The sequence below is a fragment of the Podarcis vaucheri genome (assembly GCF_965113315.1).
Source record: "Podarcis vaucheri genome assembly, chromosome: 15".
NCBI classification, from domain to species: domain Eukaryota; kingdom Metazoa; phylum Chordata; class Lepidosauria; order Squamata; family Lacertidae; genus Podarcis; species Podarcis vaucheri.
Window position 1 is genome coordinate 27,598,007 of NC_138753.1, and position 68,573 is coordinate 27,666,579.

At 46.6% G+C, this 68,573-nt stretch overlaps 2 protein-coding genes across 8 annotated transcripts in view; both read left to right on the forward strand.

Annotated features, from left to right (window-relative positions):
- Window positions 1-13,849: 13,849 nt before the first annotated feature.
- On the forward strand, window positions 13,850-43,569 carry HTR3B (5-hydroxytryptamine receptor 3B). 6 transcript variants are annotated; one of them, XM_082200881.1, is made up of 10 exons: window positions 13,850-13,960; window positions 30,410-30,570; window positions 34,228-34,318; window positions 35,190-35,234; window positions 35,521-35,630; window positions 36,188-36,357; window positions 37,252-37,409; window positions 40,657-40,867; window positions 41,798-41,998; window positions 43,105-43,569. In XM_082200881.1, the coding sequence occupies exons 2-10, from the start codon at window positions 30,554-30,556 to the stop codon at window positions 43,362-43,364; spliced, it is 1,263 nt and encodes a 420-aa protein (XP_082057007.1). In that variant the 5' UTR covers window positions 13,850-13,960; window positions 30,410-30,553; the 3' UTR covers window positions 43,365-43,569. The 6 variants fall into 6 exon arrangements, with proteins under 6 accessions (XP_082057007.1, XP_082057006.1, XP_082057005.1 ...); XM_082200880.1 differs by lacking the exons at window positions 13,850-13,960; window positions 34,228-34,318 and adding an exon at window positions 18,969-19,702 and having other exon boundaries at window positions 30,410-30,495; XM_082200879.1 differs by lacking the exons at window positions 13,850-13,960; window positions 34,228-34,318 and adding an exon at window positions 18,969-19,702 and having other exon boundaries at window positions 30,410-30,482.
- Window positions 43,570-60,906: 17,337 nt separating this feature from the next.
- Window positions 60,907-68,573, forward strand: part of HTR3A (5-hydroxytryptamine receptor 3A) — an 18,488-nt gene continuing 10,821 nt past the window's right edge. Inside the window, exons 1-2 of one of the 2 annotated variants that reach the window (XM_082200922.1) lie at window positions 60,907-61,289; window positions 68,464-68,573. The exon at window positions 68,464-68,573 is cut by the window's right edge and continues 66 nt beyond it. In XM_082200922.1, the coding sequence (XP_082057048.1) occupies window positions 61,205-61,289; window positions 68,464-68,573 (195 nt within the window). In that variant the 5' untranslated portion in view covers window positions 60,907-61,204. The remainder of the gene's footprint in view (window positions 61,290-68,463) is intronic. The other variant, XM_082200923.1, reaches the window with a different exon arrangement.

Sequence of the window (68,573 nt, forward strand, 5' to 3'; positions counted from 1 at the left end):
GTACCTATTTATCTACTTGCACTTTGACATGCTTTCGAACTGCTAGGTTGGCAGGAGCAGGGACCGAGCAAGGGGAGCTCACCTGTCGCGGGGATTCGAACCGCCGACCTTCTGATCAACAAGTCCTAGGCTCTGTGGTTTAACCCACAGTGCCAACCGCGTCCCTTTCAAAGGGACTTACTCCAGCATAATTATGTTTGGCATAAGGTTGCAGTTTAAATTGGCAAACAAGCTCCTTCTAATTAGAGCTGGCCAAGGCATTTGGTTGACTGCAACAAAAGTCAAGATGGAACCTGTGGCCCCATTACACTTACAGAATCCAACAGGGCTGACAGTTGGATCTTGTTTCAATACTAGCCAGGAGTACACTGTCCTCCTCCTCCATCCCACGTGAGAGCAGCAGGCTCTTTTTGGAGCTACATGACTCATAGCTTTGTTCTCTGAAAGAAATGTATAGCCAGGGGACTCAGAAGGAACAAATAGGGGGCTACTGATATTCCCCACCCAGCATCTGCCGCAGATGCTACCCACGCCACAAGCAGAAGGCACCAGCATACAGAGGAGGACCCCAAGCTTTAAATAATAATAATAATAATAATAATAATAATAATAATAATAATAATATCTTATTTATACCCTGCCCATTGGGCTGGGTTTCCCTAGCCACTCTGGGCAGCTTCCAACAGAATATTAAAAACACCATCAAACATTAAAAACTTCCCCAACCAGGGCTGCCTTCAGATATCTTCTAAAAGTCAGATAGTTGTTTATTTCCTTGACATCTGATGGAATGGCGTTCCACAGGGCGGGCGACACTACTGAGAAGGCCCTCTGCCTGGTTCCCTGTAGCTTCTCACAGTGAGGGAACCGCCAGAAGGCCCTCGGAGCTGGACCTCAGTGTCCGGACTGAATGATGGGAGTGGAAACGCTCCTTCAGGTATACTGGGCCGAGGCCCTTTAGGGCTTTAAAGGTCAGCACCAAGACTTTGAATTGTGCTCAGAAACATACTGGGAGCCAATGTAGGTCTTTAGGGACCAGTGTTATATGCACCAGTACAACAAAGTTTCAGGAGGGAAACCTCTAAGAAGTTACACCCCGCCCCAAAGAAAACCCCTAATGAGAAATGTGTTTACTTAGTGCCCGTGCAATGGTGACGGAGGTGGGGGTAGCAAAAAAAGAGAGGGTCGACTATCTTGGAAAAAAGATGGAAGAGATAACACAGATATTAAAAAGTCAGAGAGAATTCTCTTCTTTTCTGGTTAAGCAATTCTTTGGTTCAGCCTGCCTGAGAAGCTATTTTTGAACATTCCCAGGAACAGAAGTGAATGCTGCCTGTAGAAATCAATGGAGAAACCTGAGATTTTAATGTAGCCAGGAGTGAACACTGTTGCACAAACACACCCACCCAAAACAGCCAAATGAGGTCTGAGTATGCTCAGTGGCCACTGAATGCTGACTTGTTTGGGGGAAGAGGATGGAAAGCTGTGGTGGTGGAATGGGATGGAACCACTGGCATGCTGAACAGAAGACGATGCATTCTGTATGGTGACATTTTGCTGTAGGTACCTCTTGTGCAGCTTTCTCCCGACTGAAGTGCAGAGTGTTTGAGGACTGGGACATCTGCAGGGAAACCAAAATGCTTGTTTACAAAGCTATTGTACTACCAATGTTACTGTAAGCTTGTGAAACATGGACCACTTAGAAGCTCCATCAATGGTGTCTCCGAAAATTTTTACACATCATTTGGGAAGACAGGCGAACTAATGCCAGTGTACTGGAAGAAGCAAAGATCACCAGTGCTGAAGCAATGATCCTTCAACATCAACTTTGTTGGACTGGTCATATTGTTTGTATGACTGATTATCATCTTCCAAAGCAACTACTGCATTCCGAACTTAAAATGGAAAGCGTAATGCTGGTGGTCAACAAAAGAAGTTTAAAGATTCTCTCAAGGCAAATCTAAAAAAAAAAAAAGTAGTTTAAACACCAACAAGTAAGATTTACTCCAGCCGGTTCCTTTAGATGGAAAATGAATGACAACCTGTTAAGAGATCAAGAGATTGTAAAGAGGGCCCAAAAAGCTTTAAAGGACTATTTTGAAATCAACTTGAACACTTTGGTGGAAAAAAGAACAATCTGGGACGCAAGTAAAGCTGTAATGAGAGGGTTTTTGATACAACAGAATACAATCAAGAAAAAACTCTGGAATGGAAAAAAGGACAAGATATTAGACAAGATAAGAGATGGAGAGAAAAAGTTGAGATCTAATCCAAAATCAAAAGAGATTTTGAGAGAAATTAAATTCCACCAGTCACAATACATGAAATTGATAAACCAAGAAGTGGAATGGAAGATTAAACAAATGAAACAAAGATCTTTTGAATCGGCAAACAAATGTGGAAAACTGCTAGCATGGCAGTTGAAAAAAAGACAAAAATTGAATTATGTTACTAACCTAGAGGTTGAAGGGAAAAATATTCAGAAACCGGGTGAAATTAGAAAGTGTTTCCAGAAATATTTTAAAAAATTATATACCCAAGGGCCTGAGGAAGTGTCTGAGATGGATCAGTTTTTGAAAGACAATGGCCTACCAGAACTCTCTCAGGAAAAGAGATCAATCTTGGATTATAAAATAACACAACAGGAAATTGAAGATGCCATTCAGAACATGCAGTTGGGCAAATCTCCAGGGCCTGATGGACTTACCTCCAAGTATTATAGGACGTTAAAAGACTACTTGATACAACCATTAATGGAGGTTTGTAACCAGATTATGGGGGGAGGAAGGGCGCCAGAAACGTGGAAAGAAGCATTTATCACACTGATTCCTAAAGTGGAAACTGAAAAGACGCAACTTAAGAACTACCGTCCCATCTCACTCCTGAACGTGGATTACAAAATATTTGCAGACATTTTGGCAAGTAGATTTAAAAAGGTACTAAATGAAGTAATTCATAAGGACCAAGCTGGCTTTCTCCCGGGTAGGCACTTGTTTGACAATACTAGGAACATTATTGACATCCTGGAACTTTTGCAAACAAATATTAACACTAAAGCGGTGTTAATTTTTATTGATGCTGAGAAGGCCTTTGACAATATTTCTTGGAAGTTTATGAAGAAAAACTTGGAAGGGATGGGAGTGGGACGGGGGTTTGAAAATGGTATAGAAGCAATTTATTCAGAACAAAAAGCTAAGTTGATAGTGAACAATGTGGTGACAGAAGAGTTTCGTATTGGAAAAGGGACACGACAGGGGTGCCCCCTTTCCCCTTTATTATTTATCTCAGTCCTGGAGGTGTTGCTGAATATGATTAGGAAGGACCGGCAGGTACAAGGAATACGGGTCGGAGCGAAACAATATAAACTGAAGGCTTTTGCAGATGACTTGGTTTTAACATTACAGGAGCCAGAATCTAGTACAAAAAGAGTTTTAGAACTGATTCAAGAATTTGGTCGGGTGGCGGGATTCAAGTTGAATAAACAAAAAACTAAGGTATTGGGAAAGAACCTGACATCTTTAGAAACAGATGGGTTTCAGAGGGAAACAGAATTAAATGTGGTTAAAAAAGTGAAATACCTGGGGGTTAACTTGTCTTCCAAAAATTTGAATTTATTTAAAGATAACTATGAAAAATGTTGGTCAGAAGTTAAAAAAGATCTAGAAACTTGGTCAAGACTAAAACTTTCCTTGTTAGGCCGAATTGCAGCTATAAAGATGAACGTTTTGCCAAAAATGTTGTTTTTGTTTCAAGCCTTGCAGATCGTGGACAGAGTGGAATGTTTTGGAAAGTGGCAGAAGGATATTTCAAAGTTTGTTTGGCAGGGCAAAAACCCCCGAATAAAGTTTAAAATACTAACTGATGCAAAAGAAAGAGGGGGGTACAAAGACTTACTCGAAAGTAAGACTCCGAGGTGGCTATCACCAGTGGAAGCCAAGGCTCGAAAAAAACCCAATATGGAGGCCAGTTGGCCGAAATACTGGGAAATAATAGAAAACATTGGAGATAATTGGAAGTTGCAGAGCTATGAAAAACTAAAGGATAAGGTGCAAGATTGGTTTCACTATGCCCAAATTAATGAGGTTTTTAAGTTGGATAAAAAAACAGGATTCCAGGTGGAAAAATCGAAACTTGAGACAGAACTGTTAGAACCAAAGACTAAGTTATTATCCAGAATGTATAACTTGTTGCTTAAATGGAACACTCAGGAGGAGACAGTCAAATCAGCCATGATAAAATGGGCTCAAGACATTGGGTACAATATTATGTTTGAAGACTGGGAAAGAATCATAGAATCATAGAATCATAGAATCATAGAGTTGGAAGAGACCACAAGGGCCATCGAGTCCAACCCCCTGCCAAGCAGGAAACACCATCAGAGCACTCCTGACATATGGTTGTCAAGCCTCTGCTTAAAGACCTCCAAAGTAGGAGACTCCACCACACTCCTTGGCAGCAAATTCCACTGTCGAACAGCTCTTACTGTCAGGAAGTTCTTCCTAATGTTTAGGTGGAATCTTTTTTCTTGTAGTTTGGATCCATTGCTCTGTGTCCGCTTCTCCAGAGCAGCAGAAAACAACCTTTCTCCCTCCTCCATGTGACATCCTTTTATATATTTGAACATGGCTATCATATCACCCCTTAACCTCCTCTTCTCCAGGCTAAACATGCCTAGCTCCCTTAGCCGTTCCTCATAAGGCATCGTTTCCAGGCCTTTGACCATTTTGGTTGCCGAAAGGTTGTGGACCACCGGTATGAAATTTACGGCATGCAATGCCCTGAAAGAAAACATTATGAAAATGATATACAGGTGGTACATGACCCCAGTCAAGCTTGCTAAGATATACCATTTGTCTAATAACAAATGCTGGAAGTGTAAGGAGGCTGAAGGGACATTCTTTCACCTCTGGTGGACATGTCCAAGAGTGAAGGCCTTCTGGGAAACGATCTACAATGAGTTAAAAAAGGTGTTTAAGTACACCTTTCCTAAGAAACCGGAGGCCTTCCTCTTGGGCATTGTCGGCCAAAAGGTGTTAAAGAAGGATAGAACGTTTTTTATGTATGTGTCAGGGGATGGTTAGCTGCTTGTGCTTAAAATTATGCCCCTTCAGAGTTTGTGCGACCCCACAAACCTCTGTGTGTGACAGAGCTCCTCAGACATGTCTGCTCTAGTCACTAGTAGAGTCTGACAGTGGCTGTCTGCGGAAGCGCTTCCAGCAAAGAAGTTCCTTAACGGAAACGCGTCTCCTGGACTCACGACGTGGCAGCTTCCGGCGCAGCATGGGTCTCCCTGCAGTTGCTTCTGACACCTCCCCGCTATTTTCGCTCGAAGTGTCTCTCACCCCTTTCTCTCCCCTGCTGCTTCCTGCCTGGGCTGCTGCGTCTCTCTCAGCATTACTGAGATCCTCCTCCAGAGACCCCGCGCTCCCCCTGCTGGTCCCTGCTTTGGCTGTTGACTCTCTCCCAGTCTCTGGGAGCCTTACCACTTCCCTTTCCTCCGATGTCAGTTCCCTGACATCCACCTCCCCTCCAGGGCCCCCCTCTCCCCCGCCCCTACTTTCTCCTCTGGGCGGTGAGGAGCTGAAACCCCTAAAAGAATCCTCTTCATCTTCAGACGTCTCGAACAATTCCCTCCATCGGTCTTCGTTCCGACTCGCTGAATCCTCCTCCACCTCGGAATCAGCGAACCCCTCCAACTCTTCTTCGTCGTCGGTGGTGGCGAAGTATTCCCTCCGGAACCTCGCCACTGGCTGGGGTTTTCTAGGGAATCTCTGATGAAAAGTTTCAATCAAAACCTCGTCATCTACCTCCTCTGCCCTGACCCAGGTGTTTTCCGACTCCGGCTCCCCTTCCCACATTACCAAATACTCTACTTGCTCTCCCCTCCACCTGGAATCGAGAATCTCCGCTACATGGTAGCTGTGTTCTTTTTCTTCCATAGCTGGTCCCCTATTGACCCTCCCCTCTCTGTCCCCTATATACGGTGACAGCAATGATCTGTGGAACACTGGGTGCAACTTCATGTGGTTCGGTAACCGGAGTCTGAAAGCCACTGGGTTGACCTGTTGCGTGACTTCAAATGGGCCCAGTCTTTTGGGTCTTAACTTCTTACAACCTCCTTTAAATGGTAACCCTTGGGTGGACAGCCACACCTGGTCCCCCACCCTAATGCTTTCCCCTTCCCTTCTGGTTTTGTCTGCCTGCCTCTTATATTCCTCCTTCGCCCTGTTTAAATTAAGTTGGAGCTGGCGATGGATCGCTTCCATTTCTTCAACGAACTGTTCTGCGGCAGGAACGCTCCAGTTCTCCCCCTCCCCCCCTGGGAAGGCTCGGGGATGACACCCGTGATTGGCCAAAAAAGGGCTCATCCCTGTGGACACGTTCTCTGCATTGTTATAGGCAAATTCTGCCAACGCCAGCTTCTCCACCCAATCATTCTCTCTGTCATTCACATAACACCTCAAATATTGCTGGAGGACACCATTAGCTCTTTCCGCCTGCCCATTGGTTTCTGGATGACGGGCAGTGGAAAAATTTACCTCTACATGCAATAAGCTCATGAGCTTCCTCCAGAACCTGGAAGTAAATTGTTTCCCTCGGTCCGAAACCACCCTCAAGGGGGCACCATGCAACCTAAACACATTTTCCACAAACAATTTAGCGGTTTCTTCTGCTGTGACCGCATGTGAGCAGGCTATAAAGTGGGCCATCTTGGTTAACAGGTCTACCACAACCATAATGGCTGTCTTCCCCTTGGACCTGGGCAGATCAGTCATGAAATCTATTGCCACTGCCTCCCATGGTCTTTCCGGCGTGGGTAGTGGTTCTAATAAACCTGCCGGTGCCCGCCTCTCCCCCTTGGCTCGTTGACATCGGTCACACCCTCTCACATATTCACGCACATCTTCCCTGACCTTGGGCCACCAGAATTCCCTGGTAACCAGCCACATGGTTTTGTGTTGCCCAAAATGCCCTGCTGTGGGGCTATCGTGCAGTTGCTTGAGTACCTTTTCCCTCAATTCCCCTTCAGGTATGTATAACGCTCCCTTGTAGTACAACGCCCCGTTTCTCTCCTCAAAACCCCCGGGTTTGTCTCCCTCCCTCCTGAGACCCCTGAGTTTGTCCTGGGCGTATTCATCCTGCACCGTTCCCTCTACCAGTTCCCTTTGCCCCACCAAAGCCGCCCCACACACCCAGCGGTCCTCGGGAATAACATGGGTCTCTTCGGGTGCACCCTCTCCCTCCAAATATTCAGGTTTGCGTGAGAGAGCGTCCGCCCTAACGTTCTCCGGGCCTGGTACGTAACAAATCTCAAAGTTAAATTTGGAGAACTCCTGGGCCCATCTCAACTGCCTTTGGTTGAGCACTCGCGCAGTTCTCCAATACTCTAGATTCTTATGGTCCGTGCACACTTGCACCTTCTGTTGTGCACCAATTAGTAGATGCCTCCATCTCCGGAAGGCCTCATAAATCGCAAGAAGTTCCCGGTCGTGCACCGTGTAGTTTCTCTCAGATTTGTTCAGCTTTCGCGAAAAGAAGGCACACGGTCGCCACTCTGACCCCTCCTTCCCCGGCTGCAGAAGAAGCACCGCCCCTATGGCTCTGTCCGAAGCGTCTGTTTCGACCCTCAGCTTTTTTTGTAAATCCACATGTAGAAGTTGTTCGTCAGAGGCGAAGGCCCTTTTCAGTTCCTCAAACGCTCGCTCCGCCTCCCCCGTCCAAACAAACTTCTTTTTGCTGCTGAGACAGTCCGTGATGGGCGCCGTCAGGTGGGCGAAGTTTCGGATGAACTTACGATAAAAGTTTCCAAACCCTAGGAACCTCTGCACATCCTTCTTGGTCTTGGGTGTTTTCCATTCCAGCACCGCTTGAACCTTGCCGGGGTCCATGGCCAACCCCTTGTCTGACAAGCGGTACCCCAGGAATTCCACCTCCTTGGTATGAAACTGACACTTTTCCAGTTTCACCCACAGTCTGTTGGCTTGCAGCCTGCTCAACACTTCTCTGACGTCTCTCACATGTTGCTCCTCATTCTCCGAATACACCAACACGTCATCTAAGAAGGCCACGCAATTCTTGTAGAGCAAAGGCCCCAGTACATGGTTCATAAAGGCTTGAAAACACGCGGAGCCTGTTTGTAATCCAAAAGGCATAACGAGGTATTCAAATGCCCCCAAAGGGGTGAACATGGTGGTCTTCCATTCATCCCCTTTCCTTATACGTATCAGGTTGTACGCCCCCCTTAGGTCCAGCTTTGTAAAAATCTTTCCTTTTCGCACCCTGGTCAAAATATCATCAATCCTGGGCATAGGAAAAGCCGCCGGCTCTGTCACTGCATTTAGGGCCCGAAAGTCACATACCAGCCTCGGCTTGTCCGTGTTTTTTTTATCCACAAAAAACACTGGGCTACCCCCCGCTGCCTTGGACTCTCTGATGAAGCCTCTCTTCAGGTTCTTGTCAATGAACGCTCGCAACTCCTGCATCTCCCTGTCGGACATGGCATACAACTTGCCTACAGGAAGCTGTGCTCCAGGGAGTAAATTGATCTGGCAATCAAAGGGCCTATGCGGGGGTAGTTGGTCCGCTTCCTTCTCGCTGAACACGTCGCTGAGATCAGCATACTGTGGTGGCACCTTCCCCTTCTCCATCACTTCTGTCCCTGCTAGGGTGGCTTGGGCCCCTGCTGACCCCTTTTCCGCCCTGCAGTGTTCTAAGCAGTGTGCGGAACCGAAGGAAACCACTCTTTGATGCCAGCCCACCAGCGGATCATGTAGGGCTAGCCAGCTCATTCCCAAAATAATGGGAGCGCCTCCCAAGGTGGCCACATTAAACGCTATCAGTTCTGTGTGCCTTGCCACCCTCATTATCATTGGGACGGTCTGCAAGCTGACGCCTCCTCCCAACAGTTCCCTGCCATCAATCGTGGTCACCTGCAGGGGGTTGCTTAAAGGGATAGTCTGTATCTGGTGTTCAGCAGCAAACTCCTTGCTCATGAAATTGCAGGAGCTGCCTGAGTCCAACAGCGCCTTTATTTTTAGGGGGTGTCCATTTTGCAGCTCTAGCGACACTTCAATCACTAGAGCAGGTCGAGGAGCTTCTGGCACTGGCACTTGGGGAAGGGGCACTTTCACTGCTCTTTGGCCTGGCTGCAGTGCCCTGCTGGCAACCAGGCGTTGGCTTTTACCTGCTCCGTTTCTCCCTGCTCTTCCCCCTCAACAGCTCCCACCATCCCTTGCCATTCCTTCCTCTGGGGGCAGACTCTGGCAAAGTGGCCTGGCTGTTGGCAGAGATAGCATTTCCGGGCTCCCTTTCCCTCCTTCTTCGCCCCCTCACTGGGCTTTGAAACTGCGCGCGCGCGGGCTGTTCCGATTTCCATCGGCTCTGCCGGCGGGAAAGCTGGCTCAGGAATGTCTGGAATGCGTAACTCCTTCCAACGTTCCCCTCTCCCTTCCCGCCTCTCCAAGGCTCTTGCCTCCTGGCGCGCTCCAATGGTCAGCGCAGATTTGGTCAGCTGATCCATAGACCCCGCCCTGGGGCTCCTGGCCAGCTCGTCTTTCACAGCTGAAGAAAGACCTTCTTCAAATAGCATCTGAATGGGTGCCGCCGATAAATCCCACCCCAATCTGTGAATCAGCATGGTAAATTCAGTCCAGTACTCACGGACAGATCTGCTTCCCTGCTTGCAAGCCATTAGCTGTCTGCGTACCGCCCCTTCCTCAATATCGCTGGAAAACATGATATCCATTGCACGAAAGAATTTCATAGTGTCCTTTAGGATATCGTTGTGCGTTGCCATCAGGGGTCGAACCCAGTCCCGCGCCCCCTTCTCAAGATGCCCAATTACGAACGCAACTCGCGATTCCTCATCAGGGAACTCATCAAACTGCACATTCAGAGCATATTGCATCTCAGTCCTAAAGGCATGGTAATCCTTGGGGTCCCCCCCAAACTTCTGCACCAATCCTGGTACCTTTCTGGGGAACTGAGTGGTTCTCCCCTTTTTGTCAGCATCCTGAGCCCTTCTCTCCTCGAGCCTCGCCGTCTGCAGCGCAAGTTGGACCTCCAGAGCTTGATACCTTTCTTCCAAGCTTGGACCAGCTCCAACCCCTGCGTCTCCGGTTCCGACTGGGTTGCTCATGATGCTTTCTCCTGCACAGGCAGCGTACAGAGACTGTCAGACTGCTGTCAGGGGATGGTTAGCTGCTTGTGCTTAAAATTATGCCCCTTCAGAGTTTGTGCGACCCCACAAACCTCTGTGTGTGACAGAGCTCCTCAGACATGTCTGCTCTAGTCACTAGTAGAGTCTGACAGTGGCTGTCTGCGGAAGCGCTTCCAGCAAAGAAGTTCCTTAACGGAAACGCGTCTCCTGGACTCACGACGTGGCAGCTTCCGGCGCAGCATGGGTCTCCCTGCAGTTGCTTCTGACACCTCCCCGCTATTTTCGCTCGAAGTGTCTCTCACCCCTTTCTCTCCCCTGCTGCTTCCTGCCTGGGCTGCTGCGTCTCTCTCAGCATTACTGAGATCCTCCTCCAGAGACCCCGCGCTCCCCCTGCTGGTCCCTGCTTTGGCTGTTGACTCTCTCCCAGTCTCTGGGAGCCTTACCACTTCCCTTTCCTCCGATGTCAGTTCCCTGACAGTATGCAACCACAGCAGCAAGAATTCTTATCGCCAAATATTGGAAGACTCAAGATTTGCCCACACTGGAAGAGTGGCAAACGCAATTGATGGACTACATGGAATTGGCCGAGATGACTGCCAGAATCCGAGATTTGGGAGAAGAAACAATCGAGGAGGACTGGAAAAGATTTAAGGACTATTTGCAAAAATTTTATAGATTATATGAACTATAAAACTCGCATGATTTGGAATGGTTAGCTCCAGCAACGAGAGCGCATGATATATGAAATTAGGTAATATTAATGAAAGGATTAAAGGTTTAAATGTTTAAAATGATATTATATTGGCTTTCAAAGTAAAAGGATAACAAGTAATTTAAACTAAAAATGCAACGATTTGAAAGTATGAATGAAACATATGAAACAAGGTTGTAATTTGCTGATAACTTTATTGTCAAGAATGCATTGTGGGGAAGATGTGGGGAAGTCTGATGGAATATTGAAATAAGTTTGGAAATGATTTTTTTTCTTTTTTTTTCTTTCTTTCTCTCCTCTTTCTTTTTTCTCTCTCTCTTGCTGTTCTTGTTTCTTTGTATATTTGATTGGTTATCTGTATTTGGGAAAAATGCAATAAAAAAATATTTTAAAAAATAAAATAAACACCAACAACTGGGAATCACTGGCCTGAGAGTGCTCCAATTAGAGAACAGCCTTTACCAAAGGTGTCATGGGCTTTGAAGACGCTCGAACTCAGGACAAAATGAAGCAACGTGTTAAGAGGAAGGCACGCTTGACAAACCCTCACTGTGATCAACTCCTGCCCGGAAACCAATGTCCCCACTGTGGAAGGACGTGGGGATCCAGAATTGGCCTCCACAGACACTTACTTAACTCACTGTTAAGACCATGTTCATGGAAGACAATCTTACTTGGCTACGATCACCGAAGAAGAAGAAATGATCCCAAGTCTTTGAGTGTTGCTCCTTATGTAGCCAAATGGGCACACACACACACACACAAGCGGGAGCTGTCAGGAAGCTTAGGAGAATTTCAAGGTTTCCAAAGGTACAGCAAAAACTTTAGCAGGGGGTGCAACCATCTGTGTGCTTAAAATAGGTCAATGTGAGCAGAGCATGCTTGGAGGGCATGGGATGCTAACAGGCTGCTCTCTCTTTTTTTGGGGGGGGGGGAGAGAACAGAAAACGGGGAAGAGGAACTTAAACTGTTTGGAATCCAGAAAGGGAACACTATGTTCATTTGCATCTTGTTGCAAGACCCACTTGTTGTGATATGTCTGTTGTGCACAGCACAAAACACTTTGCTGTGAGCCAAATGATGAAGTTGTTCTCTGGGAGGGGGTGTTCCCTCATCCATCTCTTCTTCCCCTCCTCCATATCCCATCTCTGCCTGTCCAGATGTGGCATTTGGATGAGGGGTGGGTGGGAAAATACACTTCTCCCCTCCCAAAAACGTGTACATCTGTCATAATTCCCATCATTTTCGGCTCCGCTGCCAAGGGAGTGAACAAAGGGAGCTGGCGATTAACTTCAAAGAACTTTGTTGGAGAGGAATAAAGATATTTAGGGCCTATTTTGTGAACTAATTGCATTTGCATATTTATGGGATTTACTGATATAGCAGTAATTAAAAACTATTTAGTAGTCTTAAAGGACACATAACTCAGTTGCTGTTTGCATAATAAACACGTCCCTTATTACGTTTATTATGTTTGCATAATAAACCTTTCACCATCTCGATAATTCAGATGGCCATTCCGGAGGGGCCAGGGCTAGATTGTTGCTTTCCTACTGAGCAGCATGAAGGGTGCAGCAGAGGGAGAGAGAGGGAGAAGGCACACAGAAGATCCTAGAAGGGAATGGAAGAGATCGTCCCATGCACCCAACTCCTCTCTTGCCAGCTTCAACCTCTAGGATATTGATGAGGGATGGAGGACCATAGCTCAGGAGCAGAGAAAGTACTTTGAGTGTAAAAGGTCCCAGGTTCATTCCCTGGTCTCTCCAGGTAGCAATGGGAGAGTCTGAAATGCCATTGAGTGAAAACAATACCGAGCTAGTTCCAAATTCATGGCATAGAAGACTATCAGTGACTACTAGCCATGCTCTGCCTCCAGGGTCAGAGGCAGTGATGCTTCTGAATACCAGCTGCTAAAAACCACAGGAGGGGAGACAACTCCTGCGCTGCAGGTTTCCCACAGGCATCTGAGTTGCCACTGTAAGAAAAGGGTGTTGGACTCAGTGAGTCATTGGCCTGATCCAGCGGGCTTTTCTTATGTTCTTAAGGAAGATTCAGCTGTCAGTCCTCTTGGCTTCTGTGCACAGAACCGGGAGGGGTGGCCACCTTGTCCATTGCTGCGCACAGCAAAATGTCTTGAACTGGCCCTGGATTCTTATCTCATTATACATGACTAAGCCATTTCTCACCTTCTCACCCCTTGCCTTTTCCTGTAAGACCTATTGCAGTCGTTAAGAGTCGTCAACAGGCTCATCTCAGCTATCTGCCAATCTCCCATTCCCACCACCCTTCTGAGTAATACCCCTCCCCACCTTCTCACTGTATAGAAGGATCTGGCAACTTCTGTTTCAGTGTATCTGAAGAAGTGTGCACGCACACGAAAGCTCATACCAAGAACTAACTTAGTTGGTCTTTAAGGTGCTACTGGAAGGAATTTTTTTATTTTGACTATGGCAGACCAACACGGCTATCTATCTGTAACTTGAACTGGCCCTGTTTGCAAACTCACAAAACGCGGTTCAAATCTTCCTAGGTCTTGAACAAGGTGTCACCTCTTTATTTTAGTACTTCATCCAAACGCCCGAGACATTTCACTGCTCCAAACAGCGGCACCAGATGCCTAGGACCTCTTGCAATTTTGAAGTATATGGTTAAAGCACAAATTCAAACTCCTGCATTCCAAATCTGGATAGCAATGGCATTTTGGAACATTTTGTAAACATGTGTTTCTTCTTGGGCGGGGGGGGGGGGCGCTCAGAGAGATCGGTTGAGCTTCCCTTGGCCTGATTTTTGGAGGCAAAAGTGGCCCTGTTTGCAACAGGACGTTGAGGTGGCCTAAATCTATGAGATAATCTGAATCTGTCCCCTGCCTTTTAAACCCATCTTGGCTGCTGAACATGTTTGCAAGCTTGGCTAGTAACTTCAAGACAATATGAATGATTTTCCTGGTGCCCCCATAAAGCTATTGCTTCCCTTTTCTTTTCATTGAATCTTGCTGCCTCCTTCCCTGGGATGAAACAGAAGGCAGAGTGTGAAAGGTTTATATATATATGTGGTGCTGTGAGGACAACCCAAATCATGTTTGCATGAAGGTAAGGCTCGAATGACTACTAGCCACAACACTGATGGCAATATACCTTTGAAGACCCATTGCATAGAAATGCAAGTAGGGAAAGTGCTGCTGTTAACACCAACGTCCTGCTTGCAGGCTTCCCATCTTAGGCACCTGGTTGGCCACTGGGAAAAGGATGCTGGACTAGATGGGCCAATGGTCTGATGCAGCAGATCCTGATCTTCTTTGTATGTACAGCACAAACCAACCCAAGGGCTATGTAGAATCAGGCTGAATGATCAGATGGATACAGTTCAGAGAATCTGTACTGCTTCTTCCATTGCCAGGGTTGGATCTTTAGACTATGGCTGACAGAAGTTGCTGTCCAAAACAGCTTGAGGGCACCACGTTGGGGAAAGCTGGTTTAGTCTGATCTACTGCCAATTACTCATTTGGGAGTTTCTGGCTCCATGATCTCATCATCTGTTTTGACCCTTCAGAATTGTGATTTATGAAGCAGCCAGCTACAGTAATTCTGCTCTTGGTAAGACAGCCATGTTGCAGTTTGCAAGGGGGATTATTATTTATTTCTTCCACTGCTGTCCTACCCTTCCTCCCGAAGGAGCCTGAGGAACCCAGATAGGGGAGCTGTCAGGCTAGTAGGGAAACCTACTAGAGTCAAGGGGTTGGGCGCAACAGCAGGTGCAGCCAAGGAACTGTCCACAAGAGAGTTAAGAACCTGCAGAACTAGAGAGGATAAGTGTTGCACCAGCAAGAAAGGAACCAAGGCTTCCTCTTAGGTCTCTTCCAAGCAAGGCCCTGATCCTGGAAGTCTATAAAACAGTGGTTCCCAAACTTTTTTTGGCTATGCCCCGCCTTTTGTTGTTTAATCGTGTCCAACTCTTCGTGACCCCATGGACCAGAGCACACCAGGCACTCCTGTCTTCCACTGCCTCCCGCAGTTTGGCCAAACTTATGCTGGTAGCTTCGCAAACACTATCCAACCATCTCATCCTCAGTCGTCCCCTTCTCCTTGTGCCCTCCATCTTTCTCAACATCAGGGTCTTCTCCAGGGAGTCTTCTCTTCTCATGAGGTGGCCAAAGTATTGGAGCCTCAGCTTCACGATCTGTCCTTCCAGTGAGCACTCAGGGCTGATTTCCTTAAGAATGGAGAGGTTTGATCTTCTGGCAGTCCATGGGACTCTCAAGAGTCTCCTCCAGCACCATAATGCCCCACCTAAGCATCTCTAAAATCCTGATACCCCCTCCCCCGTGACATATAATTCTTATTATTCAAAAAGTGAACTCCTATTCATGTGGAGGAAGCCTAAAAGGCCATTCACTGTTAATAACTCATTGTTGAATTGCCCCCCTTAAAAACCAAATTGCCCTGCTGTGTGGCATGTGCCCCACATTGGGAACCACAAAGTCAAAGCTTCATTTTCAGAATCAGAATCTGATGAACAGAGACTTTGGGCAATTCTCCACATTCTAATGTCCAGGACCAGATTAAGACATTTAGGGGCTGAAACCCTAAAAAAATAAATATATAGTGTCCCCTCATTACATAATGCAAAATAAAAGCAACAGTAAACTGTGAAATAAAAGTGTAAAATAAAAACAACAACAAAGATTTATTGCAACTCATGACAGAATCTGATCTCCCCACATTCATTTGATCTATGTTAGTAGGACACATACAGGTGTGTGGGAATAAGTATTAGAAACAGAATAGAAAAATTGGGGAAGAGTGTGTAGTGGAGTGTAAGGAAGTTGAACAAAGTTCTTATCATTTTTAATCTTTTTTTCAGTGCCCCTGCTTTGCTGGTGCCCTAAGCATGTACTTAGTCTGCCTATTGGGCAATCCAGCACTGCTAATTGTGGAGTTGGTCTGGGTTCATTGATGCCTTTTCCTTTGGGGTGCAGGAGGTGATGGCAGGGGCGGAGGAAGGGGGGTGCGGTGGGGGTGGGCCGCCGAGGGGATCACCACTGATGGGGGTGGCAAAATGCCGGGCAGCACTCACCGCGGGCCCTGCAGCACGCCCAAGCCATGTGTCTCTCCTGGGAGTGACACGGTGGCTTGGGCGCCCTCAGGCTCCGTGCTGCCCCAAATGGTCTGTCCACCACCTCCCCCTTAGCTGTAGGGCGGCTGAGTGGGAGGAGGCAGGCAGACTCCTCGGAGGCCCCACGGTGCATCCTGCCCCGGCTCCCCCCCCACAGCTGGTCCCGCCCCAGCATGCATGTGGCCCCGCCCCTGGGTGCAGGGCACACACGCTGCCCTAGGCACCCAACCGGCTTCTCCGCCGCTGGGTGTTGGTGCTGAGTCCTGAGCCACAGGGGTATCCCAGGCACGTGGCAAAGGGTATCTCTCCAAGCCCTTCACTTTGGCGGGATCAGAGGCTATGTACATGTTAGCAGCTAGAAATGTGTCCCCCCACCCTACCCCGCTGGTTGTATTACAAATTGCTTTCTCGCATTGCAAGTGTTTGTGTGTTCCTTCGCTTTATTTGTGTTCTTTGATTTATCTTTCTTTGATGAACTCCAGCTCACTAAAACTGTCATCCACACGTGAGCAACGGCTGCCTGAAAAGCCTCTCACACACATCTCGGCTTAACTGTGGCTTCTGCTTCGTAATCAGATAGAAACTGGTTTGAGTGTCGGATGGAAATTCCCAGGTGTCAAAGAAGGCTATTTATGTATGCCACAAAGGAGGCTCGTGTTTTGTTAGCCCCAAAATGGAAAACGAGCGAGGTCCCAACCAAAGGAGAATGGCAACTTAAACCGATGGAATACGCACAGCTTGCAGATCTAACGTAAGGAATAAGAGAACAAGAAGAACATTCTTTTAAAGAAGATTGGAAAAATTGTTTACTGAATATATAGGGGGAAATTGTGTACGCTTGAAAATGTTGTCAGCATGAAGATAAATTCAACAGTGTAAATAAGTTTTGATGGAAGTAATACAGTGGACGCTCGGGTTGAGAACATGATCTGTGCAGGATGCACATTCGCAACCTGCAGCGTTCGCAACCCGCAGTCACACTTCTGCGCACGCATGGGTTATGATTCAACGCTTTTGGGTTTCGCCAGTCCGCAACCTGAAAAATACAACCTGAAGCATCTGTAACCCAAGGTATGACTGTAATGAAATTCTGAATGGTTTAGTTTATATAAAATATAAAATATATTCCGTACAAGAGACGGAATGGAATGTTAGCCGATTATTGATAGTTATAAGAATTTTCTACAATGACATCAGATGTTGATTTTAGCGTAGTGCCTAAATCTTAATCTTATATTTTTCTTTTGAATTGTTAATATCTGTCCTTGTGAGCTGTGAATTGTGTTATATTACCGGTGGCTTGTACGAGTCCACGGTTTTATTTGATTTGTTTTGTTGTGTTGTGTTTTATGATGGGCGTAAAGCCGAATAAACATTTTCTCTCTCTCTCAAGGATTTATGCTATGTAAAATGAACCATGGAAAGAGAAGAAGGGAAGTCAGTGGTATTTTAAGGTTGTATAAATGAATATTCTAAATTGTAAAACAGAAAATTGAAAAAAATTATATATATAAAAAGAAAGAAACTGGTTTGAGGGAAAACGCATCAAATAGGGCAAAACCAGAGGCAAAAGTGGGCACAGCAATGGGCGTGACTTCCACCTTTGCAGGGGAGCCTAAATTCCAGCCATGCAAAAGCCCAAAGTTTTTTTATACATGTGCATCTCTCAATCTTCATGCCGGGAAGCAATTGAGGGGCACATTCCTGCCAGGCTAAAAAACCGAAGGAGGACATTGAGCAGGACTAGTGAAGAATGTAGTCCAGGGAGAGCAGGCATAGTCTTGAGAGAGTCCCAGGGACTGGATTGAAGGGCCTGGGGGCTGCTTGCAGTTCCTGGCCCTGTGTTTCCCCAGACCTGGCAAGAGGCTCAGCCAGGCTTCCAACACACCTCTTTGCCCTGGTCTTTGACACTTGAGATGTGTGCTTTCTGGATCCACCCAAATTCATGTGACTGTCATTTGTTTCAACTGTTTTTGATACTGTATTTTAAATTGTTGTAACCTCAAGTACAAATACCTGCTGGAAATGTAAAGAAAAAGAAGGTACCTTTTACAATATGTGGTGGTCGTGTATGGTAATAAAAGCTGTCTGGGAAATGATATATAATGAATTGGAAAAAAAATGTTTAAAATAACTTCTGTAAAAAAAAGAAGCTTTTTTTTATTAGGAATTGTAGGTGCCAACATCCCTGAGGAGCAGAAAAGACTTTTTATGTATGTGACAACAGCCACATGGATTCTACTAGCCCAGAGATGGAAAGGAGGAGTCTCTACCAGAGAGGAATGGCAAAACAAGCTGTGGGCTATGCTCAAAAGGCAAAGCTGACCAGAAAGCTCAGGAACCAAGAAGACAAAAACTTCAAGAAAGAATGGGAAAATTTATAATTTATTTAGGAGAGCACTGTAAGCAGATAAAAACTTTAGCAGGATTTTAATAACGCTTGCAAATATAACAAATGTTACAGACAATATGGTCAGATACAAAATATAGATTATGAAATAGTATGCAGTTGAAAATGTTGAAAACAGGACCCATGGAGGAGAAGGTGAGAAGTCTCAAGATTCAGATAAATATATATGGATGTGTACCTGGTATTGTTATAACTTTACACTTGTAAAATCAAATAAAAACAATTTCAAAAATAATATTAAATTGTTGTAACCTGTCCTGGGACTTACTGGTGGAGGGTGGGCAATAGAATTAATTAAAATGGTCATCCCCATTTGTAAGAATGTAAGTGAAATGAGTGGATAAGAAGGAACAGTTGGTCCATCAAAGTGGAAAGGGTGTGTGTGTTAAAGAGTCTTTTGCTCCTATATTGGTACACATGGGAAGAGAGGCAATAGATGGTGCCCCTTTGAATTGCTCCCCAAGTCACTGTCTCCCTCTAAAACATTGCCCTTGTTTTAAAAAAGTGTTTGCCAACACCTCAGTGCCAGTCCGGTAGAGGACAGGTCCCCTGGAATAACCTTGCTTGAAAAGAGGGCTTTCCTTTCCCTTCTGAGATGAGGCTGTTAAGTTCTCCCATCCATCACAGCACAGCACGTCTTTTAATTAAAGGGAGCTGAGACGAGAAGATGACATACAGTCTGGATCTCCCAACACCAGCCTCCCTCCTCCTTGGCTTACGGTGTTAGTGATTGTTCTTCATTAGACAATAGAAAGCTTCCATTACCCGAGGTAATTCAAGACAGTGAGGTTAATTGCTGTCAATGCCAGAGATGCCAGTGCATAAGTCTGATGCAGAGGATCTATTTGGGATGCTATTATTATTATTGCAAAGACCGTCGCATAAGGCAGCTTCCCAGGTAAAAGCATTCTGCAAAATCCTGTTAGGAGTAGGATTTCTTACCCCCCACAACCTCAACTCTCCATCTTCAGACCAATTGCCATCAGCCACTTAGCACCAGCACGTCAGCGGAATTAAAATGCTGTCTGTGATCACTTTCCCAAGCAGAAGAGGTGGCGAGTGTTAGATCTCATGGGAGCGCAGAAAGGCTTTCAGAGCTTGAAATACTGGTGGTGCTGGACATTTCATTGATGTGCAATGAAGAAACGGACAAGAAGAGAGAAGGTGAACTTCCTGCTTAAGAATTGTCTGCTCCTCTGATGAGATGCTGGAGAATCAGTCCTTTCCTGGGAAAAATCAGATTCTGTGAGTTACCAGGTGGTAGCTATGATGATGATGAAGGTATTCCTGCTGCTCATTTTTGTTGCAGGTAAGATTTCAGGTATGTTATTATTACATTGCCATCTGTATACATGGCATCTTTCAGGGCAACCTAAGCAGGTCCTTGCCCTGAGGAGGCTACAGTTTTGACTTCAGTACTTGGGGAGAGAGTGGAAGGGAAGGGAAGATTTGATCACTGGGTCAATTCATACACTCACACTCCTTGTTCAGTAACTTAGCACTTGGTGATGACTCTCAGCTGAACACCTGAGCAGTCAAGTATGCGAGTCATAAGTTATTAATTTAGCACGCTTCTGAGCCACCTTTTCACAGTTCAGGGTGGTTTGTGTCAGCTAATGCAAGAGGTTAAAATACACACAAAACAACCAGTGATCTAGAAAAGGAACCAGCAGGCTAGCCAGAAGTCCACCCTGAAAGGTAATAAGGAGGTGGAATTCTCCTTGATGTTATAGCCACTAAGGCCCCTGTTCAGACATGCAGCAAAATCAGGTGGCAATAATGCTTGACCTGGAATGTAGCACTTTGCATGCTTTAGTGCTTTTTTGGGGGGGAGGTGTAGAAGCAAGCAGAAAATTTGGATGCTGGTGAGAGCCCTTCTTTCAAACATGCCGGATTTTACATGTATCTGAACTGCACTTGGTCCATAATACAGCGGGGATTGGGTGATTTGATCACATGACTTCTGTGCTTTGTCAGCTGCGCTGGCTCCCAGTCCATCTGCAGACCCAGTTCAAGCTGCTGTTTCTCACCTTTAAAGCCTTCAAGGCATTGGGGTGCCTGAAAGATCATCTTCTCCCATAGAGACCTCCACCTGAAACTCAAGATCCATTTCCCAGGCCCTACTCTGAGTGTCCTGTCAAGTGGGGTGCAACAGGTGACTACCAAGGTAGGGTGGCCACGTGTTTTGCTGCACAGAAGACAGTTCTCTATTTGATGGGCTACCCAGTTTAAAGAATTCTACGGAACAAGAGCAAGGGGGCAATTAGAAGTTGCCTGCCAACAAATTTCAGCACCTGGACAGCAAACTGAGCATAAATACAGGCTACCTGCCCCTGGTCTTCCCCACTGAGGGGAGATATACTGTATTTCTATTATACTGTAGTTAGAGTAATTGTCTCCAAATGCACATCTATACATATAACTTAGTCTATGTAAAATTTTTACATGCAAATCAGTGTCCCCTTTTAGTCCTCTTTTTAAAGTGATGTGCATTGTTCTTTTCTTGGTGATGGAGCAGTCACCCAAAAGAGAATACATTTTTGATGGTCGTAAAATCCACCTGCCCTTACTCCACTCCCATGAGGCTTGCTTTGAGCTTACATTTTGGCCTTGTGAGTGCCTCTTGAATACTTTTTGGTGTTGTTCTCTCTGGACTTTTAAAATTGTGATTTTAATATCTCACTTGTAATCCCCTCTTTACCATCATGTTACTGTTACTTCTGCTGCAGAACTGGTTTTTTTTACTCTTCTCTGCTGATCAAATATTTATGCTGCCATTTGCTGGGTTTTATATTTAAAATCTTGATAGTTTCATCTTGCATTTCCTGGCTTTTTGCTTGTGAGCCATTCAGGGAATGATGGGCAGCCGTACAAATGCTACAAGTAAGCAAACAAACCAATACAAGCAAGGTGATTGTTTTCTTTATGGGGGCATCTGAAACTGCCAGCTTCCCCCTGCAGTCTGAAGTGGCACAGCCTATGAGAAGATTTGCCCCCATGATTTTTGTGCATGCACAAAAGCAGGACTCATGCCTTGCACATATTTGCAGGAGGTGGAATGAGTGCAGAGATGCTGGATTTCAACCCCTTTAGGGAAGGAAATTCTCTATGTGCAAGACTATTATAGTCAGGACATTCTGTGTGTGTGTGAACCTATGATTTTGCACAAAGCAGAGGCAACTGGGAGTCATGGGTGCAGAATACAGTTACCCAGGAAAGGCTGGCCACAGTAGTTCATACGCTGGTTACTTCTTGACTAGATTACTGTGGGGCTTTCCTTGTGCTTGATCCAGAAGCTGCAGTTAGTACAGAGTGATTCTCCACGACTGCTGATGGGAGTGAGGCCTTGTCAGCATATTACACCTGTGCTCAGAGACCTGCACTGGTTGTCTATTTGGTACTGGACAAAGTTCAAGGTGTTACCAGGGCTCTTTTTTTCAGCCAGAACTTACTGGAACTCAGTTCTGCCACCTCTCAGGTGGGCGTCATTGCCATTAGAAGAGAACAAGGGAGGTGTTCATAGTGAGTTCTGGCACTTCTTTTTTCTAGAAAAATAGCACTGGGTGTTAGTATATAAAGTCCTTAACAACTTGGGACCAGTTTACCTTCAAGATTCATCATCAAATCTTTATTACGGTCATAGACCAGCATCAATAGGGTGAGGTACAATCATTTAAAATCTGCAAAACATTTTGAAGAGCTAAAATTATTAAAACAGAAGGTACTATAAGAATCTAAAAGAAGGGTTCGGAGCACTAAATGGAAGAGCATAAAATGTTAGTATATAAGAGGCTATGACTATCAGTTTACAAAGCACTCTGAAATGAGTGTTCATTAAATCTAGTTTGTGTCTCAGGCACCTACAAGATGGCCTTACCCCAAATACTCCCTTTTGACTGCTTTGATTGGTAGAATTGGTAGGGTTACAGGTGTCACGTAACACTCATTCTGCATTTGTAAGAACTCAGTCTTTTAGTGGGGCAGCACCTACCCTTTGGAACTCCCTGCCTAATGATATCAGGCAAGCATCTTTGCTGCACACTTTTCAGCACCTGATGAAACTTTTTTGTTTAGACAAGCCTCATCCGATCTTTAGAAAGCTGAGGCAAGCTTTAATCTGCTTTTAGTTTATTGTTATTTTAACTTTTCAAAAGTCTTAAATTATTGTTGCTAATTCTTCTTGCTTACAATTTTATCTTTTTGTTCTATCTGTAAACCACTGTGAGGTCCCCCGTCCCCTGTCAAGTGTATAAATCTTATGAAATAAATAAAACCTCAAGGATAATAATAATACTAATAATAATAATTTATTTGTACCCTGCCCATCTGGCTGGGTTTTCCCAGCCACTCTGGGCGGCTTCCACAGAGACCAAAAATACACTAAAATGTCACACATTAAAAACTTCCCTGAACAGGGCTGCCTTAAGATGTCTTCTGAATGTCAGGTAGTTGTTTATCGCTTTGACATTTGATGGGAGGGCGTTCCACAGGGCGGGCGCCACTACCGAGAAGGCCCTCTGCCTGGTTCCCTGTAGCTTTCCTTCTTGCAATGAGGGAGCCGCCAGAAGGCCCTCGGCGCTGGACCTCAGCGTCCGGGCAGAACAATGGGGGTGGAGATGCTCCTTCAGGTATACTGGGCCGAGGCCGTTTAGGGCTTTAAAGGTCAACACCATCACTTTGAATTGTGCTCAGAAACGTACTGGGAGCCAATGTACTGAGAAGCCAAGCGGACATTCCTGGTTCTTGATGAGGAGCAAGTATTTCTCCCTCTCTGAGTTGCTCCAGTGATGCTAAAGTCTTGTGTAAGCGGCTCCCTTCCCTTGATTGTGTCACACTTCTGGTGGTCTCTCTCTATCACAACCCAGAGTCTCACCGAAGCAGCACAAAACTCCCAAGCTGCGGCCAAACTGGCGAAGAATGTTTCTGACACTCCCAGAGGGTAGGATTAAAGCACGTGAATGTTTGCTACAGGGGGCTAATACCCAAAAGATACTTTGCAGCTTTGAAATGTGGCCACTTCAACCTTACTTCCCTGTGTGCTCCTACACCAGGGAGGTGTTGTTATTATCAGCAATGTCTATTCGTTTAGCTCCGTTGACAGTTGAGTTTTAGGAGCCTCATTTGCAACGCTTCCAGGCTGCCGAAGGAAATGTGCAGCTGCTAATGATGAGAGCCGTCTCTGTCCCTGACATTAGCTCAAGCACGTTGCTTGTTTCCACAGTTCTTGCTGGAACGCAGCCCAGAAGCATCACGTTCCTTGGTGGTAGCCACAATGGGGACAGGTGGGCACAAAGCTCGCAAAGATATTGCGCCACAGCCGACAATTGATCATTATTAGGCTTATTTTTAGCACCATCATTAACTCCATCGAGCATTGCTGTCCCCATGGAAACGTCCGGTTTTGACTTCTGAATCGGTGTAGCAGGTTAAAGTCTCTAACTTGGTTCCATTCTGGACACAGGCCAGCGGGCGTTGAATCTTCAGCAGGACTTCCACGCATTGCACTGTTTTTGGGAATTCATCAAGCTTAAAAATCTGCTTGATGCAGATTTTATGAATGGGGCAGCCATATTTATGAATGGGGCAGCACTTACCCCAAAGCAGGGATGGGGAAGCCGTAGCCTTCTAGATGTTGGTAGGCTCCATCTCCCATCTGCCCCAGCCAGCCTGGCCAGTGGGCAGGAGTGATAGGAGCTGTGGTCCAACAAGATATGGAGGGCCACAGATTCCCCATCTGTGCCCCAAAGAGGACTTCCCCAACTGGTCTGTGAACACTTGGTGGTCCGTGAGCTTCAGTCGGGTGGTCTGTGTCTGCAAAAGCACAATTAAATAGCACACATCGTTTAGCACGGTGCTCTCCAATTGCTACGGTGGGCAAAAAAATCTTTAAGTGGTTCTCCAAGATCCTCAGGAATTTTCTTCTGGTTCATGTTGGGAAGAGTTTGGGAACAACTGTCCCAAAAGATCAGGTTCACAATGTGGGGTGCTCCTCAACCCAGTTTTGTCATAGAGGCCCAGGTGTGGTAGAGTGCCTTTTACCAGATGAGACTGGTGTGTCAGTGTCAGGGACTGGGCAGAGGAGAAATGGTGGAGACTGCCTCCCCAGCTTGACCCTTCCAGGGAGGAGGAAGAGGAAGACAGTTTAGAATTACAACAGGGGTTTGAGGGAGGTCACAGCTCAGAGGCAGATGAGGGGGAAAGTTGGGAAATCATGGGAGAGGAGGAAGAGGAAGAGGAAGAGGAAGAGGGAGCACCAAAGGGGCGACAGCTGATGGACTCAGTGTCTTTAGAAAGCATTCCAGACCCCCCCTCCCAGAACCTGGTGAGCCTTGAAAGTAGGAGAGCAGAGAGCTCAAAGACAAAGGGCACGTAGCAGCACCCATAGAAGTGACGAAAGAGGAAGTGGGAGAGACGGGGTGGGGTGGAAATTTACTCGGGACAACGCCATTATCCAAGAGGCTGGGTTTTATAGCCTCTCTCTGTAAATACTGAATAAAAAGTGAGTGGTAAGAAACATTTCCTTGTCTTTGTACATTTCTGGGCAACTGGGCCATGGAAGTCACTGACAGCAGCCTGATAGTCAGCTGCTACAGCCATTCCTGGGCAGAGACATCTGACAACTTCCAAGTTAAGACTACTGCAATTTGTTGTTTTTTTAAATAAATATTTATTAAAAATTTTCCATTTTAAAAAGCCAAAAAGAAAAAAGAAAAAGAAAAATTAAAAACATATACAGTTTACAATCCTTATTTTCTATAACATATTTCCCTGACTTCCCCGCACCTCCCCTTCTTATATTCCAATTCAAATTGTAAATTCAACAAGTTCTTATCCCCAATTTTTAACCTTTTTATACTTAAAGGTAAAGGTAAAGGTACCCCTGCCCGAACGGGCCAGTCTTGACAGACTCTGGGGTTTGTGCGCCCATCTCACATCTATTGGCCGGGGGCCAGCGCTGTCCGGAGACACTTCCGGGTCACGTGGCCAGCGTGACAACGCTGCTCTGGCGAGCCAGAGCCGCACACGGAACGCCGTTTACCTTCCCGCTGGTAAGCGGTACCTATTTATCTACTTGCCCCCGGGGGTGCTTTCGAACTGCTAGGTTGGCAGGCGCTGGGACCGAGCAGCGGGAGCGCACCCCGCCGCGGGGATTCGAACCGCCGACCTTTCGATCGGCAAGCCCTAGGCGCTGAGGCTTTAGCCCACAGCGCCACCCGCGTCCCTCTTTATACTTAATTCATTTAAAAAAAACAATTTTACCTTATAAACCTCAAAATTTTATACCTCAGTACTCATTCTTAAATCCTTTTTTCTAAAGTCGACCCAAATTCCCTTCCACGAATTCCCCACTTTTCATGCTGATAACAAAACAGAATAAAAAGAAAAAGACAGATTATAATTATACACCCTTTGGATCCCCAAACCCCACCCCATCCCCTTTCCCGGTTTCAATCCCCAACAAATGTCCATCAGTCTTAATCGGCTATCAGCCTGGAGATCTCACGTCCGAGGCCCTTAATTGTCTCTCAGTTCCTCTCTGCTGGTTTTTTTTGATAGTCCTTAATATTAAACACCAGATCTCGGAGATGCTCTAACCCGATGGGAACAATGCTTCCTCCAGCCAGACCACCATACTTAAAAGTGGAGCTCAAGTCTTGTTTCTTGCTCCTTTCAAGTCCAAATGTCCCCCAAGCTCCAGCTTTCACCTTAATCAAATTTGTAATCCTTAGGTCTTCAGATCTCCACATATAGAGATCTCTCCATTCTTCAGTCTCCAATTTGGACCAGATTTTCATCATCCAATTCTTGTTTTCCTTTGTAACCATCATGTCAGGACCCTGGCTCTCCTTTGTCATCTGCAACACCACATCTCCTCCTTCCCTTTCCTCAAAAACAACATGTGTCTCTTTCTCCACACTCTCAAAGTTCTCAACTTTCTCCTCTTGTCCAGCTGCATGAACTTCCCAGATCAAATCCTTATCAAATTCAATGCACTTATTTACTGTTAAGTCCAGGGTTGCAACGTTGGTAGCCAAAACATCAATTTGGCCTTGTAACTTTCCCAAGAGAAAGAAAATTCTGTCCAATTTAGCTTGAGTTTTCCCTCCTTCAGCCATTCTTGTAATGTCCCAAAACCCCCTCTAGAGGGATTTTGGTTACTTAGTATTCCTTCCAGTTCAAATCCAAAAATCAAGTTAGTTTGTATCGGTTCTTCCTTATTTTCAACAAAATATAACCAAATTGTAACAAATATAACCAGCAGAGGCACAAAACAAGAGAGGCACAAAACAAGGTTCGCTTTTTCCGTCTTGACAGCTAGTTTGACAGCTGTCAAGCTCTTCAATATCTCTCCAACAGGCTTTCTCGCGGATCACTCCCAGGTCCGGGGGGGTGTGTGTGTGACATTTCAGCTCCAAAAATTAGTTCTTATCCTCCAGTAAAAATTACTTAAACTGCCAAATCGTGAAATTAATATCTTTTGCCCAATAAGAAGGAAAAAATCCTCTCGACCTTAGTTAGTTAGTCCTTGCTTTAGATTATTTATAGGACGGGGAGATGGACTTCCCGTTTACGCCTTCCCCGATCGTGCCTAATTAAAAAAAAAAAATCCTTTATAGAAATCCAATTTCCGTACTACTCACAGGTTGCTGCTTTAAAATCCAATTGTTCACAAGAAGAAGTCAGCACTCTTCACGGGTCGGGGGGGCGCAAATGGTGCCCGCCGAGTCACCAGGTTCACAGGCTTCCCCGCCTGTGATTTGTAATGGTCCCCGCATCGCCGCCGCAGCAAGACCCGATCCTGCGGAGCCGATTCCCTCCGGAGCTCAGAGGGAATCCGCCATTAGTCGATCGCGCTAACCCGGAAGTCCCAAAGACTACTGCAATTTGTAGTGCGTGCATATTTGGGATTCACTGCTTATTGAGATTAAGCAGGTGCCTTCACTGTACAGTGGCACCTCGGCTTACAGACGCTTCGGGTTACATGTTTTCAGGTTACAGACATGCCGAAACCTGGAAGTACCGGAATGGGTTACTTCTGGGTTTCGGCGCTGTGTGCAGAAGCGCCGAATCACGTCACACGCGTGCGCAGACTCGGCGCTGCAGGTTGCGAACGTGCCTCCCGCACAGATCACGTTCTCAACCCGAGGTTCCACTGTACTCTTTTCAGTGCCTCCTGAAAACATTTCTGTTTTGACAAGCCTACACAGATGCTTAGAAAGTTGAGGTAATTTTAATCTGTTTTCATATTTTAAGTTTTGGCTACTTTAAAGTAAGGTTACAAATTTTTTTTTTTTACTGTTTTACCTTTTGTGAACCACTTTGAGGTTTCTTATAATCAAGTGGTTTTTGAATTTTATGAAATCAATCAATAGATGCGGTATAAAACAGCAAAGGTGAAAGCCACAGGTGTTTATATTTACTGGTTGGTGATGAGAAGCACAGCCACTAATGAAGCAAGTTCATAATTCTGAAGCATGTTGTGCATGATAAAATATTTTGGCACTTTGAGCACCTGCTCTCTTAACAGCTGACACATTTATTGATTGATTCATGCATTTATATCATACCTCTTTCTCTAACGAACACAGGCCCAAGGTCAGCCAGTGAGCTTCATGGCTAAGTGGGGATTTGAACCCTGGTTTCCCTCGTCCTAGTCTGTACTCTAACCATATCCCCCAACCAAGTCTTTAACAAGAACACAAACCATATTTCTAGGGCAGGGACATCCAACTCCTAATAGACTACGATCTACTCACAGTATAAAAAAAACTGGCATTGATCTACCAGAGTTGTTGAGGTTGTTGAACTTTTATTGGAAAGGCAAAGTTGTTGATCTTGTTTTGGAAATGCAAAGTTATTGAGCTTCTTTTAGGAAACCAGAATTGTGAAGGTTTTTTTGGAAGCCATAATTGTTGAGCTTTTTTGGGAAAGCCGAAGTTGTTGAGCATTTTTTTTTGAGGGGGGATCACTGAGGGGCCAGAGATCTACCAGGATCTACCAGGAACACCCCCGCGATCTACCAGTAGATCACAATCTGCCTGTTGGACATGCCTGTTCTAGGGTATATTCCCTGAGTTTAGAAACTAAGTTTATTCTTCAGGCCACTTTGATTCCAGTTTCCCCTTTAAAACATTCCTTTTATCATTCTGATTCCAGTTAAGGAAGGAAATATGCTTTTGCCTCCTGGCTGAGATGAAATCAGGGCTTGCTATTCCTCAGGCTCTGCTGAGGATAACACACCTGCAGCCCTGTCCGTAACATTCTGGTTGCTGTGACATTGATCAAAGATAGGGATCGCTTCCCAGCCCAGCTCCTGACATGGCATCCTTCATAAAAAATGGACATAAGCAGCCTCAGCGTGCTGAGAGAGGACATCTCATTTACAGTTTCCTGCTGGAACTCTGGTCCCTTCAGCAGCTCATCAAAACAGCTATCAGAGGCCCGGCGAGCGGGAGAAAGCGTACATCTCGGACCCTGCAGATTAGATTTTGCTCACACACGTTGCCAATTTGCTTCAGCCCAATGAGTTGGTGAGGCTGAGCTCCCCAAGGGCCAGCTGGAACAGTGAGCAGGGGGCGGGGGAGAGAATCTTTTTGCATTTCTGAGGGGCCACTCAGGAATGTGTCACATGCAATTTTGGGTCTCCGTATCTCCCTCTCTCCCCCCCCCACCCCAATGCTCCCGCATCCCTGGCTCTTTTTCTCTCCTGCTATGCAAACAGATTTTATTTTTTTGTTCCAGTAAAGAAGCTTCTCATATGGGGGAAAGGGTGGGTGGGTTGGAGGGTGTGTGTGTGTGTGTGTGTGTGTGTGTGAGAGAGAGAGAGAGAGAGAGAGAGAGAGAGAGAGAGAGAACTAAATTATCTGAGTACAGGATCAGGCACAATCTCATCAGCTCCCAAACCATGTGGCTTTCGGGGTTCGCTAATTCCTATTCCACATTCACTTCTGTGGTCTAGATTCCTGAATGAGATCTGCAGAACACTGAATGAAAAGAAAAAGCCCATTAACTGGAAACACATAGTCTATTATCTTAAAAATTAAAGTGACTTCAGAGCTTGGTGAAAGGCAGTAGTCTGGCTGTCGTGTGACATGAGCTGTCAGAGAAGAAAGGCAGAAGCAGTGCAAAGGCCAAACCAACACCTCTCTCTTTCCTAACCACAGGCAACCTCTGCACCTGACAACTGATGCCAAATGTATCCAATTAGCAGATTGAGCTTTACTCCTTCTGCTTCCCCTGGTAGGGACAGAAGCCTTAAGGATCACACAGCCTGATTCAAAGTATATTTGTGCAGAAGCAAGTTCCATTGTGTTCACTGGGAATTTATAACATCCAAATCACTAAGTATACACAGGATCACAGCCTTGGTTACAGATATGGTGGTGGTGAGGATGAATGATTCTTCAACATCAACTTCGTTGGACTGGTCATGTTGTGTAGTTGCCTGAATACCATCTTCCAAAGCAACTACTCTATTCCGAAGTTAAAAATGGAACGTGTAATGCTGGTGGTCAACAAAAGCGGTTTAAAGACTCTCTCAAGGCAAATCTTAAAAAATGTGAAGGCCAATTCTGAATCCACACATCCTTCCACAGTAGGGACATGGATTTCTAGGCAGGAGTTGATCATGGTGAGGGTTTTCCAAGTGGGCCTTCCTCTTAGCATGTTTCTCCCTTTCATCCTGAGTTCAAGTGTCTTCAAAGCCCACAACACCTTTGGTAAAGGCTGGAGCACTCGCAGGCCCGTGTTTCCCAGTTGCCAGTGTTTATACTACATTTTTTAAGATTTGCCTTATAATTGGCTGCATTTTTGCTACCCTTACTTCAACAGAGGTGGTACTCCACGTGCCAGCTGGCCCACTCCAGGCTTTAAGTTAATACCTCTCTGTTAGGCTCTTTGTCCCATCCTGAAGGGTCCTAGCGCTTCAGGAAGAACAGCCCTTCTCAAGAAAGTGTTGTCAGCTTTTTGTCATGTTCCCATCACACTCAATTACCTGAGTCTCTTTGCTTGCCAGGTACTTTGGCTGCCGCCACTCAGCGACCCAGGAACTCCACACTGCACCGCTTGACCCGGCGGCTTCTGAAGAAGTACAGCAAGGGTGTGAGGCCTGTCAGAAATTGGAGCAAGCCCACCATCGTCTATCTTGACCTCTTTGTGCATGCAGTACTGGACGTGGTAAAGAGAGCTTCTAGCTCATTTAAAGCTGTTGACCTGCAGGGTAGAATAGCAATGAAGTCTCTGCAAGGGGAACACCTTTAAACAGGGGATAGAGCCCATGTGTGATGTGCTTCTGTAGTCATTGAGGTCTAAATGTGGGTTGGGCGCAAGTAGCTTTGCATTAAATCGAACCCTGTAATTATTACCTGTCTGCAACAGCAATTTTGGAAGATCTGCAGAAGAATATTGCAGCACTTCCAGAGACCAGGGATTTGATTCAGTCAACATTTTAAAGGCAAACCTACCCGGAAAGGAACTTTGCGAAACAACACACAAACTAAAACAAAACCATCTTTTAGAATTCAAACTTTGCAGTGCTGGCCTAAAACAAAACCATCTTTTAGAATTCAAACTTTGCAGTGCTGGCCTCCAGCTAAGTAATGTGTGCAAAAATGCATGTACAGTTGACTCGCAGCTTGCGTGCGTTTAACTTGCCCGATTGCAGCTTTAGGCACTTGGTGGCCTGGCCAGCATGCAATCATGCAAATTAAACCCATGCAAGTTTGAGGGCTTGAAAGCCCTTTCTGTGCTAGGTTTTCCCAGTGTGGAAAGCGCCTTTAAGCTCTCAGACTTGCTTACTGAGTTCTGGGAAAGTCTGGCATCATCTTTGCAAGATCTTACAGGGCCATACGAGATTTCATGGCCTCCAGAGGCTATGCAAGATCTTCCCAGAGCCTGGTAAGTAAGGCAGAGAGACCTTTCCACACCAGGTTTACCTGCCATGGAAAGAGCTTTTAAGCTCTCCTCCTTTCTGAAAGCTAGATATACTATTTTCTGTGCACGTACCTGGGCAAATGATTTGGAGTGCTTCTGGAGTGACTCAAGTTGTGTTTTCCGAGAAGTTTCATCATACATAATAGAATTTGCACACCATTCTCTAGAAACTGAAGCACTTTGCTTTTTCAGTGTTCCTAAATGCTTATCTCTGGAGTGGATAGTTGCTAAAAAGCTCCCCTTTCATACTGATTGAGTTGCTGGAGGCTGGGACTGCTGTAGCAATAGTAAGGGGTCTTCACCCCCCTGACCACTATGTAAGAGGGAAGGGCTGGAGCCCAGTAGTAGAGAATCTGCCTAGCATGCTGAAGGTCCTGAACTCAGTCCCTAGCACCTCCAGCTGGAACCAGAAGAGCCTCCTGCCTGAAACTCTGGAGAATCACTACCTGTCAGAAGTGACAATACAGTCGTACCTTGGATCCCAAACGCCTTGGTACTCACACGTTTTGGCTCCTAAACGCCGCAAACCCGGAAATGAGTGTTCTGGTTTGTGAATGTTCTTTGGAACCCAAACGTCTGATGGAGCTTCCTGCATCCAATCAGAAGCCGTGCTTCGGTCAGGGCCATAGAAAGCGGGGTGTGGAGGGGGCAGGCCACCCCGGGTGCCACTCTGGGGAGTGACAAGATGGCCCCCGCCTCCCCCCAGCTGAAGAGCAGCTGAGGGTGCATGCAGTCCATATGGGCGCCGCTCACACAGTGTCCATATGGGCTGCTGCTCTCACACGGTGACTGTACGGGCTGCCACTCTTGCGCACTGTCCATACGGGTGTCTGTACGGGCTGCCTCTCGCACTGCGACCGTATGGGCTGCCGCGCATGCACACTCTGTACTGGATGCCGCACATGCGCAGTCCGTACAGTCGCCGTGCATGTGCCACTGGGTGGTTCACCCCACCCCTCTGCATCCTGCCCTGGTTGCCGGAGAGGGCTCCTCTGCCACTGGCTTTGGTTTCTGAACGTTTTGGAAGTTGAACGGACTTCCGGAATGAATTCCTTTCGACTTCAGAGGCTACCACTGTACTGAGCTAGGCAGACTTCGCTTTTGTCTGGCTCCATATCAGGCAGATCCCCATGCCCATAAGATGGAAAGCACAGTGGCTCCACAAGGCCCAGAGCTTGCAAGGGACTGACTTTGCTCATTTTGTTTTGTACGATCAACTTACACGGATGGCGACCGTATTTGTACCCCCCGGTGATCAGAGGAGAGATTTGGCTGTGTAATCGCCGTTGTCAGACGCCGCCGCTGGCTCGGCAAGAGCGCTCGATGCCTCCCAGGCCTCGGCAGGTGTGCACGCTAATAGAGGAGCTATTCGGCAGGCATTGCGGCACGCAAAGTGCTCCCGCCCCATCTTCCCTGTCGCCTGCGACTCCTTTTGTTGATCTTTTGCCTCCTGTTCCGCGCACATAAAAGGCGGGGAGCAGTCTGAGACTCTCCAGTTATTAGGAGGGCCTTGGGGAAATCTGATTAGACCGATAATCTAGTCAACGGAGAAAGAGCTCCAATTTGTTTAGATTGAGTTTCGTCAGTGCCGAATTCCACGCACCTCCGTCTTCCACTCCACTGACTTAGAGCTTCCCAGACAGACGCCGAGGCAGCTGTTACAACAGGATGCCGAACTGGGGGAAAGATAAATAAGAATGCGGAGGAATTATCTGCATGTTTGCTAACCACCAATTTAAGACTAAAGTAGGCTTCCTATGTTAGGGAGACTAATGAATTCCAATTCTCCCAAATATCCTTTGCTTTTAACAAGCAAGATGGAAGGGGATCCGTACATGTACACCCAAAGCGAGAGAGGAAGGAATAGTTTCAAATGGCACAACGAGAGAAGCAATTATATTGGCCAGCTGGCATGGAGGAAAACTCTGAAGGGGAGTCAAGTTTTACTTTCTGACTCCCCCCCCCTCCACAACTCCCTCAACTCTGGCACTAGGGATGGAGGGAACGTCAACAGCCAATGGGCTGCCCAAAGCAAAGAGTGCTGATACAGCACTGATAAGCAGGAAAGGTGCTGGAAGCAGAGATGGGGATAAGAATTAGCTGTTCATACAATGTGGGGGTATGCATAAGAAGACTTAAATCAGGGGTGGGGAATCTCAGGCCTGCGAGCCAAATCCAGCCCTCCAACCCGCTCTGTCTGGCCATCAGGATCTCTCCCCAAGCTGCCCCTCCTTTCCCTAGGGCCACACCCCTTACCAGCCCCATTCATGCCCTCCTTGAGTGCTTCTGCAGGGCTGAAGTGTGTCCTTGAATAAGCATCCTGCTGCTTGCGAGGCTATAAGTGTGTGTGGACTGTGGCAGGGTTCTTTGGAAAGTGGGACTACCATTTTTAAACTTCAAAATATTTTCTGAGTTGCCCCCTCCCTTTCCTCTCGGCCCGAGCATGCATGGAATATGGTAGCCATTTCACCAGCACAATGGCAAAATATCTCTCTCACCCCCCCTTGCAATTATTTCTCTGTTATTCTCTTTGCTAGGAAGGGATGCTTCCAAACTGTGAACCTTCCAGAGAAGAAGGCAATCAACGCTGCCCAGTTTTAAAGCCCTGCTTTTGTAGAGAATATGCATTATTCTTAGCAACCTGATTAATGTCAGAGTAACTAATTAGGGTGGTAGGGAGGGAGAGATGGGTGATTCGTTTATAGTGTCAACAGCCGGCAGCGGTGTGCCATTTTGTCAATGGTAATTTACTGTAAGGAGCAGCAGACAGAGGGGGGTACCTGAGAGTTGAGGGTCAACAAAACAGCGTCAGCCAGGTGTAGGAGAAGACAGTGATGGAGATGGGCCTCCAGAGAGTTGTCCATTTGGCAAAATTGATTGGTTCCCCTTATTCTTTCTTAGCTGGATTCCAGGTGCAGCTCCTGCAAATCTAGAGATGGGGCAAGGCAGCGATGAGATAAGGCAGAATAATTCTAGCCAGCACAAGAAACAGGCAAAGCTCTTTCCTCATTGCTTAAACGTGCATAAAATCCTAACCCAGAACAAGGTTCAGGAACATATGTGGACCTCCAGATGCAACTTCTATCACCCCCAAGTTCTGACCACACTAGTTGCTGGGGATGCTGGGAGTTAGAGCAAGGGTTGGCAAAGTTTTTGTGGCTTGGGCTGGTTCACGGTCTTGCAGACGCTGCAGTGGACCAGTGTGTGTGTGTTTGTGTGTGTGCACGCATGTGCAAATGCTATTTCCGGTGCTCCTTCCAGCCCCCACTCTTCTCCGCGCCAGTTTAGTGTGGTGCACAAGAGCCGACCGAGCCGGCGGCAGGGGTCCATGGGCCGGTTAAACGACCCCATGGGCTGCTTGTGGCCCATGGGCCTCATGTGGCCGACCCCTGAGTTAGAGTCTAACAATGTCCAGAGGGTCCCTGGTTCTCTATCCCTCCTGTAGGAAAGCCATAAAGTAACATATGACCTGCTCTGACCTACTGCTCTTAAGAGAATCTCAGGCTGGTCTCCCTGCAGTTCCAACCTTTGACCAGAGACAGACAGAGGCAAAAGAGTTCCACCCCGCTCTGGCATGGCTTGGGTCCCATGTCCAACACCAGCTGGGCTCTTGAGCCATGTCCCTAGAACACCTAAGTGGATCTAGTTCCATGCAAGTCATACTGTTTGAATTTGCAATGGGAGAGACAGGGATGGAGATGATTTGAAGCCACATGAAAACATCCTATTTAACAATAGGCAAAACCTGTTTAACTCTCTTGGCAAATGTGCAACAATGATAACTTCCTGATTCCACTGTCTTCCATCATAATGATTGTTGTTATCTGCATGATTTGCACAATTTACATCTTTTTCCTTTCCAGGATGCTCAGAATCAAAAACTGACAACAAGCATTTGGTATCGGCAGGTAAGACAATACTGACTGGGGCTGATGGTGTCCCCCCATCTGGAGGGCCACAGCTTCCATATCCTTCCTGTATGAGATGGTACTCCTGCTGTTAATTGTTAGTAAGCCAGACCTCCCTAATAACCCAAGTGGCCCTCTCCCCCCCACTTTTAAATTCAACCCCCCACCCATTTCCCCCACTTCTCTAACCAAAAACCAAACAGATGCTTCTCAGCTCCCATCATGATACATTTGACTTCAGTACAGTTTAGAAATAGCTAGACATGCTCCTTTCTCTCTTTTGCAGATCTGGAAGGATGAGTATCTCACTTGGAATTCCAGTCGTTATGATGGGATCCAAGAAATCTCTTTGCCCATTCTCCGCATCTGGGCTCCTGATATTATTGTTGGTGAATCGTAAGTGTGGACCTTGTTGGTTTGAGATGATGGTGACTCAGGGTCTCATAAACTTCTCTCAAGTAGGTTTCACCTCGGGCTGCAGTTGTTAAGCTGAAGATGTTTTGATATTGTTGCTTTTCAGTGGCATTTTATTATATTATAGTAATAAATATGGTTTATTGGTTTTAACCGCCTTGGAGGCCTACTGCAGATATATGGGAAAGAGAAAGAGAAAAAGAGAAAGAAAGAGAGAGAGAATGGAAGGAAGGAAGGAAGGAAGGAAGGAAGGAAGGAAGGAAGGAAGGAGGAACCAAAAGGATCAAGGGAATGGAACAACTCAGAGGGGACATTTGACAACTCATGAGTGACAGTTCTTGCCTCAGAACTTGGGAAGTAAGGAATGGAGTAACTCAGAGGGGAGTTGTTCCATTCCCTACTTTCCAAGCTCTGAGGCTACAAATGTCACCCATGCCTGAACAAAAGATGCAATATTTAGCAATGGAAATAGTGTTCCCTGGTAATGTACAATACATCATGGGCTGACCCTCTGCTCTCTCTCTCTCTTCCTGATATAGCGTGGATGCCAGCAAATCCCCAGATCTCCCATTTGTCTACTTGAATGCCAGTGGCGTGATCAAGAATTACAAACCCATGCAGGTGGTGTCCGCATGCATCCTGGAAATGTACACTTTCCCATTTGACACACAGAACTGCAGCCTGACTTTCAGCAGTGCTTTGCACACAGGTGAGTCAGGACTTCTGAACCCAGGGACTGGGTGTTATTAGGGGGGAAATATGTAGCTCAGTGGTAGAGCACCTGCCTTGCATGCAGAAGGTCCCAGGTTCAATCCCCAGCATCTCTAGGTAGGACTGAGAGAGCCACTTATTCAACCTTGAGCCCCTAGATGTTCCTAGACTACAACTCCCATCATCCACAGTTAGCTTCACCCATGGCCAGGGCTGATGGTTATTATAGTCTACCGACATCTGGGGACTCAAGGTTGAAGAACACTGGTGTAGGCAATACGGTGCTAGATGAACCAATGGTCTGAGGCAGCTTCCTCTGTTTCCATCATTGCTTTTACAACACCACCACCACCCAGTGCTGGCCAAAGGGAGGAACTACAGGGAGTCTGGTCAGACCAGATGAGATGCCTCTCAACTGAGAGAATCCAAGCCCCCAAACAGGTTTTTGGGGCAGGATTGATTGCTCTTCTAACAACTAGGAGACTAGACTCTTGTGTCGGATACAGGCTGCCTCTATTTTGCTTCATGTTTGCCTTACTTTGCAGGACAAGAGTTGGCTCTGAGTGGGAAGGGGCAAGGAGATATACCTTGGAATGATAGGTAGCCACAGACTGGCTTCTCTCCATCATGAGAACTAATTTCTTGACTCTGTTTGCTCCCTCTGAGTTCTCCACATTACTGGAAAATAATCATAGGAAGTTTAGTTTGCAGAGGAATTGTACTTCTGTGTGTGTGTGGGGGGGTGAACTACAGTTCCTAGGAATCTTTGGGTGTTGCAATGTGCTTTAAATGTGCAGTGAGGCTGTAACGTAACATTTTGTTCACCACTGGACTTGATCTTAAATGTGCATGACTAATAGTTTTGTCATTTTTTCCACTGCATCCTTTTTAGTTCAGGATGTGGATCTTGCTTTTTGGAGGAGATATGAGGAGATCAAGAGTGACCAGAAGTTGTTTCTAAATGATGGAGAATGGGAGTTGGTCTCTGTGCTCTCTGAGCGGCGTATCCTGCAAACTCAGACTGGGAGCATTGCTCAGATTCGGTTTCATGTGAGTACCTGGAACATTGTGACCTGGTCACTCTATCCTCTCCTCTGGCTTTCTCTTCCCTTAATGGCATCATTTAATGCCCCCATGTCCTCTTGTTCTTGTACTCATCTCTTGTTCACAAAGGCTTCCTGGCTAAACCTGGTCCTTCAGCTTTACTGTTGCCTGGTTTTTGTATTGCAGTTTAGATGGTTGCTGTTCATTCATTTATAGTTGTGTTTTTTAAATGACACTTTTGCATTTGATTAAATAATAATAATCCTCACATTGTGAAGTTGCTCTGAGTGCCCCATGGGTACAGGGTGGAATAAAAATACATTTTTTAACTTTGAAATCAGCAGTGATGTGATAATTGTTAGGAACCCAAGATTTCCAATTGGCGTGTAATGTGATTCAGTGCTAGGAAGTAAGAGAAATTTGGTTTGCACCTAGTAAAGATCTTCCTGGTTCTTCTTTCTTCATGCTTCTTCTGCTTCTGTCTTCCAATTCTTCCATCCTCCTCTTCACTCTTCCTGTTTGCTTCTTCAAATGACTGTGCTGCAGAGGCCTTATTTCACCTGGGTCAAACTCCCAGTTTGGCACCCCGCTATTTATAAGGGACACAGGTGGCACTGTGGGTTAAACCATAGAGCCTAGGACTTGCTGATCAGAAGGTCGGCGGTTTGCATCCCCACGACGGGGTGAGCTCCCATTTCTTGGTCCCTGTTCCTGCCCACCTAGCAGTTCGAAAGCATGGCAAAGTACAAGTAGATAAATAGGTACCACTCTGGCGGGAAGGTAAACGGTGTTTCCGTGCGCTGCTCTGGTTTGCCAGAAGCGGCTTGGTCATGCTGGCCACATGGCTCCCTCGGCCAATAAAGTGAGAAGAGCGCCGCAACCCCAGAGTCGGCTATGACTGGACCTAATGGCCAGGGGTCCCTTTACCTTTACCTATGCACATTTATACACACACACACACACACACACACACAGGCTGAGAGCCTCAATGGAGGCTTCACCCAGGGCAAAAAACCCAGCTAGCCCCCATAGCTACAGCACTGACTTCAAGTGTCACATGTCTGCAGTGGCCATGGCACAAACAAACCACACACCATTACCATACATGGACATTCACCACAAATTCAGCACACACACTCAGCATTTCAACCCTCCTCACTCCAGCACAGGAAATGCTACCTTCGCACAGAATCTACAAACTTACCGTTATCTGGTGCTTCTTTGCTGAATAAATGAGAAGGGAAAGGTTCCAGCTTCAGCTGCAAAGCTGTGTCTGACGGTCGGCCCCCATTCGCCTCATGAAGGCAGCTAGGCAAGACTGAGTGCTGGTGGGGTCCTCCGCCAGCAAGACAGTTGGCACCTAACCTTGGATAATATTCCATCTCCAGCCTGCAGCTGCTGAACGGGCACCAAATGAGATTGATTCCCTTCATTAGCGCCAATGGGCTGCAAATACCTTTTGTGTACTTATTATTATTACCTGGCGTTAATGGATAATGAAATGGTGGCATAATATCGCTAGCACCTGAAGGGTGTCTAATGGCAAACACGACTAAATCGAAAGCGCTCTCCTCTTTTTGCTTCCTTCCTTGTGCTGGGGAATTTAAAGGCAACGAGCTCCATCGCCTGTTAGGCAGGATGGGAAGGGAAGGATTTGGTTGCTGAGAGAATCATAGGTTGCAGTTCAGGACCATGGACACCTCCACAAAACCCTGCCCAGAAAAGAGCTGGAGATTCTGAAGGAACATGCTGCTGCCATTGGCCAATACCAGTTCCCGGTGAGGATGTTTTATGCAGGGTGGCCCGAATCCTATTGAGGAGTTCATACCCCACAGTCCTCATTTGAAATCGCCGTGTGGGGTCATCTCAAATTTCTGAGCATTCGACAGACACAATGGTTTTGACTGGAGAAAACAATTGTGCCTCTCAAAGGAATCAGGCTCCCACTTGTGGAGGAATATGGTATGTTGTTGTTGTTGTTTAGTCATTTAGTCTTGTCTGACTCTTTGTGACTCCATGGACCAGAGTACGCCAGGCACTCCTGTCTTCCACTGCCTCCCACAGTTTGGTCAGACTCATGTTGGTAGCTTTGAGAACACTGTCCAACCATCTCGTCCTCTGTTGTCCCCTTCTCCTTGTGCCCCCCATCTTTCCCAACATCAGGGTCTTTTCCAGGGAGTCTTCTCTTCTCATGAGGTGGCCAAAGTATTGGAGCCTCATGATCTGTCCTTCCAGTGAGCACTCAGGGCTGATGTCCTTCAGAATGGATAGGTTTGCTCTTCTTGCAGTCCATGGGACTCTCAAGAGTCTCCTCCAACACCATAATTCAAAAGCATCAATTCTTCGGCGATCAGCCTTCTTTATGGTCCAGCTCTCACTTCCATACATCACTACTGGGAAAACCATGGCTTTAACTATACGGACCTTTGTTGGCAAGGTGATGTCTCTGCTTTTAGAGATGCTGTCTAGGGCCAAGCAAAGCTTATTTGTGGGTTTGATACTACATAAGCTTTCAATCAACACAAAATTTTGTGGTTTTTCCAATTCTCAATGAAATAAGGAACTGGTAGCTAGTGACCAACGTCAGCATTGCTCTCTCCTCCCTCCCATGTTTCCTAGGCCAACCAGTGTGGTTAAAGTGTCAGACCATGATGCCAGCCCCAACTCAGCCATGAAGCTCATTGGTGATCTTGGGCCAATCTCTCAGTCCCCCCTCCCTCACAGGGCTGTTTTGAGGATAACTATGTACACCACTTTGAGATCCAGTTCAAGACAAGAAGGGATATAAATGTAACAACAGCTGCAACAACAACAGCAGAATTGTGAACAGAACTCTCTAGAATAACTCCATCACAAACTTTGGCACATCTGTGTAAGCAACTGAATTTAGTACAGAACAGCATGGATTGGAGAAATGTATAACAAGCTGCCTTTTCTGTTTTGGATGCCACATCTGACTTGTACTGTCTGCACTAAAAGCAAGTGGAACAGCTATTATACAGAAGAACCAAGTTCAGAGGTCCCTGGATATCAGTCTCTAGGGAGCAATAGCAGGAGCGGGCTTTCCAGAAGCACGTGAACTTGATGGGCCTCTTATGCCCTTAAGGAAACTGGTGTCACCATTGTGGCCCAGTGGGTCAGCTGAGGCAGAACAGTAGAGAAAGATAGATCACTGCCCCCAGAGGCAGTATAAATTCCTTATCTCTGAAGTTTCATTAATTGCCAGCCCTCTCTCTCCATCTGATTCCTCCAGATTGTTATCACCAGACGTCCCCTGCTCTACGTGGTCAGCTTGCTGATTCCCAGCATCTTCCTGCTCGTTGTGGACCTGGGTAGTTTCTACCTGCCCCCGAATTCTGGAACAAGGATAACATTCAAAACCAGCGTGCTGGTTGGTTACACTCTCTTCAAAGTCAACATGTCAGATGAGCTGCCAAGCACTGGGATTGGCACATCTCTGATCAGTGAGTGGAAACAGGGTACCACTAATATGAGTATAACTTAATAGCACAAGGGTTTGTATTGTTTCACACGTGTAATGGGGTAATTCTGAAAAGGTATAGTATTATGCCCATATTGCAGGTGAAGGCACTGAGGCAGTGAGGTTGTGGTTTACCCAGCAGGGGCAATATTCTAACTGGAGCACCAGGAGGTACAGAGCTCATTCTTCCAGCCACTGCACTATTACCAGGACAATAGGAGCGGGTTGTGATTGCACCAAAATAAGTCACAGCAGAAAACCAATCTTCTGCTGCAGGCAAAATGCATGGGTGCCAAATGAGCTTTTCTGCAGCAGTAGCCTTGGCTAAAGTGGGTCTCAAAACACAGGCAGCCCCTCTTGGGAAGTATCCCACAATGCTTCAGGTGTGTGTTCTTGTGTGCCTGTCCTGTTTCTGTACAAGCCTTTAGAGGGCATACAGTAGGAAGCAAGGAATGCAAAGCAGGCATCAAAGTTCTCACTGAGGTTGTAAACCAATGGTGATAGAGCAGTGCCAACCTAGCCCAAGGCAGGCAAGTGGCTGGGCAGCAGGTTCTCTAGGTGAGTTGCTGGGGAGCCAAGCCTGAAGCAGCTGTTAGATAAGAGCAGCAGGGCTCCATGTGACTCCCTGGATCAGCTAACCTGGCCAGGCTTCCGTTATCAAGGAGCTGGCCAGCTGGTTTTACTAGCTGCCCTGTAGTGCAGAGAACAAAGCACCTCAGCCAGTTCACTGAGTTCACTGACTCCGCCCCCATACCTGATAGATCAGGGGCAATGCAAGAGTCTCTGGATAAGTGCCTATGGCTTGTGGTCATCATCCTCATTGGAGAAGTCCCTTAATATGGGCTCTGTGTGCTGGATCATAGCAATCCCAATGGTTCACAAGTATCTCCTCCTCCTCTTACCCCCGTCTCAGGTGCCTTCTTCACCATCTGCATGGCTCTGCTGGTCCTCAGCCTATCCAAATCCATCTTCCTCATCAAATTCCTCCACTTGGGTGATGACTGCACACGGGATAAGCCCTTTGCTTCTTACTGCTGCAGGAACGCTGTTGACGCTGTGGGTGAAAATGCCAAGGCAGCTAGGAGCGCAGGAGAAAAAGCTGGCACTGCTGCAGGTACAGAAGGCCAAGAAGTAACAGGAGACAGAAAACGAGTTTATAAAACTATAAGAAAGTGGATAGAAATGAGGTCTTCCCACCCACACCTCACGAAACTAGAACCGGAGCAGAGGATGTGTGTGTCAGCCCATAACACTAACTGCTGATGGATTACAGGCATACAAAAGCCCTTCTTCACACAATTCATCATTAATTTGTGGAACTCACTGCCACAAGATGGAGCAATAGCCTTTGGCTTAAATGTCTTTACAGTCATACCTCAGGCTAAAGTTGCTTCAGGTTGAGCGTTTTCGGGTTGCGCTCCGCGGCGACCCAGAAGTAACGGAACGTGTTACTTCCGGGTTTCACCACTCGTGCATGTGCAGATGCTCAAAATGACATCACACGCATGTGCAGAAGCAGCGACCCACGCACGTGCAGACACGACACGCAGACGCAGGTTGCGTTCTCTTCAGGATGCAAACGGGGCTCTGGAATGGATCCCATTTGCATCCAGAGGTACCACTGTAGAAGAGGATGGAGCAACTTCAAGAAAGAGAATAGGTCTACCAATAGCAATTAGCCATGGTGCCTATATTGAAACTTTAGAGGCAGCCTACGTCTCAAACACTGTGGAGGAGCAATGATGAAGGATAGCTGTGCCTTCACTCTGCCCTACTTGTAGGGTTTTAGGAAGCATCTGTGGGGAACCAGCTTGAATCTAGAGCAGAGTTTCCCAGCCTGGTAACATCCAGATATTTTGGACAATGAATCCCATGAGCCCCAGGCAGCATGGACTGATGGGAGTTATACACCAAAATATCTGGAGGATACCATACTGGGAAAGACTGAACTAGGTGGGCTCATTGGTCTGACCTCCCACGGCTCTGCTTATGTTCTTAAGGACTGTCCAAGCACAAACCTCATAGATCTGTACGTAAAACTCTAGAATTGTAGTCTTAGAAGGCACTCCGAGGGTCATCCAGTCCAATGCATGAGGTCAACAAGGAACTATGCCTGCCCAGGACTGAGTTGTAAGAAGGGGTTATGTTAGGAATGAAAGTGAAGCAAGCCCTCATTCATCTCTTCTTCCAACATGATGAAGTGCTTCTGTCTTTCTGCAGGGATACCCTTGGCTTGGGAAGGCTCATCTGTAAAAGACCATGCCACTGGGACAGCCACACCCCCAATGGAGAAGATCCGAAGAGAACTCCTCCCCATCAGCTCCCACTTTCGTGCCCTAGGCGTTGCTGCCAAAGTGGATGGCGACTGGCTCTCTCTTGCAAACAAGCTTGACAAACTACTGTTCCGGGCCTATCTTTTAGTGCTGGCTGTGTATGCAGTCACAATGGGTTCTCTCTGGGGGACGTGGAGCTCCCAGTAGGGGCAGCTGACAAGGCAGTCCAACATGGCACTGAAGAATAGCCATGTGGGCATCTTAAATGACATTCCCAGTCAAATCATTATGCCCACTTACAGCATTGGAGAGCACAATTTAAAATGTGGGGCATCACCTTTGGCACTCGAGCGCTCTCTCAGTTTTCTCTGTTGACTAGTCTAGTCTAGTTAAATAAATTTAACATGCATGCATATATTATATATTAAATGCATGCATATATTATATATTAAATATGCATGCATATATTATATATTAAATATGCAGACATAATCATAGGAGAAATAACCATAGGGATCACAGCAGATGTGAAGCGGGAATTTGAAGCTTTCCCTTCTATTTCTGAGAAGTGGCTGTCCTCAGGACTGCAGGAAATGCTCAAAGCCCCTCTCAATTCCTGCTGCAGTCCTGGCAAACATCAGTCCCTCCTTTCCAGAAGATGTTATGTGTGTTATTGCCCCACAATAACCTGCACTCAGGTTGCACTCAAGTCCTGCTTCAGGACTCCCGGTTACCTGTTTGGCCACTGAGAAAACAGAATGCTGGACTAAGTGGGCCTTTGGCCTGATCCAACAGCCAGATTCTTGTTATGTTCTTATATTAATGGCCAAGACTTGTTTAAGGTCATACCTAGTTGCCCCTTCTGCCTCATCTCTCCTTCCAGCTCCCCACTTTTTTTTTTACTGGGCTCAGGGTTATGACCACACACAGTGGGTAGTACTGGGCAGATGTGGCGATGAGATGCCCTCCAGATGTTGTTGGACTTATCAGCCCCTATCAGTTGAACCAATGGGATATGGGAGTTGGAGTCCATGCTATAGGTAACAATCCCTCTTTTCTTATATTGCCTTCAACTCTCTGAGAAACTAGTATCATCACAAAGGTCTTTCTAGCAGGGTTTCAGGGACCCCAGGAGAAAACATGATGGGGTAGATAAAGTGGGCAGCATTTCTTTGACTCCATGGCTGTCATGCTTTATAGAATGTCTCGCCACAAAGCCATGATTGCAGTATCATTCCCAAACCCAATCCAATCAGTGCATCAAATGGGGCATCATTAACCTCATCTCCAGGGCTTACTTTGCTCATAAGATCCATGCAAATGCATTTGGGATGATGGAAGTGCCTCTCCTAGGCTTTTTTCAGCAACCGTGGTTAAGATGCGGTGAAGAACATCAAGAAAAATGAGGTGACCCTTTGAGTGGCACTTCATTAGGATTTCCTGGCAGGGGGAGTTTGCAGAAATCAGTAATGTATGGAAATGAACTGTAATAAGTTTATAGCAATAAACATACTAGTTTCAAAACCAACGAGACTTCAGCTAGCCATAAGTCACTAGCTCCACTGATTTCCATAGAGCAGCCTTCCTTAACCCTTCAGATGGTTTGGGCCTCTGTGGAATCACAACTATTCAGTTTTCCATATTTCACTTGGAACATGATATACGAAATGATGGGGAGATAGAGGGATGAAGGTATGGTGAAAGAAGGAAAAATATGGACATCAGAAGTTTAGGTGAAGTGGCATCAGTGAGGGGATAAGGAGGGAGCATTATGGGATGCAACAGTAGCACCCCTTGAGGACTCAAAGCCTGTCCATTTTTCAGATTTTAGCCATGATGAGGAATAGGAGAGGAATCAAAGGTGAATCTGGCTGTCAGCCCAAAATGAAGGCTTAGCAACCATTGCTCTACGAGGTATCAGATTCCACAGTTTTCAGCTTGCATCGATTGCTGGATGCTGGTGATTCCCAGAGGCTTAGCACAAGGGACACAGAGCCCTTCATTGTTAACAAGTAGGCCCTGAGAGGGGTTTCTGTGTCCTCTTCCTTGCCTCCTCTTCCAGAGCTGGAGGAGGTGGAAAAGGGAGGGTTGGAAGAGGAGAGGGGGGATTATTTGGTGGAGGTGGTTTGAAAACTGCCTCACGCTCTCATCGTTTCATTAGCGGTGGTAGGAGCATTTCATGGGCAATTAGTGCTAAGCACTAATGGAGGCAGCAGCAGCAGGTAGAAGAAGTCTCTCTGGACTGGCCGTTTTGCAAAGTGAATTTAGCTGAGCGGGAGGTGTTGGATTGACAGGCTTGGACTTCATAGACTGGAGGAAGGGAGAGAAACTTTACCATGGCTTTCCCTAACCTGGTCCCCTGCTGTCACCATGCTGTCAGGCACGGAATGTCCAGAGTGACAAATTAACTCTTCACTTACAAGTTAAGGGAAGGTGTGTTCTGCAGTCCTGCATCTCTTAGGTACTCCCAGGTGTGCACCTGATGAAGCAGTTGCCACAACAGAGAGGCGCTGCCCCTGACCTTGGCTTACATATCTCCTCTATCCAAGCTGTGTGCAAGCAGGCAAAGACTCCATCTGCTCCTCCCACTTCAATCCTCCTATGGTCCTGGGAGGCAGCAAAGCAGGAGAGGTGGAGAAAGGAGCTGGTGGTGGTGTGGAAGTCCTTGACTACACACCTGCCTGACCTATCTCTCCCTTCTCCTGCCCCTGTTCTTCACTCTAGGGATGCGGTGGCACTGTGGTCTACACCACTGGGCCTCTTGGGCTTGCCAATCAGAAGGTCGGAGGTTCGAATCCCCGTGACAGGGTGAGCTCCTGTTGCTCTGTCCCAGCTCCTGCAAATCTAGCAGTTCGAAAGCATGCCAGTGCAAGTAGATAAAAAGGTACCACTGCAGTGGGAAGGTAAACGGCATTTCCATGAGTTTTGATTTCTGTCACGGTGTTCTGTTGTGCCAGAAGCGTTTTAGTTATGCTGGCCACATCACCCAGAAAGCTGTCTGTGGACAAATGCCGGCTCCCTTGGCCTGAAGAGAGACGAGCACCGCAACCACATAATCTCCTTTGACTAGACTTAACCATCCAGGGGTCCTTTTCCTTTACCTCTTCACTCTCCAACGCCACAGCTTCTCCTGCCTCTGCCTCTTGTCTCCTGGCTGTTACAGGTTCTCCCAAGAGACTCCTTCGATGTCAGTCTCCAACCCTGCTTCTCTGCTACCAACTCCTTAGTATCCAGTAGGTGCCTGGCATCAGCAGATGCTTCAGACAACAGCCAGCAGCTGTAATACAAAGCAGCAGAAGAACATCAGGTTGGCTTAGAATTTAGTTCTTCTCTATCCAATAGCTGCTGGTGGATTCACCCCAGCAACACGGGTGACCACCCCGAGATCCCACTTCTTCAGGAGGTGAGATGTGGAGGCTACGCCAAGCTCTTCTGATTATTCCAGAAGCCCTCTGCCTCCTAACGCTCACCCTTCAACCGCATTCTGCTTCTCCCCGACATATTTCTCTGCTGCTTCTGGTGGCTGGTGGTGACTCAGTAGTGGCTATTATAGTTCTGGATATGAGTTGCATCTATGGCTGCTAGACATGGTGCCTATGCCCTGCTTCCATGGTTGGAGACAATAATACTGAATACCAGTTGCTGGAAAGCACAGGAGGGAGATTGCTCTTGTGCTCAGCGTCTGCTTAAGGGCTTCCCACAAGCACCTGGTTGGCCACAGTGAAAATTTGATGCTAATCTAGAGAAGCCATTGGCCTAATCCAGAAAGATCTTACGTTCCTATGTCTGTAACTGATGGGATTTGACACTTTGGAGGGCATCAGGTTGGTGAAGGCTGCTCTACAGCATTTTAAAATAAAAGTAAAGCATGAATTAAATGCCCCCAATGCTGGCTCTGCCGCAGTTGATAATTAAACAATGAAATACAGTAGAATCCCTTACTCCAATCCCACGGCCGTTCAAATCCCCGCTTTGCCCCCCGGGCACGTGATTTATTAGCCTTGTTCACTTTTATTATTAAGGACGTGAATGCGACTTGGGAAAGTTTTCTTATCGCTATAATAAATTCCGATTTCCAAAGAGCCATGCAAATAAATTTGGAAGCCATTACGCACTTCTTTTCTCAGCCAGGCTCCCTCGTAAAAGTCTAAGAAAGTGGGAGATATGGCAGGCGGAAGAAATGGAAACGACAAAAACAGGGGTCAGCTCAATCTCGATCGTGCAGAAAGGCACTTGAGGGGGCAATCCAGTGTCCTGGATCCTTCCAGAAACTGCTAATAGCAAAGGCCATGAAACAGAGGAGTTCCATCCTTGCAAGAGTTTCAGCAGGAAAAAAAAAAACATGTCAAAATATCTCAACATTAAAAGAGAAAAAGAGTTATATTAAACTTTGTAAGTTCTGGTCATGTTGCAATAGTCATGTGATGTAGGGAGAGAGATAGAGATAGCACTCATTTAGTCACACTGGGCTTCTGATGCAATGAACCCTCCTCTCCTATAGGGGGTGCACACTCTCCCATTGCCCTCTCCCGTAAAAGTTAAAGGCCCGCCAGGGTAGCCTCTTCCACTCCTGGAAAAAAATGCTTTTAAAATTAAGGCAACTTTTGCGGGTCATCATTATCTGGGGAGAGGGGATGGCGGATTTTTGCCTCCAGTTATGTAATTGATTTAAGAGATGCCTTTGACTGAAGCCACGATAGTGAAGCAGAACCTCCACATCCAGAAGCACTATACCTGTGAATTGCCAATTAAAGTGGATCAAAAAGCAGGGGAGGGCTGTTAACTTTCATGTATAGCTCAGTTGGTTGGAATGTGGTGTTGATAATGCCAAGGTTGCAGGTTTGTCCCTGTATGGCACAGCTGCATATTCCTGCATTGCAGGGGGTTGGACTGAATGGTCCTCAGGGTCCCTTCCAACTCTACGATTCTATGATTCTATGTCTGCTGTGGCGTCTCTATGAACATCCAGCTGGTTACTGTCATACCAGGACATGGGACCAGATGGAACTTCGATCTGTCCTAGCATGACTCTTGTTATGTTCACCCATTAGAGTCAGAGGAAGTAGTACACTTTCAAGAGTGTACACAAGAGCTTGAATTCAATAAATGATATCAACAGCATCACTGTTCCCCATGTTCCTTTCCCCCTTACAGCTTCCATTTTTGAGAACATTCTCTAGTTTTCCTGACTTGTTCAATATTTTTGCAAATGAAATTCTGGCTTCCCTTTCTTGGCTCCCAAGCTCTAAGTGGAAGAACAAGAGCTGGAAAATGATAAACAGAAGCTATGACTCTGCTCACTGACACCATGCCAGTGCAGGATAAATTTGATTCAGTTCTTGTTCAAAGGCAAACCTACCAAATTTTTTTTGCACTTTTCAAAACTGTGCACGAACTGAAGCAGAGCCCGCTTTCAAAATTTGCAGTTTTCCAGTCAAGTACTATGTTCAGAGATGTATGCACTAGGATAAAGTGTGCATAAAAATGCATATATTGCTGAAAACAAATGACAAAAATGCATTGTGTTATGGAAAATTGTTTGCAAAAGTATGTGTGTTAGTCAAAACCATAAACATACAATTAGGAGAAATTTGCTGATGAACTTTCATGAGGATTAAAAAAAAACCCCAAAGCAAACTGATGTGGAAATATAGATACCTGAAGTTAAGATTGCAAAAATGAGAAGCTGGGAGGAACTGAAGTGGACAGAGACTTGTGCATATCATAGACGGAAGCTTCCCCTCACTGGATCATAGAACTATAGAGTTGGAAGGGACCCCACGAGTCATCTAGTCCAACCCTCTGTAATACAGGAAATCCCTGAGGGTCCATAACTTTGTATCACGTGGCCATAGCACTAAGCTCTGGCACATAAACTGGTCTCTGGGTCAAGTTCCTGCCATCGCTAGCTCCTTCCATCCCTTTGGGTGGTTTACACCTTCCTGGCACAGGTGCCTTTGACATCCCACAGAACAAGACTGTGACCGCCTTGAGGCGGCCACCACTTCGCTCCTCATCTCTCAGCCCACCTCTATTTATGGTGAGTTATTTACCTAAAGAGACATTTATGGCTTCATAATTAGCAAGACAACGCATGGCCCCAGGAAGCTGGCAACGGCCTGCCTCTTAGCAAGGGAGCAAAAAACCCATCAGTGTCTGAAATGACCCATGACAGCGATTAGATTAGCGCTGTGTGTAGCAGAACCCCCACCCCCAGCTCAGCGTCCTGCTGGCAAAAGCCTTCCAGGTTTTATGCGGATCGGATTGGGGGAGAACGCACACTTAAATTTGCGCTTCGTTGGGCAGTGCCATAAAAGTGAATTACAGCCACACCATCCCCAGGGGTCTGGGGATAAGAGAGAGGGGAGAAATCCCTCTCCCAGTGCTTCTGGGAAAGCTTTCTGCCTCTCGGGGCCAGTTGATACAGCACCACGTTAATAGCCCACTGAGAGTTGCTCTCTGCCTCCCCGAATGTGATGCATTAAAGAGGAGGCCGCAGAGGGAAAGAGGCAGGGGAGAATTAAGATGCAGAGGAGCAGGGAAAAGTACTGTCAATTGCTCGGTTTTCCGGGAGTTTTTGCTCATGCTCTCACTGGAAGTGGCTACAGGCCCTGGGGACTGTCCTGGACGATGTCTGCTTGGCAGAGAGGATGCCGGAGACTGCTGTAGGCTCAAACTCTAGATCCATAGCATCAGAGGCTATCTCTCTCGCAACCCATCTCCTTTGGCCTTTGGGTCAGCCAAACCCGTCGGCCATTTGAGGACTTCCCAAGTGGCAGTGGAATCACCGCAGCCTGTGGAAATGTAAGCCCAAGGCAGTGTAAGTTCCCACAAAACTGAAGACCGAACGGCCCTACATATCCTCCCGTGCCTGATATCCTTCAAAAACCCATTAGCCTTTATGGGGAGCTTGTCTCAATCAAAGAGAGGAATAGCTGGCCGTGCTGCCATTGACAAACCTCCGTTTCACCTCAGACATGTTGGCGAGGCAGTGTGGAGTGCAGCCACAGGGAACCTGTCCTCACAACCCTCGCAGATGGCACCAGGATCAGGGTCACTTCTGCTCTGCTGAATGTGGGAAGCTCAGGGGGACCCAAAGGATAACCATTTCCCTCTTCTCCTACTATTTCTGGGAGAAACAAAAAATGATAGAATTGTGGAGGTGGAAGGGACCCTGAGAATCATCTAGTCCAATGCTAGTCCATTGCAACCCTGTGCAATGCAGGAATATGCAGCTGCCCCATATGGGGATCAAACCTGCAACCCTGGTGCTGTCAGCACTATGCTCTAACCAACTGATTCCTCCAAAGCAGGGATGACTAACCGTAGCACTAGTGTTTGGATATGGCCCCCAAGCAATTTTTCTTGGCCCTCCAAGACCCACCCCCCAAAAATCCAAAAAACAAACAAGCAGAGAATATCTACATAGAACCTTAAACTAAAGGAGATGTTATCACAAGTGGCCGAGTGGTTATTCAATGTACACGAGAGAGACCGCAAGCAGATATTTCTGCAGGTGCAGGATGTTTTTCAGTTCGACCCCGAGGAAGGCCTTTAATCAATAATTGGCCGAAACACATTGGTCTGTTTTGAAAACAGAACCCTCTTCGCCCCCCCCAGCACCTTGGATGAAATATCCTTTGCTTTTGGACTCTAAGCCCACCCCCACTCTCAATGTAAGCAGTGGTGGTGGTGGTGGGGGGAGATCCCTGGGGTGCGTGGAGAAGTTGCGATCTCCCACTCAGCACAGAGCTCTGATGGAGATGCAAACCCACCCATTCTGACAGTTGTCAAGTCGATCATTTGATGAGCAGGAAAGGGTGATAGCCTGTGTGCCTAAGGTGTGTCTGTGTGCCCTCTGTGGGGTGGACACACTCAGACGGATAAGGCTGGATTAAGAACTTGAAAGGGCCTAAACACTGAAAAGATTATGGTACTGCCCTCATATGCAGTTCAAAATAGAAAATGACACAAAACTCACACATACACTGAAATTAAAATAACTTCTTCCTAGATTTTCTGATTGCAAAATTCTGAAGAGTTAGTTGAAGCTGAATCAACAAAACATTGCTCCAAAACATTGCTTTGATCTGCCCCCGTTACCATTTGCTGATCACCATGGGACTTTGGGGGTTTGTGTCTAGGATGGGCCTGTGCATGAATTTGTTTCATGTGTGGAGATCAGTGTATGCTGACCAGCACACAGTCTTCACAGTAAGGCTCTATTCTGATGGCATGAGTATCATGACAACCAGTAGATTCTTAACTGCTGCAGCCTTCATCCACCTTGACAGCCGTTATAACATACTGCTTGTTATCTTCCGCCTGTTCTGCCATTGAGGACTTCTTGGATCATTCTTTGTCTAGCTCCTCCCCTTTGACCTTACCGCCTTGGGTGACCCTGCTGGGAGTATGAGACTCCCAATGGCTTCACTCACAAGGCTCATAGGAATGTGCAAGCCCACTCACCACGACAAGGTGATGATCCAGTGAGTGAACTCAATGGAATGCATAATGCTGGTGGTCAACAAAAGAGGTTTAAAGACTCTCTCAAGGCAAATCTTAAAAAATGTAGTATAAACACTGACAACTGGGAAACACTGGCCCGTGAGTGCTCCCACAGGAGAACAGCCTTTACCAAAGGTGTCATGGGCTTTGAAGATGCTTGAACTCAGGATGAAAGGGATAAATGCACTAAGAGGAAGGCACACTTGGCAAACCCTCACTATGATCAACTCCCTTCTGGAAACCTATGTCCCCACTGTGGAAGGATTGCCCTCCACAGTCACAGACTCACTGTTAAAACTGTGTTCATGGAAGACAAGCTTACTCGGCTATGAGGTCGATCACCAAAGAAGAAGAAGCTTTGATCTGCATTAGAAGGACGCACCAGCAAAATCTCACTGCATGTGCTTTGAGTGCTTATTTGGAAATCCAGCACTGGTCACACCCACCGCTGGCATGTGGCCCCTGGAAGGCTTTTGGGAGGGTGAACATGGCCCTTGGGCCCCAAAAGACCAGCCTCCCCTGCTCTTAAAGCTTTGTTTGGCCATGAGGTAAGGAGGACAGCCACAAAGAAACAGTGAGAAGAAAGTGATGATGTCAGCAAAATCTGACAAGTGCTTTTGTTAATTTTCATCTGCATTTCTCTCTTCCTCTAATTACAATTAGAATTTCAACCAGGGGAAAAAAACAAAACCCAGAAGGGTCATTTCTGAAATGATATGCAATGCAAGTTCGCCCGCCTCTCTTGAGGGAAAGCCAAGCGGGGGCAGGTTTCCAAACAAAGTCCTTAAGGACGCTGGAAGAAGGAAAATGTGTATGTACAGAAATGCTTGTGTCTCTGTGCATTTGTAAGTAATCAAGTCGAACCACTTTCTCCTGAGTCACTCAGAAAAATGTCACCGCATCTCGGGACAAGGAATTCAACAGTCCCCCTCCCCACAAAAAAAAACCACAGCAAAACAAAACCCCAAGGGTGGTGAAGGATAAAAAGGTCCCTCCAGTTCTAAAATAATTTGCTGGAGTCAGTATTTCTGTGCAGAGCGGGATGAGCGCCGCAACCCCAGAGTCGTCCGCAACTGGACCTAATGGTCAGAGGTACCTTTACCTTTACCTTTTACCATCCACATTCTGAACCTGGGGCATTCTGCATGCCAAACATGTACACTGCAACTGAGCTCTGTCTTTGCTATGATATTTCTCCTCCCTGCTATAATTGTGCGTAGAACATAGGACAAGCTGCCTCATACCAAGTTAGGCCATTGGTCTATCTAATTCAGTATTGTCTCCACTGATTGGCAGCAAACCTCTAGAGGTTTCGGGAAGGGGACACTCCCAGTTCCACCTGGAGTTGCTGCCAGGGATTGAACCGGGGACCTTCTGCATGCAAAGGAGATGTTCTACCACTGAGCTGCAGCACAGCCCCATTAAATGATGGGGAATGGGTGGCAAGTCATCCTCCAAAAATTCAAAATGGAGAGAGGAGAGACCTCACCTCAGGTGGGATGCTGCCGAGTGATTGGGTTGTGTGCTTCAAATGAGCAAAGTTTGCCACGACTCAAGGAGGGCTCCTTCCAGCCTCCCCGCCTCCACCAAGCTTGGCAGTCTCTAGGTACCAAGTTCCTTTGATTTCCCAGAAAACCAATTACTGAACAGCAGATTAGAGAGCTAATAAAATCCCATTATACCATTTTCAGAAAGTAAATCTGATCGGGATGCTGCCAATTTATCTTTGATGGCCCACAAAGAATGCATCCATCCTGGCAGGCATCCTGTTAACAGCTCGAGATGGATGGGGCAAAGGCGCGGACGCGAGGGTAATACGAAACGACAATCCATCCGGCTAATTAGATATCCAAAATAAGCAGGGCCAGAGGAAGGGAGAAGCTCCATTTAGGGGTGGCACATAAACCCCATCAGCATTCACGATGTCTCCAACTTAGGCCACAAAGTACCAGCTCCACAGTGCCTCCTCTCCCCTCCATAACATTGAGTGGAGGGGTGGGGAGCCTCAGGTCCTGGGACCAAACGTGGGCCCCAATCCTCTCTCTGTGTCCCTTGGAACTCTCCCCAGGCTCACAACACTCATTTCCAGCCCTGCTTGGCACCCTGTTGTTGTTGTTGTTGTTGTTGTTGTTGTTGTTGTTGTTGTTTGCCTTCCTAAGATGTGTCCTTGAACACTGATCATGCCTCTCATTTATCTGGATGGAGGATGGAGAGGGGTGTGTGTAGAAGTGACCCCCTGTACATTAATTGCTGCACCCACTTTTGTTTTTGGCGCCGCCAGAATCTGGGGCCCGGTTCTTTGAAGGGCTGCCTCATTTTACAGGTACCCACCCCTGCATTTAGATCAACAGCCGAGCCCCCTCCACAGCTGGTTGCAGTGCTCCCTGGACTGGAGTGGGTAAGACTACATGGTCATTGCTTACCTTTAATATGGGTGATGCTGGAGTGGCAGGCCAGCTGCAGGTGGCTTCTTGCTTGCTGCTCAATTGGATATCATCCAGACCGACCCCCCCCAAACCTATAGCAGCTATTTAACAGCCTGCGTGTTTTGTCCCAAAGGATCTCTTGGATGGCTTGTAAAAATGTAAGCTGGACACAACCTTTTTGTATCTTCAAGGCCTGTGGTCCTGTGTGAGAGCCAGTGTGGCGTAGTGGTTAAGAGCGGTAGATTCATAATCTGGGGAACCGGGTTCGCTTCCCCGCTCCTCCACATGCAGCTGCTGGGTGACCTTGAGCTAGTCACACTTCTCTGAAGTATCTCAGCCCCACTCACCTCACAGAGTGTTTGTTGTGGGGGAGGAAGGGAAAGGAGAATGTTAGCTGCTTTGAGACTCCTTACAGTAGTGATAAAGCGGGATATCAAATCCAAACTCTTCTTCTCTTCTATCTGTGAGGTAAGAATCTCTAATTGGTCAAACCAGCTCTTTTGTTAAGGTGATGACCTTAGCAGGCCAGTTAAACACCACCATTAACATGTCAAAAGAATGAGCTCTGTTGCCATGGAGACAAATGGGTGGGCTTCCTCCCATTTGGTTAGTTGCCATGTTATCCTAGAAGGAAGAACAGTAGGTCAAGAGTGTGTGCATGAGTTTTGGCTGATGCTTCAAGCTGGAGATGCAGAGGCTGGTCTTGCTCTGTTCAGGAACCAAAGCGATGGCTTGCAGCTTCCCCGGAAACCTAATGGGGAGGCAGAATCTGCTGAAGTGTTAATGCTGTGAGCTGCTCCTATGCTCAGGTTGTATATATGTGTAAATAAAACCATATATCCTAGAGACACCACAGTCTCCATTGACCTTCATTCCAAGGAGTCATTTGCCACTTGGAGATGTGTACCGCAGCATAATTAATATATAGTCACCCTCTGCACCAAACATTTCAAGCACTTTTATAAGCGCTTTAAATCATTGCTTCCCCACAAGAATACTGGGAACTGTAGTTTGTTGAAGGTGATGGGAATTGTAGCCCGTAAGTCTCAGCACCTATAACAAACTACAGTTCCAAGGATTGTTTTTAAGGGGGGTGGGAGTGGGAGCCAGGACTGTTAAAGTGGTAGAAAATCTAAAATGGAGAGTTGGGGGTGGGGTGAAGTCAGTCAGTTGGGGGTGAGACTTCTGAATTTCAAGAAATTAGCACAGCTCCTTCCAGGTTCAAAGGTTTGATGTGGGACATCTTGAGAAGAGTCCCTTGAACATAAGGAGAGCTTGCTGGATCAGGCCAAGGGGGCCCACCTAGGCCAGGATCCTGCTCTCACTGTGGTCACCAAGATGCCTGTGGCAAACCCACAAGTGGGACCCTCTCCCAAGAGAACTCCCTGCTCCTGCAGCTTCCAGAAACTAGAATTCAGAAATATACTGTCTCTGACTGTGGAGGAAGAGCAAAGCCATCATGACATAGATAATAGAATCATAGAGTTGGAAGAGACCACAAGGGCCATCGAGTTCAACCCCCTGCCAAGCAGGAAACACCATCAGAGCACTCCTGACATATGGTTGTCAAGCCTCTGCTTAAAGACCTCCAAAGAAGGAGACTCCACCACACTCCTTGGCAGCAAATTCCACTGTCAAACAGCTCTTACTGTCAGGAAGTTCTTCCTAATGTTTAGGTGGAATCTTCTTTCTTGTAGTTTGGATCCATTGCTCTGTGTCCGCTTCTCTGGAGCAGCAGAAAACAACCTTTCTCCCTCCTCTATGTGACATCCTTTTATATATTTGAACATGGCTATCATATCACCCCTTAATCTCCTCTTCTCCAGGCTAAACATGCCCAGCTCCCTTAGCCATTCCTCATAAGGCATCGTTTCCAGGCCTTTGACCATTTTGGTTGCCCTCCTCTGCCAACCCCCAACTATGTTGGGATGGAGCTGAGCCCCCTACTCTTGAGGGACTGGGCCTCTCTGAGCCTCCCCGCAGTGGTGCTGGGCCTTGCTAGGCAGCCTCCTTCTAATGCGCATGACATCACATGTGTGTATCACTTGTGTGACGGTGCCAGTGCATCAGGGATGATAACCTCATCCCCCATGAATGGTTCCAATCCATACAGTGGTACCTCGGGTTACATACGCTTCAGGTTACATACCTTTCAGGTTACATATGCTTCAGGTTACAGACTCTGCTAACCCAGAAATATTACCTCGGGTTAAGAACTTTGCTTCAGGATGAGAACAGAAATCGTGCAGCGCAGCGGCAGCAGGAGGCCCCATTATCTAAAGTGGTGCTTCAGGTTAAGAACAGTTTCAGGTTAAGAAAAGACCTCCAGAACGAATTAAGTTCTTAACCCAAGGTGCCACTGTACAAGATATACAAGTTGGTGGCCATCACTGCTTCCATAGTTTAACGATGCACTCCATGAAAACGTCATTTCTTTTGTCTGTTCTGAATCTCCCAGTATGTAGCTCCATTGGATGCCAAATGGACAGAAGATACTCAGGATGCCCTCTTCTATCAGGCCCACCAAGTATAAAGGCGTCTAGTTTGATCCCCAGAATGTCCCTCTTTTCTTTAGGACATCCCTATTTTCATCAGAGAAATATCTGAGGGTATAGTAAGGTATGCCCATTAGGTCCAGTCATGACCAACTCTGGGGTTGCGGCACTCATCTCGCTTTATTGGCCTTGGGAACTGGCATACAGCTTCCGGATCATGTGGCCAGCATGAATAAGCCGCTTCTAGAGAACCAGAGCATTGCACGGAAATGCCGTTTACCTTCCCGCCGGAGCGGTACTTATTTATCTACTTGGACTTTGACGTGCTTTCGAACTGCTAGGTTGACAGGAGCAGGGACCGAGCAACGGGAGCTCACCCCATTGCAGGGATTCGAACCAGCAACCTTCTGACTGGCAAGTCCTAGGCTCTGTGGTTTAATCCACAGCATCACCCGCATCCCGCTTTTCCTTAGGAGGTCCCTATTTTCATCAGAGAAATATCTGAGGGTATAGTATGATGTCCTGTTTTCATCAGAGAGGTGTTGGAGGGGATTACAGTCGTACCTTGAAAGTCAAACGGAATCTGCTCTGGAAGTCCATTCAACTTCCAAAATGTTCGGAAACCAAAGCGTGGCTTCTGATTGGCTGTAGGAAGCTCCTGTAGCCAATCAGAAGCCACAGAAGCCCCATCAGACATTCAGCTTCCAAAAATAGTTCACAAACCGGAACAGTCACTTCCAAGTTTGCGGCGTTCAGGAGCCAAAACGTTCGAGAACTAAACTGTTCGAAAACCAAGGTACAATTGTATCTTCATTTGCACCAAGGAAATGCTGGAGGGTATGGAATAGGCTTTCCCTATTTTCATCTCAGCAATGTTGGAGGCACTGAGGCTCTCTGCAAGTGGTGATGATCCCTGTTTGCCACCCTCACTAGGAGGCTCACTTTACGATTGTTTATTGAAGAAGCTAGCTCTGTTTTATGTAGCGTCTCTGTCCCTGGGTAGAAGCCCCTCTGACCACGGAGCTTGTTCTGGCTGCTAAAGTACGGTGCCACCAAACTAACAGTGGCTCTCCCAATCAGGGGGGCAGCCGCCAGCCTCCCAGGGACCTATCCTCGCCTCAGCCAGCCACTCCTTGCTTCTGGCTCTCAAGATTCAATAAGAGCACACGGCTCTGAGCTACCGTCTCCACTTCAACGGGGAGGAGGCTTGCCATCTGCTAACAGAGTCAAGAAATCAAATTAGCACTGGCTTTACGCTCACTTTCTCCATGACACAAGTATTGGCAGTCAAGGGCTGAGTTCATCAGGGCTCCACACTAATTTCTTATCTTCTCTAAGTGACTCCACGCTGCCATCTGATGCAATTTGCCCCTGCGCTGTGGCCGAGGGCTCCAATTTCTGCTTGTTTTACCATCAGTTCCATTAATAGGACATCTCTGTTTTGGGTGGCGCAAGGTGGGGGAGGTAGCAGGGAGAGGCTTTGGAAAAATAAGACCTGGTTGTTGTTCTGTTGGGAGGAGAAGGGCGTCAGAATAAACACCATGAGAGGGAAGAAACAAGCTTCCCCAATTTGGTTCACTCGTCTCCACCTGATTTCCAAATAACCAGTTCCTATAGGCCATTGCCCTTGCAGGGGCTCTGAGTGGAAAGGATGCCCAAGCAATAGGCATATGCCATTAACCTGAGGTTTAGCCCAGGACTATCTAAGGTGGTGGAAGGGAGTGGAAGGGAGAAGCCCACATTTTGGAATACTCTTCTATTTGGAAGATGAGAATCCAGGCAAGGAGAAAATTAGCACAACAAGGGCTGCCACCTCTCTCCATTATGTGCTAGTTGCAGGGAGAGGTATTATTATTGTTGTTGTTGTTGTTGTTAAAAAAGTATTGGAGCATTAAGGAATGTGATCATGACAACATATCATCTATCTATCTATCTATCTATCTATCTATCTAATCTATCATCTATCTATCTATCTATCTATCTATCTATCTATCTATCATCTATCTATCTATCTATCTATCTATCTATCTATCTATCTATCATCTATCTCTCTATCTCTCTATCTATCATCTACCTATCATCTATCTATATCTATCTATCTATCTATCTATCTATCTATCTATCTATCTATCTATCTATCTATCATCTATCTATCTATCTATCACCTATCTATCATCTATCTATCTATCTATCTATCTATCTATCTATCTATCTATCTATCTATCTATCATCTATCTATCTATCTATCTATCATCTATCTATCTATCTACCTACCTATCTATCCATCTATCATGTATCTGCATGCTGTTTTTCAGGCCCATGGCCTCCTCCTCCTCTCTGTAACAGGGTAATAAGAATTTATTTTTTATTTTTTAAATGCAGTCAGAACTGAATCCAGTCTATCACTCTAGGATTTTACTGGCTCATTCTGCTTTTCCTCTCCTCCTGCATTTTGCAGATGAAAACACGAATTGGGTATTCCAAGAACCATCAAGTCCTTTCCTTTCCCAACTCTAGTAAACACAACAGAAGGCACAGAAGCGATCTAAGTATTTTGTTCCTGGGGCAACCACCCCTGGTTTCCCCCCACCCCCCACATGCTATGCCACTGGCCTCCTTATTTGTCATGGTTTTATTGTGGTCTGCCAATAGTTTGCAAATAATATCAATCAGGGTCCAGCCCACTCTTGCTCTCAAAAGGTCTCCCAATTAATGAGCTTTGAAATCTATATAGAAGCAGCAGTGCAAAAGGTAACACACGGCATTTTCCACCTCCCCAGTACCACAGACACAGGTCTGCTGCTACTACTTTCACTAATAACAACACAGTATGGGCTAGATACCAAGTTTAAACATGTGGCAGAATGAAGTGGGTGTGAGGTGGCAGAAAGTGCCGCATTCTGGTCGGTGGGCATTCCCATTTTTGGATGATAAAAAGGTAAAGGGACCCCTAACCATTAGGTCCAGTCGCGGACGACTCTGGGGTTGCATGTTCATCTCGCTTTACTGGCTGAGGGAGCTGGCGTTTGTCCGCAGACAGCTTCCGGGTCATGTGGCTTTACCTTCCTGCTGGAGCGGTACCTATTTATCTACTTGCACTTGATGTGCTTTCGAACTGCTAGGTTGGCAGGAGCAGGGAGCTCACCCCGTCGCGGGGATTCAAACCGCCGACCTTCTGATCGGCAAGTCCTGTGGTTTAGACCACAGCACCACCCACATCCCACAGCGCCACCCGCAGCCCACAGAGGCACCAAATACCACACCTGAAAGAGATTGTAGCCCAGCCCTTTCTCACTGTGTTGATTTTCTGCTTGAGAGGTATTTGTTTTTGACATTAGGGAACATTCAAGAATGATGTCCTCCAAACTGCAGTTTGCAATGTTGCAGTCCACCACCTGAGGACTCCATACCCTCCAACATTTTCTAATGAAAATAGGGACATCCTATTAGTAAAGAAAAAGTGTTTTATATGCATTATAACACTGTGACGCCAGATGGCGCTGTGGAGGTCCATCTTTAACCAACGTGATTTCCCATTACTGAATAAAGTTTGCACCTGGGATGGCTTCTGTAAATCTGGGACTGTCCCCGGAAAATAGGGGCACTTGGAGGGTCTGGGACTCACTCTACTGCATATTTCTGCTCTGGGTAGACATTGCCTCTTACTTCAAGGCCAGGATACGTCAGACTTCAGCTTTAGAGACCCAGCAAGTTTTGAAGTTCACAGCGCAAGTCTCCTACCATACCCGATTTCCTCCCTCACGGGTTGGGCCTCAGCCGTGTCCTCCATCACCTTCCCCACACAAAAGGAATAGTGATAAAGCAGAGGAGGAGGGGAATGACACAAGGGCCCCTTAATGTGACCTCTGGCTTCTGTTCACTCACACCAAGCACCTCCCACATATGAATGGGGCTTGCACAGACGATAGCCAGTAAATTGTACGTGGCAGCCATTCTAGGTCTGTCTTAAGCATCTCACGCACACTGTGAGTTGAATAACTTTTGTTCCACAGAGGGATGCCTTGTGGTTCTGTGGCTTGAATTCCCGCACCGTGTAACTTGAGGTTCGGTGTTTCAGTCCTGTCGGAGATTGTGCTGACATTATCTGCTCCCGGCCGCACCCTTATCGCAGCACTTGATACATTAATGCAGAAATTATCGTTGAAATGTCCTCATCAATTTGTCAGGACAGCGCTCAAGTGAGTCTCAGGTTCTGCGTGGCCTCTCAGGTTTTACCCTCGCGCAGAAAGCTCAGACAGTGGTACCCTGCCCTCCCCGTAACCAAAGGGATGCAGCAGTGATGAGCATCAATCCCTGAGCATCTTTGCATGACATCAGCTTGGGTGGGTGGGTGAATATCTTGGAGTCCTCTCTGCCTGAAACTTGAGGCAGCAGAGGGAGACTGATTGCAACATTAATTATGCATTTTTAAAAAATCCAACAGTTAGGGGGAAACAAGAAAGGAGGGGAATAAAGTACGCTCTGCCTCCTTAATTGCATTTAATTTCTCTGCAGAGGCAAAGACAGAGTGGAAGAAAGGGGTGCGAGAGGGAACCATAAGATTTCCTCTGCTGTGTCAAGGCGATCGGAAGAAGCATTGAGCCATAAAGTGCTTTCCATGCTCCCCAAGGTGTTCATGGCTCCCTCTGCTCTGGGGGTCTCTCTGCTCCTGCTGTTCTTTACTTCTGTGCTGCAATGCAAAGGTAAGGAAACTTGAGCAAAAGTTTGAAAGGCTGCTTGTTTTGTGCCTGTGAGCTGAAGGAGAGACTTTGTAGGGGGGCAGGGGGTGCTCTCTGCATTTGCGAGGTCGATCCGGAGTGGCAGCTGAACGTTTCGTATTAAACAGAGCGGTGTAACTTGAATCATCTGAACTCTGGGTCCCATGTCGCTGTACGTTTATGAAAGAACATTGACGGCTAGCTTTTGTTCAGTAATACTGGATTGCTCCAGGGCAATCCTGAGTTTTGAATTGAGGGGAGGGGAGGCGAGGATAAGTTGAAACTAAAGAGAGAGAGAGAGAAAGGAAAGCCTTCTTGTAAAAGATAACTCTGGAATTTGCTGCCACAAGCTGCAAAGGCAGCTCCTCACTTGGATGGCTTTAAAAGGGGATAAGACACATTCATCCAGGAGGATGAGAGGTCTGCTAGTGACTATGAGACTTGATAGCTAATGAACGGAACCTCCAGATTCAGATGAAGTCTACCTCCAAATCCCAGGTGTAGTGGGTGGGGGAAGAAGAGAAAGAAGAAGAAGAAGAAGAAGAGAGCAGTTGTTTTCATGCCCTTCACATGAGCTACTCCACTGCTGGAAATAGAATGATCGGCTTAAAGCATCATCAGTTCAGCAGGGTTCTTTTCTACTTTGTGGTGCATTTATCTCATTTTAGAGCAGCCTCCCTAACCTGTGGCCCTCTAGATATGACTGGACCCAACGCCCTTTATCCCTAACCATTGGCCATACTGGGTGGGGCTGGTGGGAGTTTAGGAGTCCAGCAATATCAGGAGGGAGCGGGTTGAGCAGGCTGGTGCAGACTCTAGACTTACTGGCCTTATGCCCCCACTGTTTAGATGACAATAATATGCACAACTTCAAAATATTGTAATCCAGCCCTGCTGTATTTGGGGCTCCTCTTGCTCAGTTTTGCTGATAGAATCCTTGGGCATCTGCCCTAATATTCTGACCTGATGGTACCCCTGGTTCTCTAGTGCCATTATGTCCTCCACATTCTTTTAATAGAAGGTGCTGGATCTGGATGAAGAGGTGCTTTTCTTCATGGGATACTAAAAGCAACCTTTAACATTTGTGTGGATGAATCACAATACCTTTTGTTTTTGCAAGTAAAGTGCAACTTTTCTTTTTTTTTAATGATTTAGGCTTGCGACCTGAAAAACACACCCCAAGTTTTGCACAGATAATTTTACCATTTTACTGTGGCTTTTTATTCTAATCTCAAGTTTCTTATCATTTGAACTAACTGGGGGCAGAGGAGACTGGAGAGATGGAAAAGGGCACATTTATTTACTGACCTGCGGAGAACAATAAAGCACTGGGGTGGGGGATGGGGACATGTTGTTTCAGAACCTGTTGCCTGAGCCAAGTTGAACTTGGAAAACCCAGTTCTGTGCATTGCTCATTGCTCAGAATGGCGGGGGTTGAAATCCTTGGACGGCAGCAACTGTGCAGAGAACAGATGATTGTGTTGTTGCTCAGGCTTCCTGTTCCTGATAACACAATGGACCGGGTTAGCTAATGATCATCTGTCAATTAGGGGCTCTTTGGTTTGCTAAGCAGTGGGAGCAGAATGGAGAGGAGCTGGAAAATAGTGACAGGTGGACATCTGCTATTGTTTGGTTGCCATCCCAAGACAGGTTTGAACATGGCTTTCATTTTGGGACCATCCCTGCTCTTAACGTAAACTAGCACAATGTTAATATTCTGGAAAAGTGACCAAAATGTAGAATGTCAGGACAGGGTAAGGAAATTGTAGCCCTCCAGATGTTGCTGGGTGGGTGGACTACAGCTCCCATCATTCATGGTTGTAGGCATGATGGCTGCTGGGGCTGATGGGAGATACAGTTCAACAACATCTGGAAGGCCACAGGTTCTCCATCGAGAATTGCACATGTGGTTTCATGACTGGTGGCAGAAACTGTCATGAAGTCCTTGTCTCAAAATCCCGTTGAAAGGAACCTGGACGAAGGATAGCTCAATTGGTAGAGTAAGAGACACTTGATCTCAAGGTTGTGGGTTTGAGCCCCACCTTGGACAAGAAGTTTCCTGCATTGTTGGTGGTTGGACTAGATGACTCTTGTTCTCCCTTCCAACTCTTCGATTCTATGATTCTATGGAAAGAAGGTCGGGTGAGCACAGCATGTTTGTTCCAATGGGTCTTGCTTGGGGCACATTTTCAGCAGGGCTGTGGCCAGAATTATTAGGGATACTGTAAATAATCCATAGGGATGTGGGTGGCGTTGTGGGTTAAATCACAGAGCCTAGGACTTGCCAATCAGAAGGTCAGCGGTTCGAATCCCCATGATGGGGTGAGCTCTCGTTGCTCGGTCCCTGCTCTTGCCAACCTAGCAGTTCCAAAGCACATCAAAGTGCAAGTAGATAAATAGGTACCGTTCCAGCGGGAAGGTAAACAGCGTTTCCGTGCACTGCTCTGGTTCGCCAGAAGCGGCTTAGTCTTGCTGGCCACATGACCCGGAAGCTGTACGCCGGCTCCCTTGGCCAGTAAAGCGAGATGAGCACCGCAACCCCAGAGTCGGCCACGACTGGACCTAATGGTCAGGGGTCCCTTTAGCTTTACCTAAATAATCCTTAAGAACATAACAGGAGTCCTGCTGAGCCAGACCAAAAGGTCCACCTAGTGCAGCATTCAGTTTCTCAAAATGGCCAATCTTAAGCTCCCAAGATGCCCACAAGTAGGGCAAGAAAACAACAGCCCTCTCTAGTTGTTCCCCAGTAGCTGGCACACAGAAATAGAGTGCCTCTGAACATGACATTTCCATGCAACCATCAAAAGTGAGTAGCTATTAATAAACTCACCCTCCTGAACCTGCCTAATACCTTACCCTTAAGAACAATCTCAGTCAGCAACAGTCTCTCCCTGTCTTGTGGCAGAGAATCCCTTACATTAATTGCACATTGTGCAAAGAAGTACTTTCTTATCGGTCCTGAACCTACTGCCAGTGAATTTAATTGGATGACCCCAAGTTCTAGTATTAGGAAAGTGGAAGGAGGGGTGGAAGTAATTCTCTTATCCACTTTTTCAACACCATACATAATTTGATAAACCTCAATCATGTCCCTCACCAAGATACTCCCCGCCCAACTGAAAAGCCCCAAAATGCTTTTGGCTTTTCCTTGCAGGGAGGGTGCTTTATCCTTCCAAGATGAACATAGGAAACTGCCTGATGCTGAGTCACTCCCCGTTGTCCATCTTGCTCAGGTTTGCCAACACTGACTGGCAGCGCTTCTCTGGGATTTCATGCAGGGGGTCTCCCCTATTTCTACCTGGAAATGATGGGACTTGAACCTGGGACCTTCTTGGTACAAAGCAGGTGCTCTACCAGCTGAGCTACAGCCCTTCCCATCATTTTGGTGGACCTTTTCCAGCCTTACAATATACTGTTGGAGGTCTCTGAGTACAAGTTGCTGGAAATCACAGAAGAGGTTTCCTGTCGCTTTCATGTCCTGCCTTTGGGCTTCTCATTGGGGCTTCTGGCTGGCCACTGTGAGAGCAAGATGCTGAACTTGATAGTTCATTGGCCTGATCCAGCAAGCTATTCTAGGAGCCGTCTAGATGTTGCTGGACTACAACTCCCATCATCCCTGGTCATTGAACATGCTGCCTGGGGATGATGGGAGTGGTGGTCATTGGCTGTACCAGGCCAATGGACTATCAAGTTGAGCATCTTGTTCTCACAGTGGCCAATGAGATGCCTTCTCTAGGAAGCCCACAAGCTAGACGCAAGCACAAGGGCACTCTTCTCTCCTGTGTTTGCCAGAAACTGATATACAGCCACTGACTATGAAGCCAAAACATTGTGGGGAGAACTAGGTTGGGGAATCGTGTTCTAGTTCAGTATGACTGGTAGCAACTCTCCAGACTCTCAGATATATAAGGACTTTTCTCAGTCCTTCAACCTGAAACTATTGCTGGTCAGAGTGTCAGGTATTTTCACCCAGGACATTCTCCTTCAAAGAAGACACAGCCAGTGAGGTAGAAGCTCAGACAAGGTTTGCTGACGGGGTGTCCTCCAGATGTTCTGGACTACAGCTCTCATGAGCCCAAACCAGAACAGGCAATAGGCCATGATGCTGGAAGTTGGACTCCACAACATGTAGTAGGTACTATGTTGGCTACTCCTGAGCCAGGGAGATCAATCAGCCAGAGAGAGAGGAGGAGAGGGAGTGAGGGAGAGAGAGACCCTAAACTCTGAACTCTAGAAGATTCAATATAGACAAAAGAAAGGACTTCTTCATGCAACACATAATTGTTGGATGAAGGAGGAGGCAGTGATGGCCACCAGCTTGGATGCCTTTAAAAGAGGATTGGGAGAAATTCATGGTGGAGAAAGCTGTCAGTTACTCTTAGCCATAATGGCTGTGTTCTAGCTCCACAGCAGTACGCCTGTCTCGGTTGCTGGAAATCACAACAGAGGAGAATGTTGTTGGGTTTCTCTTTGGAGCATGTGGTTGGCCAGTGTAAGAACAGATTGCTGGACTAGATGGGCCACTGGCCTGGTCCATCAGGTTTCTTCTTACATTCTTAACCACTCAGCTCCCTCAAATGATTGCCACTTTTCTCGAAGATGGATTTGAATGAAATTCTTCCCTTCCATCAGAGGGTGCACTGCTTGCCTCAGTCTGCATCCCTGCCAGACATCAGTCAGCCCAAGGCTGCTCCAAATCCCACCACCTCTTTGCCCTTTCTAGGTGAAAAACAACATTCATTGTGTTCCTGGCATGTGAAAAACTAACAAACCCCAATGTGCTGTTTTTGTTTTATTTTTTCCTAAAAAAACAGATCCCACTCCCATCTGCTGCATACAGGAAATATGGGGGTGGAAGAGATAGAAAAGCTTGTTTTACTCCTGGGTGCTGGAGTCCTTTTGAAAAGGGCTGAGAAATGTGTGTCAAAGACCTCACTCCTGCTCCTTCCAAAACCACAGGTCCCCAAAGCCATTGGCTGGGAGCAAGCCAAGTCCACTAGCCCTTGGCGCAGCTCATGCATCTCCATGCTCAGTTTGCAGAATCCAGGAGCATCTTGGGACTGAGTTCTTCGGCATGATGTTTTCAAGAGCCCGGTGAATCTATGAGTCCTCCAAGCTTCTTCCCTCCCTCCCCAACAGCTGGACCATGGACAACCCATCAAATCCTCTCTCTGTCATTTTAGCAAGAGTGCATAAACCACCCCCTCCCCCCAAAAAAACCTCAATAGCGGAGGCAAAAGGCCCAAGAGCTAATCCTGTAGCCAACCCTAGCCAGCTGTAGACCTTGCTGCATGCCAGTTGGATCTTTAAGGGTCATTTGGAAGAGACAAAGGCAAAATCTGCCATTGAATTACCCAGCCAGCCTGCTTTCAGCGGACTCCCCTAATTTGTTTTCTTCTCTCTGCCTGGCCCTCCCCGTCTTCTCCCTCCAGCTGCCTGAAGCTCGTGCGCCCAGCTAGCTTAGAGGAATTATAGATGGTATGAAAAGGCAGAGGGGTCTGCTTGAAAAGCCTCCTCTAAGGATGCTCTCCCCCAAGCACCTGCAGATCTATTCCAATTAGGGGCTGCTTGCAAAGTGTGAATTGTGCCCCAGTCTTAGGAAGTCATGTTCAGGGAGAGACGTGGCAGGCAGGCAGGCAGGCAGGCAAGCAGCAGCTCTGCTGTTTTGACCTGGCTTTTCCCCTCCCATTGTGAGCTGCCTTGCAAGATAAGCTTGCGTCAAAGGCAAATTTCGGTGCTATTAATGCTGGAACAGCCGTAACTATGAAAGTAGAGGTGGGCGATGCTACTTTTGTTTGCTTGTTTGTTACATCAATTCATTACAATTCACCGATTTTAACAAGATGGTAGCGAGTCTTTGTCTTCATAAGGTCCACTGTTTCATGACAGAACAGAAGCTGATCTGGTGGAAAAGATCAAGAAGTTAATGGGAGAGATTCTGCCTCTGTTTTGGATACAGAATCAGCAGACCCACATGTTACTTATTCTGGCTTATCTATATAGCATCATCAGGTTACATGGCATCTTACTGAGTAGTGCTAGAGAGAAAACAACCAACCAATGAACCCACAGGCCTTTCTGCTGCAAGATGTTTACAGTCTCTCTCTCTTTTATATATATAACTTTTTTTTAACATAATTTTATGCATGTTAACTTTAACCCTTTCAAACATTTGAATAAAAGGTTCTATTGAACCTTTGGAGCTCCTTCCCTCCCTCCATGGGTTCCATATTCAAGATAACAGTTTCTGCATCTTTTTCCTTTACCCATATGTTAAATATCTATAGTTACCATAATTAATTCCACATTACAAGTGTCATTATATCCCTGCCAATGATTTTAACTGTTTACAGTGGTCTTTTAAATAAATTAAGAATTTACTCCAGTCTTTTAAGAATACATGATCTTCCTGGTTTCTGATGTTCCCCATCAGTTTCACCATCTCTGCGTACTCCATCAGTTTTGTCCTACATTCTTCTCTTGGTACTTCTCCTTCCTTCCATCTCTGGGCTAGAAGCATTCTCACTGCTGTTACTGCATACATAAAAAGTCTTTTATCCTCTTTTGGTATCTCTTCACCTATTATACCTAACAGAAAAGCTTCTGGTTTTTTTGTTTTTTAACAAATGTGTTTTTAAACATTTTCTTTAATTCATTATATATCATTTCCCAGAAAGCTTTTACCAGTGTACATGTCCACCACAAAGCTGTTTACAGTCTCAATTAGAGCCGATTGGAGCACCTATCAAGCCTAAATGTAGTACACAGTCTGTTTTCAATGAGGGGATCACATAGGTAAATCTGGGCGGCTGAGGGCAGACTGAGGTTCTTGAAGCAGTACCCCCTTCACTTAATGGAACCAAACTCCACTGCTGGATTATAAATTGATTTTTTTCCCCATTTTTTTTTTGCATGCAGAAAGCAGTGGCGGGCTTTGGGCTCTCAAATATCAGCAGCACCCTGTGTGACGCTAACATTCGGCACCCCCCCACCTCTTGCTCTCCATTCAGCAGCATTGTTGTAGTGCCCCCTGCAGTCCAGCGCCTAGTGCCACTGCACGGGTCATGCCAGTCTTAAACCACCTCTGCAGAAAAACACCTTCAGGGAGTTTTACTGCCAAGAAGATACGGTCAATGACAGACATTGTTTTCTTTTCCAGCTTCTCCAGCTTATCATAAAACAGCCAGCAAACAAGCAAACTTGACTAAGCCTGCTCTCCGTCTGCTCTCTGACTATTTATTTTCCAACTACAAAAAGGATGTCCGTCCT

What these genes read in the sequence shown, in the direction of transcription:
- HTR3B (XM_082200878.1), top strand. Translation starts at nt 19,660, where the DNA reads ATGATGATGATGAAGGTATTCCTGCTGCTCATTTTTGTTGCAG. An exon ending in GATTGGCACATCTCTGATCA is followed by an intron (nt 40,868 to 41,797) that starts GTGAGTGGAAAC and finishes CCCCCGTCTCAG; the next exon opens with GTGCCTTCTTCACCATCTGC. An exon ending in AAAAGCTGGCACTGCTGCAG is followed by an intron (nt 41,999 to 43,104) that starts GTACAGAAGGCC and finishes GTCTTTCTGCAG; the next exon opens with GGATACCCTTGGCTTGGGAA.